Source organism: Rhinoraja longicauda, chromosome 31, assembly GCF_053455715.1.
Source record: "Rhinoraja longicauda isolate Sanriku21f chromosome 31, sRhiLon1.1, whole genome shotgun sequence".
In the NCBI taxonomy this organism is placed as follows: domain Eukaryota; kingdom Metazoa; phylum Chordata; class Chondrichthyes; order Rajiformes; family Arhynchobatidae; genus Rhinoraja; species Rhinoraja longicauda.
The window spans coordinates 19,526,576-19,590,575 of record NC_135983.1 but is presented as its reverse complement, the minus strand read 5'-3'; the positions used below and the strand labels follow the sequence as shown (position 1 = coordinate 19,590,575).

Sequence of the window (64,000 nt, the reverse complement as noted above, 5' to 3'; positions counted from 1 at the left end):
GGCACAGATGCGGCGTAGACGGAGGAATTGGGAGTAGGGGATAGACTTTTTGCAGGGGACCGGGTGGGAAGAAGTGTAGTCCAGATAGCTGTGCGAGTCGGTGGGCTTGTAATAAATGTCCGTCACTAATTTTTCTCCTGTGATGGAGATGGTGAGGTCCAGAAACGGGAGGGAGATGTCAGAGATAGTCCAGGTATATTTAAGGGCAGGATGGAAATTGGAGGTGAAGTGTATAAAGTCAGTGAGTTCTGCATGGGTGCAAGAGGTAGCACCAATGCAGTCGTCGATGTAGCGGAGGTAGAGTTCGGGGATGGGGCCAGTGTACGTCTGGAACAGGGATTGTTCGACGTACCCGACAAAGAGGCAGGCGTAGCTAGGGCCCATGCGAGTGCCCATAGCTACGCCTCTGGTTTGGAGGAAGTGGGAGGAGTCAAAGGAGAAGTTGTTGAGGGTAAGAACCAGCTCTGCTAGGCGGAGGAGAGTGTTGGTCGATGGGGATTGGCTGGTTCTACGGTCGAGGAAGAAACGGAGGGCTTCGAGACCATCCTTGTGGGGGATGGAAGTGTAGAGTGACTGGACTCTACTGGGTCTCCACTGGGTCTCCCCCTTCCCCCTCCAGCCAGGCGACCCCCAGTACTCCCCACATCGGTCCTCATGCCCCCCTCTGCCCAGCTAACCCACCACCCCCCCACCATACATCCCCTCCACCTGCCCCCCTGCCTCCATCTGACCCCAACCCCCACCATTGCCGGGTGTTCACCATCCCCCCTGACCTCCCCCTTTCAGACACCGAACGGTCTGTCCTCAGCAGAGGCCTTACCTTTGTTCCCCTCCGCCCCCACATCAACGAGTTCCGCGTCCGCCATGACGTGGAGCTCTTCTTCCGCCGCCTCCGCCTCCGAGCCTTTTACCATGGTAAGGAGTCCCGACCCCGCACTGATGACCCCTTCTCCCGTCTCCAACGGACCCCCTCCACTTTTACCCCCCAGTATGGCCTACTACCCCCACTAGAACTTTTTATTTCAAACTGCCGGCGTGACATCGGCCGCCTCAAATTTTCCACCCCCCTGACTAACTCTAACCTCTCCCCTCCTGAACGTGCAGCCCTCAACTCACTCCGCAACAACCCGGACTTAATAATTAAACCCGCTGACAAGGGAGGGGCTGTGGTAGTCTGGCGTGCTGACCTCTACCGCACTGAGGCCAGACGACAACTATCAGACACCTCTTCCTACCTATCCCTGGACCATGACCCCACCGATGAACACCAGACCTTCATCAGCAGCACCATCACCGACCTCACCAACTCCGGCGAACTACCCCTCAGTGCCTCCAATCTCATAGTTCCCCAGCCCCGCACGGCCCGATTCTACCTCCTACCCAAAATCCACAAACACAATTGTCCCGGCAGACCCATTGTCTCTGCCTGCTCATGCCCCACCGAACTTATCTCTACCTACCTCGACTCCATCCTATCCCCCCTGGTCAAATCCCTCCCCACCTACGTCCAAGACACCTCACACGCTCTCCATCTCCTGGATAACTTCCGGTTCCCAGGCCCCCACTCCCTCATTTTCACCATGGATGTCCAGTCACTCTACACTTCCATCCCCCACAAGGATGGTCTCGAAGCCCTCCGTTTCTTCCTCGACCGTAGAACCAGCCAATCCCCATCGACCAACACTCTCCTCCGCCTAGCAGAGCTGGTTCTTACCCTCAACAACTTCTCCTTTGACTCCTCCCACTTCCTCCAAACCAGAGGCGTAGCTATGGGCACTCGCATGGGCCCTAGCTACGCCTGCCTCTTTGTCGGGTACGTCGAACAATCCCTGTTCCAGACGTACACTGGCCCCATCCCCGAACTCTACCTCCGCTACATCGACGACTGCATTGGTGCTACCTCTTGCACCCATGCAGAACTCACTGACTTTATACACTTCACCTCCAATTTCCATCCTGCCCTTAAATATACCTGGACTATCTCTGACATCTCCCTCCCGTTTCTGGACCTCACCATCTCCATCACAGGAGAAAAATTAGTGACGGACATTTATTACAAGCCCACCGACTCGCACAGCTATCTGGACTACACTTCTTCCCACCCGGTCCCCTGCAAAAAGTCTATCCCCTACTCCCAATTCCTCCGTCTACGCCGCATCTGTGCCCGGGATGAGGTGTTTCAGACTAGGGCTTCCGAGATGTCCTCGTTTTTCAGAAAACGGGGCTTCCCCTCCTCCATTATAGATGAGGCTCTCACTAGGGTCTCTTCTACATCCCGCAGCTCCGCTCTTGCTCCCCATCCCCCCACTCGCAACAAGGACAGGATCCCCCTCGTTCTCACCTTCCACCCCACCAGCCAGCGGATCCAACATATCATCCACCAACATTTCCGTCACCTACAACAGGACCCCACCACTGGCCATATCTTCCCATCCCCTCCCCTCTCTGCATTCCGCAGAGACCGTTCCCTCCGCAACTCCCTGGTCCACTCGTCCCTTCCTACCCAAACCACCCTAACCCCGGGCACTTTCCCTTGCAACCGCACGAGATGCAACACCTGTCCCTTTACCTCCCCCCTCAACTCCATCAAAGGACCCAAACATTCTTTCCAGGTGAGACAGAGGTTCACCTGCACCTCCTCCAACCTCATCTATTGCATCCGCTGCTCTAGATGTCAACTCATCTATATCGGCGAAACCAAGCGCAGGCTCGGCGATCGCTTCGCTGAACACCTGCGCTCGGTCCGCATTAACGCCACTGATCTCCCGGTGGCCCAGCACTTCAACTCCCCCTCCCATTCCCAGTCTGACCTCTCTGTCATGGGCCTCCTCCAGTGCCATAGTGAGGCCCGCCGGAAATTGGAGGAGCAGCACCTCATATTTCGCCTGGGCAGTTTGCGGCCCGGTGGTATGAACGTCGACTTCTCCAACTTCAGATAGCTCCTCTGTCCCTCCCTTCCCCTCCTCCTTCCCAGATCTCCCTCTATCTTCCTGTCTCCACCTATATCCTTCCTTTGTCCCACCCCCGACATCAGTCTGAAGAAGGGTCTCGACCCGAAACGTCACCCATTCCTTCTCTCCCGAGATGCTGCCTGACCTGCTGAGTTACTCCAGCATTTTGTGAATAAATCGAGTGAAGTTGTTTCCGGGGTTTACATCTTCAGGCATTGTGGGGGATGGAGTTCTCTCCCTCCCCCTGTTTATTCCACCTGAAACACAAAGAGTTGTGAATCCGTGGAATTCTCTGCCTCAGAAGGCAGTGGAGGCCAATTCTCTGAATTCATTCAAGAGAGAGCTGGATAGAGCTCTTAAGGATAGCGGAGCCAGGGGGTATGGGGAGAAGGCAGGAAGGGGGTATGGGGAGAAGGCGGGAACGGGGTACTGATTGAGAATGATCAGCCATGATCACATTGAATGGCGGTGCTGGCTCGAAGGGCCGAATGGCCTCCTCCTGCACCTATTGTCTATTGCTGGAGGAACTCAGGGGCTGGGTCAGGCAGCATCTCAGCCACGGAGGACAGGTGACGGTTGTGGTCGGGACCCTTCTTCAGATGTTTCCCGAAACATCGCCTGTCCAATTCCCTCCACAGATGCTGCCTGACCCGCTGAGTTCCTCCAGCACTTTGTGATTTACTCAATATTCTAGCATCTGCAGATCCTCGTGTCTTCGTTTGTTCCACCTCACTCACTGCCTTTTGCCTCCTTCAGTGTCCACCGTGTGAAACTCTTCAGCACTGCCAACTTTTTAAACCTTCAGTATTTTAAAAAACTTTAAAAATACTCGATATTTCTTTATCTTCCAGTCAGTAGATTTCAAGTTTGTTTAATAAAATTCCCCACTCTAAATGCATGATTCAAATATTTGAAACGACCTTTATGAATATCAACGCAATTCAACAATAAGGGGTAGGCCATTTAGAACTGAGATGAGGAAAAACCTTTTCAGTCAGAGAGTTGTGAATCTGTGGAATTCTCTGTCTCAGAAGGCAGTGGAGGCCAATTCTCTGAATGCATTCAAGAGAGAGCTAGATAGAGCTCTTAAGGATAGCGGAGTCAGGGGGTATGGGGAGAAGGCAGGAACTGGGTACTGATTGAGAATGATCAGCCATGATCACATTGAATGGCGGTGCTGGCTCGAAGGGCCGAATGGCCTCCTCCTGCACCTATTGTCTATTGTCTTTTCTGAGGACTTTCAGTGAATGTAACCTTCAGTCTCCCTTTATGCCTTCCCACCAAAAATAGCGTTAACTCTCCAGGAGTCTGTGAAGTATCAACATGCAGTCTCGGGGACTTTGTCTTGGGACTTGCACATCTAAATGCAATTTCTTGGGAGCTCATCTGTAAAATTCAATCCAACTCGCCCTTCATAATTGTCAACATGTTCTCCTGGGACTCACCCTGTAAATAATGACGTGCTCTTGGGGAGTATCGCTTCCGCAGATTCTGGTAAACAGCGAAAATGGACGTACGTGGTAAATATTGACACTTCACCAGTTGTTACCACCTGTGTTCCTTCTGCTCCCTGCAATGACCCATCCAAATAATGACACGAAGATAGACACAAAGTGCTGGAGTAACTCAGCGGGTCAGGCAGCAGATCCTTTTTCTCCAGAGATGCTGCCTGACCTGCTGAGATACTCCTGCATCTGCAGTTCCTTTCTACCCAAATAATGGCATGTCCCCAGTGAATGTCCATATATTAACAATTACTGCCACCTATAAATACCACACTATTTGCAGGAAACCCTTTTTTTTAAAACAACAGAACAGGACCTCTTTTTGAATACTCGCACACTTTCTTATATAAAGACGTGCCCAGTTTGATAATCTTTGGCTCCTGAAATATTTACACTCCCAGGGACTTTTGGTGTTCCCCAAACGTATCAAACTCATGGACTGCAATAACACGCATGTTCCTGGGGACCCGAAGCCTTCAATCTTCTCAAGGCACTCCTGCAAATATTGTACACGCTCCCTGAGGCTCTCAACATCGTCATCAAATGCATTTTTTTCCGCATCTATAAGAATGATAAGACACCCCAAGGCACTTTACAAAAGTGATTTAGTTTAGTTTCAGTTTTGGAGATACAGCGCAGACCAAACTAAATTTGATACTCAGCTATGAAAGTGCACTTGGCCAAAAGCATGATTATCAGAAATATGTTTAAGGGAAAGAAATTTTAAAGAAGGAAAGTATGTAGAAGTTTGCCACAGCCATCAATTGTGGAGCAGTTAAAATCAGGGATGAAGCAAGAGCCAAAATTAGTGGTGAGTTTCATGGGTGGAGGAGTTTCAGAGGGAGAGAAGAGGCCTTTAAATAATGGTGGATTGGTGAAGAGGACAGTGCAGATTAGGAAATGGGCAGCAGATTTCAAGGTGATCTCATGTTTACAAGGAGACCAATCAGGTGTGTATGTTGGAAGCAACGAATAACAGAGCAATGTGGGCAAGGATAGGAGAGGAGAAATCAGAACATCGTCTTGTTGGTGAGAAACAAGGCATTGTTGAGTAATAAAGGTGTTTAGGTTCAAAGCATAAAACATATTTAAAGCTAAAACATGGGTACCAAAGACAATTGGGAGTTGAAACATAGAAGTGAGGAAGTCACATGTTAGTTTTGTTCAGCTCTAACCGGAATCGATTCACATGGTCCTAATTTTGCTGAATTAAAACACTAGCACAAATGAGTTGCATAATCATTCTCTGTATTATATAGTTTATTTCACCATGTTTCTTCATTGTCCAAACCCCCAGGTGCAGTGAGTTATTGCTGCTTTGACACAGAAACTGAGATGATGGGTAGGCTGTTAGGCAAGAAACAAAATATTTATCTTTTGAAGCTTTCGCAATGTCAAGTTTTCATTCTGCTCAATGGTCAGGCAGCTATAAAGTACTTTTATCGCTGTTGTTGGAAATGTGTCAGCCAATTTGTGTGCAGCCAGTCCTGCAAAATGCAAAGCAATAATGACCTTATTATGAGAACAAAGGTGGTCGGTTGGTTGATGAATGAATTTTGACTATGGCAAAGAAATTCAGGATTGGAAATCAGATGGATTTGCGATATAGCTCAGCAATATACTCACACTTAATGATGGAACAGATTTGTGATGATTAATATTCTGTTGCTGTTTCTGTGGTCTTATAAATGCTCAGAAAAATTAAGTGGAAAAATAAAAAGATAACGATGCCTTCAAATATGTTTCAATAGACAATAGACAATAGGTGCAGGAGGAGGCCATTCGGCCCTTCGAGCCAGCACCGCCATTCAATGTGATCATGGCTGATCATTCTCAATCAGTACCCCGTTCCCGCTTTCTCCCCATACCCCCTGACTCCGCTATCCTTAAGAGCTCTATCTAGCTCTCTCTTGAATGTATTCAGAGAATTGGCCTCCACTGCCCTCTGAGGCAGAGAATTCCACAGATTCACAACTCTCTGACTGAAAAAGTTTTTCCTCATCTCTGTTCTAAATGGCCTACCCCTTATTCTCAAACTGTGGCCCCTGGTTCTGGACCCCCCCCAACATTGGGAACATGTTTCCTGCCTCTAATGTGTCCAACCCCTTAATAATCTTATACGTTTCGATAAGATCCCTTCTCATCCTTCTAAATTCCAGTGTATACAAGCCTAGTCGCTCCAGTCTTTCAACATATGACAGTCCCGCCATTCCGGGAATTAACCTAGTAAACCTACGCTGCACGCCCTCAATAGCAAGAATATCCTTCCTCAAATTTGAAGACCAAAACTGCAAACAGTACTCCAGGTGCGGTCTCACTAGGGCCCTGTACAACTGCAGAAGGACCTCTTTGCTCCTATACTCAACTCCTCTTGTTATGAAGGCCAACATTCCATTGGCTTTCTTCACTGCCTGCTGTACCTGCATGCTTCCTTTCAGTGACTGATGCACTAGGACACCCAGATCACATTGTACGTCCCCTTTTCCTAACTTGACACCATTCAGATAATAATCTGCCTTCCTATTCATAAGAAACCATCTATTTTATGAACAATATTATTGTTTGAAGGACCATTGGGCAATGTTGTTGCTCAGATCATCTGTCCTAATTGTTGCTGGAAATCTACACTGTCCTCCAGGGATCCTATTAATATGCCCCGAGCTGTTACCTTTGATTAATGCCAATATACTGCTGACTTTCTTCACAATACTGGCAGCAGGCGCCTCGTGTCTCTCCTAAGGTTTGCTGCACTTGCATGTTTGCTTGTAATGATTGAATCACAAGAACATCCAGATCCCTTTGTACATCAACATCTCCCAGCTTATCGTCATTTAAACAATTCTCTGCCTTTGTGTTTATTCTAACGTCACTTTCAACCATGTAATACTCAATCTGCCATATATTTGCCCACTCTCTCAACTTTCTCAATTGCCTTGAAGCCACTTTGCACGCTCCATCCCATCTAGTTTTGTGTCGTGGGCAGACTTTAAAATATTACATTTATAGTCATACGTTACTGAAACGGGCTCTAAAGCCCAACTTGCCCATGCCGGCCATCTTTACTTGTCCTACCTGCCTGTGATTTAATACACTTATATAAAATTGGAATTGCTGGGACCCAAACAGCACCTGTCATCTTACAAAATGGCCACTTATTCCTACTTTTTGTTTTGTCTGTCAACCAATTTCAAACCATTCTTTTACATCACCTCCAATCCCATGTGCTTTGAATTCTTGCACGTGTCAAGTCAAGTCAAGTCAATTTTATTTGTATAGCACATTTAAAAACAACCCACGTTGACCAAAGTGCTGCACATCTGATTAGGAAAAAAAAGAAACATACAGTGGCAGTGTAAGGTACATCCTTGGAAAAACAATTCTCTTTTTGTCTGTCTATGTTGATTTTGCCTAAATGATTTTGCCATTGATTGTTTACCCTAAATGTCTTGTTTTAACTTCCTTAATAACAGACCCGTATCAATTTCCCATTTGACTGGATCTATCTCAGGATGCCAAGGAGATTATTAGCATTCCACTAGACATTTTTGCTTCTTTGGTAGCCATGGTTGATGTCATTCCCTTACTTAAAAGGCAGGAAACTGCACTAGTGAGCTTTATATCAATAATAAGGAAATTATTGGAAACAAATCTAAGGAACTGGATTTATGTCCACTCGGAAAAGATAATACTAAACTAGAAGTAGTCTATAGTTTAGTGCTAGGGGAAATCCTGTCTCACAAATCTGGAGGTAACTAAGAAAAAAGATGAAGGCAGTATGGTAGATGTTGTTTACATGGACTTTGGCAAAGTTTTTAGCAAAGAGCCACTTGGAAGGCTGGTCCGGAGAGTCACGGTGCGCGGGATCCAGATGTGTTGCAAATTGAATCCAAAATTGGTTTAGTGATACGAGCCAGAAGATCGTGGTCAAGGAGTGTTGTTCTATCTGGAAGTCTGTTGCCAGTGGTGTGCCCCGAGGATTGGTGCTGAGACCATTGGTGTTTGTTTTTTATATATATATATATATATATATATATAAATTACTTGAATGACAATGTAGGTCAACTGCTTAGTAAATTTGCTGATGGCACAAACAAATGACGGAATAATAGTTGGTAAAGAAGGTTGTGAAAGGCTGCAGAGTCTAAAGAGTGATATAAAGTTCAGGTGGAACGATGGGAGGAGCAGAGGCAGATTATATTTAATGCAGACTGGTATGAGGTATTGGATTTTGAGAGGCAAATCAGTAAATAGCAGGGACCTCAGGACTGTTATGGGACCAACAAGTGCAAATTTAAAGCTCCCTGAAAATAGCTGAGCAAATGGAGAGGATGGTGCTTGCCTTCTTCGTTGGCTGTGACACTGAGTATAAGAGTTGGCATGTCATATACAGTACTAAACATGGGTACTTGGAGTATTGTGTGCAGTTCTGGTTGTCACACTACAGAAGGATGGTGTAGACATAGAGGTGTTGCAGAATACGATGTTGCCTGGAATGGAGGGCTTTACTTATTAGGAGAGATTCATTGTGCGAGGTTTATTCTCACTGGAACTCGGGAGGTTGAGGGATGACCTTTAAGTGGTTCAGATAATTATGATGGGGTAGATAATCCTTTTCCTGGGTGGGGAAGCTTAAAACTAGAGGACAGAGGGTTAGGGTGAGAGGGGGGAAATTTAAAGGAAATCTGAGAGGCAAGTTTTCTTACAGCGTGGTGGATATGTGGAATGAGCTGCAAGAGGAAGTGGTACAGACAGACACAATTACTATATTTAAAAGGTATTAGGATAGGTCCTTGGATGGGAAATGAGTAAAGGAATAAGGGCCTAATGCTGGCAAATGGGATTAGTATAAATAGTCTGGTATCATATATATACAGCCGGAAACAGGCCTTTTCGGCCCACCAAGTCCGTGCCGCCCAGTGATCCCCGTACATTAACACTATCCTACACCCACTAGGGACAATTTTTTTTACATTTACCCAGCCAATTAACCTACATACCTGTACGTCTTTGGAGTGTGGGAGGAAACCGAAGATCTCGGAGAAAACCCACGCAGGTCACGGGGAGAACGTACAAACTCCTTACAGTGCAGCACCCATAGTCAGGATCGAACCTGAGTCTCCGGCGCTGCATTCGCTGTAAAGCAGCAACTCTACCGCTGCGCTACCGTGCCGCCCCTTATGAGTAAGATGGGCTGAAATAGCCCATTTCTGTGTTATAAACTCTATAACTCAATTACCACTAATGTTGTTAGCCTCTTATTCTTAGTTCCTTAGGTTTTCTGATTAGTTATTTGACAACTTTAATGCCCCATTTGAGCAGACAGGTGGCACCTCCAACAGAACATCACCCTGTACTTTGCTATAACATTCCTGGCATGGACTTGCACCCATTATCTTCTGTGTGTGAGATGAAGGGGCGCAGTGAGTCATGGCTTTGAAGAGGGGTGTTTCCCCAAGGAGGAAAAAATTACCACCATTTTCTTTTCACAGATTTGAGGAGCTGTGGGTGACATGACATAGGATTCCTTAAGGCTGCTTGCTTGTTCCCGACTTGCATTGATCCATCTCTGCCGATTGTGACTTCAGGGAGACGCTCGGCCCTCTTCACCCTTTGCATGTCTCCATATCCATCCATGCTTGAAGCCAGTTCTAATATCCGCCCAATTTAACAAGCATTGCATCAACAGCACTAAGGTCATAAGTGATAGGAGCAGAATTAGGCCATTCAGCCCAACAAGTGTACTCCGCCATTCAATCAGGGCTGATCTCTTTCCCTCCTAACCCCATTCCCCTGCTTTCTCCCCATAACCTCTGAGGCCTGTACTAATCAAGAACCTATCTATCTCTGCCTTAAAAATATCCACTGCCTTGGCCTCCACAGCCTTCTGTGACAAAGAATTCCACAGATTCACCACCCTCTGACTAAAGACATTTCTTCTCATCTCCTTCCTAAAAGAACGTTCTTTAATCTGTGGCTATGGCCTCTGGTCCTAGACTCTCCAACTAGTGGAAACATCTTCTCTACATCCACTCTATCCAAGCCTTTCACTATTCTATATGTTTCAATGAGGTCCCCCCTCATTCTTCTGAACTCCAATAGTACAAGCCCAGTACCAACAAATGCTCATCATAGATTAACCTACTCATTCCTGTGATTATTCTTGTAAACCTCATCTGGACGGTTTAATGAGAAGTGCAATTCATTTTCATTTGACTTCGCTTCCCACGATATCTGCAGATTTGCTGCTAGGATCGGGTTGCAGAAGGACCTAAGAAGCCAACTAATTTGACATTGGTTCTCCCAACCACAGAGGCAAGCTTTGGAATAAAACCAGCACACTTACCAAACTCATTCTGCGAAAGAGGGAGGTTTAGTTTAGTTTAGAGATGCAGCGTGGAAACAGGCCCTCTGGCCCACTGAGTCTACACCGACCAGCGATCCCCGCATATTAACACTATCCTACGCACACTAGGGACCATTTTTTACAATTTCACTAAACCAATTAACCTACAATCCTCTACGCCTTGCAGGAGCATCCAGGGACAACCCAAGCAGGTCAAGGGGAGAATGTACAAGCTCCGTACAGACAGCACCCCTAGCCAGGAGCAAACCGGGCTCCCTGGCGCTGTAAGGCAGCAACTCTGCCACCGTGCTCCACCCAATTCACACCAAATCCCGGGGGGAGAAAGTGTCTTCTCGAATTACTTTGACTCCCAGATCCCCTCCTAATTATATTTGAACCAAATGAAAGATTCTTAAATTAATTTGAGTTCCCTTGGATAAGAGATAAATTTAACATACTCCTGGGTTTTGGACCCACTTCTAATCAAATCAGCGCAAAGGATGCACGGCACCTAACACTATATTCACTCTGACTCTCTATTCTTATCTTAAAAGAAAAAAACCCATAATAAATAAAACGTTAATTTTTATTAATAAAATTGATTGCCTGGTGCCATCTCCTACATACGATTGAAGGAAATTCAACAGAGCTGTTCCAAAGTGGGGGTGGGGGGTTGAGAGGAGGGAATGTCAGTCACCAGAGGTTACAGATTCAAGGTGAATGTAGAGGTGTCTATGGGTGGTGGCCGAGTTGAGATGTCAAGTTTTTAATTTATTCAACCACTTATTCTGATTTGGAATTTGCAGGCTTGAAGGCAGGTTGAAGGAGATTCAATTATAACTTTTAAAAGGAAGAGAATTGTATAAATAGTTGAAAAATAGAAAACTGCAGAATCAAGGGAACATACCACAGAATTGAAGGCTGTTCATTCCACTGTTGCTGTGTCAACTCTTTGAAAGTGCTAATCAATGAGTTTCATTTCCTCCCCCGTCCACTATGTTAGTTCCTTCTCCTTTGCCAGGGAATTTCATTCTGAATAAGAAAGGGAAAAGGTGGAATCTGGCACCAGATGTAGTGTAGATACAGCACCAAAAAAGCCCTCCACTTTTACACAAATGCAGTTGTGGGAGTGCAGTGCGAGAGGGTGGTGGTATGGTGGGCAAAGGCAAAATAAGATCAATTTATCTTGTTCTCCACCATCACATCTTGCACTGCCATAGGAGGTGTTGAAGGCACATGCGATAGTGGAATTTAAGAGGCTTTTGGAGAGGCACATGGATGTGCAGGGAAAGGTGGGGTATGTTTATCTTGGCATCATGTTCAACACAACCATTGTGGGCTGAAGGGCCTGTTCCTGTGCTGGACTATGATCTATGTTTATATCCATAATAATGAAAGTGCCTTTGGATTGGAATATGAGCAGAGCTGCTCATACTAATAACTAGAGTTCAATCTGGACCAGTTGCAAAAAATGTTTTTAATCTACAGTCTCACTCTATTTATAGATGAAAACATGATGAAGTGCAGTCTCTGGATTCTGCTCTGTGCAACAGTTGTATGTATATTTTAAATGTATTTTGTTTCATGTTCGACAGCTACGTGCATCAATGCTGCCTAGGAGTTGTAGTTCTATTGTTACCCCCATTTGAAACAAGTAAAAAATGCAGACGAGAATAAAACTAATGATGCTGAGAGAATAAATAATTGCAGGGGTATGGAGAAAGAGTGGGAAGATGTGGCAATAATTGGATAACTTTTTAGTGGATAGGTATGGACGTGAGGATTCAGATGGTCTCCTGCGTCGTTTGGTTGTCTGCCTATAGCATGTGGGGTGGTGGCTTACACACTTTACAAAAGGCAATCACACATCCAACTTCCATCCATCATAGGGCATTCTGGCATTGTGTTTATCATCCCAGGTGGAAAATAATCCAGCACTGATTGGCACTGCAACCTTGGTTTTAATCATATCCACAACCTCCACGACCACCCACTGGGTGCACTCCAAGCTGTTGTGGTTTTGAACTGTTCCTTTTTACTCTTAATTCAATTGAGAGCTAATAGAGTCTGAGCGTAAGCTGGAAAGATCCTATGAGTCTGAATCTTTGACATACTACGTTGGGAAAACAGTCTTGTAATTGCCTGATGTTACACACTGGTCTCGGACTTCAAATGTTAGCAAGTCAGGAATGCAGCAAGCTGTGACACATTCAAACATTTCTCATAATCGTTGTGTGGTAATCTGGGATGAAAGATTTGTCAGTTTTGATCCATTGCACTGGAAGCATAGTGAGCACTTCCTGAGTAAGGATATCTTTCTATTGCATTAGAGTGCACAGACGACAAAAGTTTCTTATCTCGATGTGGTACAACGCATAAGGCACCTAATGGCAGATACCGTACAGTGAAGTGGAACCAGTTGAGGTGACCTCCCCCAGCACTGTGCAGTTTCCAAAACAAAATCTGGGGGAATTTCCACTGAGATGTTCCCGCACTGCCAGCATTACTGTGACAGAGGTTCAGCATAATCCTGTCGCTGAAGTTGGCAGCTTACCGTAAGGAGTGTTATGACTTGGAACCCAGCTTACAGCCACACCCATCATTTCTGCTCCAGGATCATAAATCCCCTGTACCTTCTGTTTAAAAACATAATCGCATCCAAATCCTTCCGTGGCCTGAGCCCTCTTAATCTTTGTAATCTCCTCCACGTCTATAACCCCCTCAGAACATCTGATTCCTCCAAATATGACCAAGCATATCTCTTGCTCTCTCCCTTGGCTACAGTGTTTGGATTGTGCCCTTCGCCCCATGGGTCCGCTGGAATTATTTCTCAAAGCCCCTCCACCCCATTCTTTCATCAAGACTACCCTTGGACCAAAGGGCTAACTTGCTGATGATGTATCCTCTGTTGACAAACTGACAAATCTTTTGTGAGTGTGTGGATTACCCTTCTGTCAGTTCTCCAACTCACCTGGAATCGCTGGGATTCGCTGATGTATTGCTAACAAGAAACACGCACGTCTAGCTGGAGGCTTTAGAGTGGGACGGAAGTGCGGAAAGCAACTTGGCTGGGTGCTGGGCTGAGAGTGAGTGTACGTATGTGAATCGACTTGATTTTCCTGCTCTATGGCAATGTGAAGAGCTGGAATGAGATCAGTCACTGCTCACTTATGACAATTCACATACCATGAAAGGGTAAGCACTGTGGCTAAGGAAATTTGATGGAAACCAGGTCCTCTCAAGATCTCTTGGCTTCTGCTCAGACAACGTTCCATCCCTGCCTTGGATAAAGATGTCGCTTCAGGGAGCCAACCCCTGACTCTGTCCATATGAACAATCTGCACACATGCATGCTGACACAAACCTGCACGCATGTTTCCCTGTCACAACCTTATGATGATCCGATGCAACTCGCACCCAAATATGTACATTATTGTCGTAGAATAGGAAATGTATCAGCCAATATGTGCACAGCGAGCTCTACTAAATATAATTTAATAATGATCAGAAACGATTTAGGAGGATGTTGCCAGGAATAGAAGGTGTGAGCTACAGGGAGAGGTTGAGCAGGCTGGGTCTCTATTCCATGGAGCGCAGGAGGATGAGGGGAGATCTTATAGAGGTGTACAAATTTATGAGAGGAATAGGTCGGATAAATGCACAGAGTCTTTTGCTCCGAGTAGGGGAATCGAGGACCAGAGGACATAGGTTCAAGGTGAAGGGGAAAAGATTTAATAGGAATCCGAGGGGTAACTTTTTGGAAGGATGGTGGGTGTATGGAACAAGCTGCCAGAGGAGATAGTTGAGGCTGGGACTATCCCATCGTTTAAGAAACAGTTAGACAGGTACCTGGATAGGAGGGATATGGACCAAGCGCAGGCGTGGGACTAGTGTAGCTGGGACATTGTTGGCCGGTGTGGGCGAGTTGGGCCGAAGGGCCTGTTTCCACACTGTATCACTCTATGACTCTATAACGTTTTGATTTTGCTTTTTTTTAGAGGGGACTGGAGGTCATTATCCTGCTCCGCACGGATAAATCTTTTATATCCACCTGAAATAGCTTGATGTCTTCTCAGAAGGACAGCATTTCAGACAGTGTGAAGATTGATGCACAAATCTGGAGTAACTCAGCGGTTCAGGCAGCATCTCTGGAGAGAAGGAATGGGTGACCTTTCAAGTCGAGACCCTTCTTCAGACCCAAACACGAAATATCACCCATTCCTTCTCTCCAGAGATGCTGCCTGTCCCGCTGAGTTACTTCAGATTTTTGTGTCCATCTCCAGTTTAAACCAGCATCTGCAGTTCCTTGTGGAGGAAAGAACTGCATAGAAACATAGAAAAATAGGTGCAGGAGTAGGCCATTCGGCCCATCGAGCCAGCGCCGCTATTCAATATGATCATGGCTGATTGTCCAAAATCAGTACCGCGTTCTGGCTTTTTCCCCATATCCCTTGGTTCCCTTAGCCCAAGGAGCTAAATCTAACTCTTTCTTGAAAACATCCAGTGAATTGGCCACCACTGCCTTCTGTGGCAGAGAATTTCCATAGATTCACAACTCTTTGGGTGAAAAGGTTTTTCCTCATCTCAGTCCTAAATGGCCTACCCCTTATTCTTAAACTGTGACCCCTGGTTCTGGACTCCCCCCAACTTCGGGAACATTTTTCCTGTCCGATCCTCAAAGAATTTTATATGTTTCTATGAGATCCCCTCTCATCCTTCTACATTCCAGCTAATACAAGCCCAGTCGACCCATTCTTTCATCATGCGTGTGTCCCGCCATCCCGGGAATTAACCTGGTGAACCTACTCTGCACTCCCTCAATAGCAATAATGTCCTTCCTCAAATTAGGAGACCAAAATTACACACAATACTCCAGCTGTGATCCTGTACAACTGCAATAGGATCTCCTTGCTCCTAAACTCAAATCCTCTTGCAATGAAGGCCAACATACCATTAGCTTTCTTCACTGCCTGCTCTACCTGCATGCTTACTTTCAGTGACTGATGTACAAGCACACCCAGGTCTTGTTGCACCTCCCCTTCTCCAAATTTTCACCATTCAGATAATAATCTGCCTTCCTGTTCTTGCTACCAAAGTGGATAACCTCACATTTATCCACATTATACTGCATCTGGATTGCTTCTGCCCACTCACCCAACCTATCCAAGTCACCCTGCAGCCTCATAGCATCCTCCTCGCAGCTCACACTGCCACCCAGCTTTGTGTCATCTGCAAACTTAGAGATGTTACATTTCATTCCCTCGTCTAAATTGTTAATATATATTGTAAACAACTGGGATCCCAGCACCCCATTAGCCATTGCCTGTCATTCTGAAAAGGACCCGTTAATTCCTACTCTTTGCTTTGTGTCTGCCAACCGGTTTTCTATCCATGTCAATACTCCACCCCCAATACTATGTGCTCTAATTTTGCACACTAATCTCTTGTGTGAGACCTTGTCAAAGGCTTTTTGAAAGTCCAGATACACCACATCCACTGGCTCTCCCTTATCCAATCTGCATGTTACATCCTCAAAAAAATCCAAAAGATTAGTCAAGCATGATTTCCCCTTCATAAATCCATGCTGGCTTTGACCAATCCCGTCACTGCTTTCCAAATGCGCTGCTATAACATCTTTAATAATCGACTCAAGCGTCTTCCCCACTACCGATGTACGACTAACTGGCCTATAATTCCCCATTTTATCTCTCCCTCCTTTCTTAAAAAGTGGAGTTACATTGGCTACCATCCAGTCCACAGGAACTGATCAGAGTCGAAAGAACATTGGAAAATGATCACCAATGCATCCACGATTTCTAAGGCCAGCTCCTTGATTACTCTGGGATGCAGACCATCAGGCCCTGGGGATTTATCTGCCTTCAGTCCCAACAGTTTACCTAACACCATTTTCTGACTAATGTGGATTCCCTTCAGTTCTTCCCTCCCACCAGATTCTCGGTTCCCTAGTATTTCCAGGAGATTATTTGTGTCTTCCTTAGTGAAGACAGAACCAAAGTACTCGTTTAACTGTTCTGCCATTTCCTTGTTTTCCATTATAAATTCACCTGTCTCTGACTGTAAGGGACCTACATTCGTCTTCACTAACTTTTCCTTTTACATACCCATAGAAACTTTTAGTCAGTTTTTATATTTCCCGCAAGCTTTCATTTATGCTCTTTTGCCCCCCTCTTAATTAACCCCTTTGTCCTCCTCTGTTGAGTTCTAAATTTCTCCCAGTCCTCTGGTTTGCCGCTTCTTCTGGACAATGTATATGCCTCTTCCTTGGCTTTAACACTATCCTTGACTTCCCTCGTCAGCCACAGTTGAGCCGCCTTCCCAGTTTTATTCTTTCGCCAGACAGGGATGAACAATTTCTGGAGTTCATCCATGCGGTCTTTAAATCTTCGCCATTGCATCTCCACTGTCAACCCTTCAAGTATAATTTGCCAGTCTATCCTAGCCAATTCCCATCTCATACCTTCAAAATCTCCTTTATTCAAGTTCAGGACCCTAGTCTCAATTAACCGTGTCACTCTCCATCCTAATACAGAATTCCACCATATTACGATCACTGTTGCCCAAGGGGCCTTGCACAACAAGATTGCTAACTAATCCTTCCTCATTACACAATATCCAGTCTAGGATGGCCTGCCCTCTAATCGGTTCCTCTACATATTGGTTTAAAAACCCATCCCATATACATTCCAGGAAATCCTCCTCCTCAGCACTATTACCAATTTGGTTGGCCCAATCTATATGTAGATTAAAGTCACTTATGATAACCACTGTACCTTTGCTACACGCATTCCTAATCTCCTGCTTGATGCGATCCCCATCCTCCCGACTGCTGTTTGGTGGTCTGTGTACAACTCCAACAAGCGTTTTCTGCCCTTGGCTATTTCGCAGTTCTACCCATACTGATTCTAGAGCATCCAAGGTAATCTCTCCTTGCTATTGCATTAATCTCCTCTTTGACCAGCAATGCCACCCCACCTCCTCTTCCTATCTGTCTATCTTTCCTGAATATCGAATACCCCAGCATGTTTAGCTCCCATCCTTGGTTACCCTGGAGCCATGTCTCCATAATTCCAACCATATCATATTCCTTAACTACTAACTGCACATTCAATTCATCCACCTTATTTCGAATGCTCCTCGCATTAAGGCACAAAGCTTTCAGGTTCGTTTTTCTTATCTTCTACCTTTTGCTTCTGTCCTCCTTTTATGTCCCTCTGTCTCCTTGCATTGGGTCCCATCCCCCTGCCGTGTTAGTTTAAACGTGACCTTTCCTACACTCTTTTTCCCGTTAGCTGCACAGATACGCGTCCACGTTGTTGAGTCCACCCCCCACTTTTTAGTTTAAACTCACCCGTGTAGCACTAGTGGTAGTGTAGCACAGATGCTCGTTTAAATCGAAGGTAGACACAAATTGCTGGAGTAACTCAGAGACAGCATCCCTGAGAGAAGGAATGGGTGACGTTTCGGGGCGAGACCCTTCTTCAGACTGATGTCAGGGGAGTGGGCGGACAGATATAGAATGTAGTCGGAGACAGTAAGACTGGTGGGAGAACTGGGGAGGGGATGGAGAACTGTGGAGGGGATTGAGAGAGAGGGAAAGCAAGGGCTATTGGAAGTTGGAGAAGTCAATGTTCATGCAGCTGGGGTGTAAGCTATCCAAGCAAAATATGAGTTGCTGTTTTTCCCATCACCCATTCCTTCTCTCCAGAGATGCTGCCTGACCCGCTGAGTTACTCCAGCATTTTGTGTCTCTCTGCAGTTCCTTCCTACACATTTCAGACAGTGTACTGCACTGGACAAGTTTGTCTGAATTCTGAGCTCAGGATTCTGGGTTGGGGCCTGTGGAGAGATCCCTGAGTTCAAGCCCACTTTGTACTCCACTAAAGGCCAGATGTCTGCCAAAGTGCCTTGATGAGGTGGGGTTACATTTCTGATTTGCCGCCAGCTGGCATTATAGATCACCTACAGAAATATGACTGTTTCCATTACAGTGTAATCCCAAATCCCTGTACTTATCCATGAATAGTAAATCAGTTGTCTACCTTATGATGTCAATGCAGCAGATAGGATGATAAATCAATCATAAACCTGTTTTGTGCAAAAACACAAAGTGCTGGAGGAACTCAGTGGGTGAAAGGAAGGACAGGTGACATTTTAGCTTGGAACCCTTCTTCAGACTGAATACTCAGACACTGCTATTGAATGTGAAGGGTCACCCATGCAGAGATCAGCTGAGGAAAATAATCTTCTCTCAGTCAGTTGTGGACTTTTGGAAGTTCATACCCCAGAAAAGTGTGCATGCTCCCCCTTATAGAATACTGAGACTGATGGATGTTTGGACACTGGGAGCTAGGAGACACAGAGATAAGATTGGAAAGTGAAGGTAAAGGACAAGGGCAGCCTTGAGTTTTTTAAATAGCAAAGCAAGTTTGAGGAATAACATGGCTGATTCATGTTTCTATTGCGCTCATTTGTAACATTCTGCCAAAGTCTGCCAAACACCCCATCGATCAGTTGAGAACATCTCAGGATTTGTTATTGTCTGATTTCCAAAGAAGGCATCAATACTTAAAGTGAAATGCAGGAGCACGTCTACCCTACCATTAGGGATATTAATTTTAAATCAACATGATTCGCGGGACATTCTTAATTAATGAACACCAATGTAAAACTGAGGTGTGACCTTCACACGAGGCATTATATGGTCTTGCATATTGACCTGTTTCAGTGGCAACCACCCAGATTCTGAAATTTACAGGCTTCAAGTCCACTGCATTTATCTGCTGGAAAGATTCAATCCATTCAATTTCATGAAATTAATATGCTGGAGGAGCACATAGTTGAAGTTCCATCTTCTGTGTTGGCATTATGTGTTGGCATTTCCCGTAATTAAATTAGACGGTTAAAAGGATTCTGATGTTCATTTTGAGTGTGCAGAGAAATTGAGATGTCAATTTTACTTGGAATAAGAGACAGGCCAATGAGCCTCTTAAGTTCGTTCCACCATTCAATTCGAACTATTACCACAAATCGATATGGTTTCATACCTCTAAATACCCAAACCCATCAAATGTTTATCTCATATTGGAATGTTTACTCAACCTCCAACACCTGCAGTTTTACATGGGGAAAGTACTCCCAACCTTCTTGCACAAAGATTCCTGATTAAGAGTAGAAAGTTTTATGAGGGAGTTTTATGTTGTAGTTTGTTGCTAAGGGGGATCCCAAAATAAAGCACTTTTGGGGACGCTGTTGTTGAATGTGGCAATTCAATGCACACGCCCCAGTTCCACCAATGACAAATGGGGTAAACGACTGTTGATTGGATTTTTGGTGGTGGTGTTGAGAGAGGAATGTTGATCCAGAACACTGAGAGAATATCTAGCTCTTCCATGAACGATTCCAAAATATATTCAGATTCCAGCTGAACACAAAACAAAGCGAAACCTTGTACTAATGTCGAGAGGCACTGTGACAGATTTAACAAATGCACTGATTTGTGGGTAAGCATTGACAGATAACACTGAAGAGTATTACATATTTGTAAAAACTCAAATGATTCAAAATGCTGCTCAGAGGTGGAAAGCCCCCATGTCTTGCTGGACATATGACTCCAAGTGGTCGATCCAGGGCATTGGAGGACCATATCTTGCTTGCATCCCAGAAATATAAGAGCACGTCAAAAAGGTGGGGAAATGCCAGAGTGGGGTGACCCACTGAGCTAAAATGCTGTTTAGTTCCTGAAGAGTCCAGAAGGCTGGTGACTCGAAACATCTCATGATGATCTTGCATTATTCTTTATTTAATTTTATGTCTCTGTCATTTTACCTCCCAGGTTAATCAAACCATCTAGAAAATTTTACAAGTATAGTGACTCCAAATCTTCAGCAAAGAGTGCTTTAAATTCTACAGATAGACACAAAAAACTGGAGTAACTCAGTGAGTCAGACAGCATCTCTGGAGAAAGGGAATAGGTGACATTTCGGGTCATCATATCATATATATTCAGCCGGAAACAGGCCTTTTCGGCCCTCCAAGTCCGTGCCGCCCAGCGATCCCCGTACATTAACACTATCCTACACCCACTAGGGACAATTTTTACATTTACCCAGCCAATTAACCTACATACCTGTACGTCTTTGGAGACCCTCCTTCACACCATTCTTGTCTGAAGAAGGGTCTCGACCCGAAACATCACCCATTCCTTCTCTCCTGAGATGCTGCCTGACCTGCTGAGTTACTCCAGCATTTTGTGAAATAAATACCTTCGATTTGTACCAGCATCTGCAGTTATTTTCTTACACATTCTTGTCTGAAAGGTCACCTATTCCTTTTCTCCAGAGATGCTGTTTGACCTGCTGAGATACTGCAGCTTTTTGTCTCTATGGTTTTAACCAGCATCTGCAGTTCCATCCAGCACGCTTTAAATTCTATTGTTGGTACTCCTGTGGGACTGAGGAACTACACAACCCATGGTGCATTGCTGGTACTGCAAATGGAAAAGCAATTCTGAGCTGAGGACCCATCCCTTGCTGTTATAGGCTTGGATCGGCCAACGGTGGAATGAATTGTTAATTGGCTTGGACAAATGTCAGTCAGTTGCAGCATATGCAGCTGTCAGGCCAGGATGAGCTGCACAGTAAATAGGTTTTGAATTCTTCCAGTCTAAATTTAACTGGTGCAAGAGGCTGCAAACAGCAGGGCCAGCTAGCAAACCACGATTGCCCGCATCAAAGATTTATTTTCCTATTTTTTTAATTTAAAAGTGGAGGAAATACAAGGGAGCCTGCAATGCCAGCTCAGCACAACAGATCCAGGGCCAAGGAGCGAAACAATGTTTTAAACAGACCTGAGTTCATGTCTCTGAACCAGCCCGTGAGGAGCACTCATGAGGGCAGAAGTCCGGTGAAGAAGTACAGCGGGCAGGCAGGGCCACCACAGCAGGCTCCCAGCGACAGCAAGGATTCCGCCCAGCTACCAGAGGAGGACTGCATGCAGCTCAACCCTTCCTTCAAAGAGATTGCTATTAACTCTTTGCTGGCGATTGATATCTGCTTGTCCAAAAGGATGGGAGTCTGTGCCAGGAGCTCGTCCACCTGGAGCAGTGCCAGGCCCATAATCAAGCTGATTGGAATCACAGGCCATGGCATCCCCTGGATTGGCTGTACACTGCTCTGCCTGACCAAAAGTCACACACCAGCGGGTCAGGAGGTCCTTCTAAATCTTCTCATGGGTGAGTTGTTCTTGTTGGTAACAGAGTGGGTTCCTTGACCATTTACCTTTTCGAGATTTACTTTTGCTTGAATCACAAAAGATAGTACTGAAGATCTGTGCTTTTGCCTTGAGAAGGGTAAAACGCGTAGGGAAATGGGTCAGTGATCGCTCTATAAAGGTATCACAAAATGCTGGAGTAACTCAGTGGGTCAGGCAGCATCTCTGGAGAGAAGGAATGGGTGACGTTTCGGGTCGAGACCCTTCTTCAGACAGATGTGCTTTACAGGTTCTTGGCTTGGAATCTATGTTGAAAGTTTTGCCCATAGTGTTTGCTTCTGCTTCTCTGCAATGAAGGGGAGTGCAAACACTCCCCCCCCCCCCCCCCTCCTAGTCCTTTCTATCATCTGGACAATTTGTTCAGTGGAATTCCCAATCTTGCAGGACTGCCTTGGGTTCAGCTGGAATTGTAAACTAATCCTCTGGATATTGAGAGGTGCAGAATAGAGGGAGAACAATCACAGGGAATTTAGATAATATGGTGTTTTTCCCCATCAAATGCTTTTTTTTGTTTTGTTTGTGAAACAGAATGCTAGAGAGTGGGAAGAGTGTTTGACCAGGTTGGACATTGAAAGGCCATGTGATGATGGCCCCGAAAGCTGCAACTGCAATGGTGATTATTTGATATTATGCTTTGAATATTGTGGGTTTGGAAAGGCCTTTGTCAGCATATTTCCCAATAAGTCGATCAATCCCCAAATCAGGCCATTGAAATCCATCAGGAGCACCATCTGGTGAGATGCATTGGGATACTTTATTCGCTCCCTGATATCTCACCGTACGCACCTAACAGTTCATGAAGCTGGAATATATCTACTATCATCCATTCTATATGTTCATCAAGACCTAACGACACCAGCGTTGCAGATATAAAGCATTGTTAACCACCTGAAGTGCATCAGGCACTGAGCTACGAAACAGAATGTTAGTGCTAATGACCCAAACCGTGGTCAAAGAATCAAGTATTGCAGTGTGCTTAAAGAAGGAGAAGGAGGCAGCAACATGGAGTGACAAAGGGAGAGAATCCCAGAGCTGCCAGTGTGGAAAAGGTGTACGGGCGATGTGAGGACATTGGTTTGCTGGTCGATCCACAGATCCAAGGGAAGGCAACAGCTGGAGGCCCACTACAGCCTGGGGCTTGCCTGGAACGGGCAATGCTCAGAACACTAGAACAGGGCTAGACTTTGAAAATGGCACAAAACCTAGCGCCTCTTGCGCGTGGGATCAGTAGACTATTTCTGTACAATTTGCTAATCGAGGATGTGCTTTGGTATGGCAATACTCTACTGGACTCTTTGCAAGAAAATAAATTCACCGTGCGTTTGCACTTCACACATGTGACAATAAAAGCACCATTGAACCATGCTTAACTGCATCCAAGACTGCAGCTAAGAGACCAGCTTAACTGCACAGAAGGAGAAGAGCCCTCTGACTGGGCTGCCTGCCTACCCTCAGGCCCTAGCATTGACTTGAAGGATCAAATTGTCTCCTAAGTTGCAAGAAATATGGGAAGTAACATTCATGTCGGACAGCTCTGGAGCATTGGAGTGGGTTTAGCCCTTGTGGGGGGGGGGTTAAACCAACTCTGATCCACCGATGAATGCAGCCCATGTGACTTTATGGTAGCTTTTTCTGTGTTGCTACAAATGATGACCAGGGTGGAATGATTTGCAATGAAGAGAGTGATGCTGAAGCACATTGATTGCACCGTGCTGGAGCAGTTGGCTGTGCTTGACTGGAGAACCTAACACAGAGAAGTAGTGGACATCAGTGACAGTAACTCATCCTGGGAGCAGTAACTCCCAAATGAGTGGCACAGTTGTACAATGGGTAGTGTTGCTGCTTCACAGCTCAAATGACTGGGATTCAGTCCTGATCTCTAGTGATGTCTGTGTGGAGTTTGCTGTGAGCTCAAAGAACTCCAGTTGCCAAAGACGTGCAGTTAGACGATTAATTAACTGCCATTCATTGCAACAAATATGTAGACAATGGTAGTCTGAAGAAGGGTCTCGACCCGAAATGTCACCCATTCCTTCTCTCCTGAGATGCTGCCTGACCTGCTGAGTTACTCCATCATTTTGTGATACCTTGACATTTATATGGGACAGTTACTGACATCAGGAGAAGTAATTCATAGCAGGAGCTGTGACTGACACTGAGAGCAGTACTTTAGATTAGTTTAGAGATACAGTGCGGAAACAGACCCTTCGGCCAACCGGGTCCGCGCCGACCAGCGATCCCCGTACATTAACACCAACCTACACCCACTAGGGACAATTTTTACATTTACCAAGCCAATTGACCTACAAACCTGTACGTCTTTGGAGTGTGGGAGGAAACCGAAGATCTCGTAGAAAACCCACGCAGGTCACGGGGAGAACGTACAAACTCCGTACAGACAGCACCTGTAGCTGGGATGGAACCCGGGTCTCCAGCGCTGCATTCGCTGTCAGGCAGCAACTGTGCCACCGTGACTGCCCAGTAATGGACGCCAGACAGTTTTGGTCACCGCTCTCTGAGAACAATAACCGACACTGAAAACAGTGGGGGCGGTACCACAGATAGTAACTGACAGTGAGGGTGGTAACTGACACCAGGAGCAGTAACTGACAGGAGTGGATGAATTAGAATGAGTGCAAAGAATATTTACAAGTTTGTTGCTGGACTCAAGGGCCTACTTATAGGCTAGGACTTAATTTTTTGAACTGTAACGGGGGGGTGGGGGGGAGTGTGACCGGATAGATATAAAATCATGAGGGGTATAGATAAGGGAAGTTTTCACATCTTTTTCTCAAGAAAGGGGAATCAAAAACGTAAGGGCATAGGTTTACAGTGAGAAGGGATATATTTAAAAGGGACCTGAAGGGCAACTTCTTCACTTAAAGGGTGAAGCATATATGGAACTAGCTGCATGAATGCGTGGTTGAAGCAAGTACATAAACAATATGTACAAGACACTGGGACAGGTGCATGGATATGAAAGCTTTGGAAGGATATGGGCCAAAGGTGGGTAAATGGGACCAGCTTTGATGGGCATCTTGTTTGGCATGGAAGAGTTGGGTGAAAAGGTCTATTCTGTGCTCTATGACAGTAATTGATTTAGGAATTAAAACTAACAGTGGGAGCGGTGCCTATGACTGGAGCAGGTACCTGTAGAGTGGTCCAGCATGGAAACGGCCCCTTCAGCCCACCAAGTCCACATCAACCAACAAGCACCCATGTACACTCCTCCCACACTAACACACTCCCACACAAGATCTGTAACTAGTACCAGCAATAATAACTGACATTGGCAGCAGTAACTGATACTGGGAGCTGATAGCAGTAACCGATACCACCAGTACAAGTAACTGATGCCCAGGTCAGTAACTGACACAATCAGGAGGAGAAGTGAGGGAGCCTAGCAGTAGTAGTAGCTGCTAACAATAACCAATACTAGTAGCAGTAACCAACGATGGAAGCAGGAAGTAATGGAAGAGCACAGGTGATACTGAGAGCAGGAGCAGTAACCAGCATCAGGTGCAGTAACAGGCACCAACACCAGGTATTGTAACTCTCACCTGGAGCATTAACTGACTCTGGGAGCAGCAACTGATTGAGTTCCAAGTTACGCGATGCAAGAGCAGTAATAGATGGAAGCAGTAACAGTACTGGGAGCAGGAACTGTCATTGAAACCGGGTATTTATTCACAAAATGCTGGAGTAACTCAGACTGATGTCAGGGGGGTGGGACAAAGGAAGAACATAGGTGGAGACAGGAAGATAGAGGGAGATCTGGGAAGGGGGAGGGGAAGAGAGGGACAGAAGAACTATCTAAAGTTGGAGAAGTCAATGTTCATACCGCTGGGCTGCAAGCTGCCCAAGCGAAATATGAGATGCTGTTCCTCCAATTTCCGGTGGGCCTCACTATGGCACTGGAGGAGGCCCATGACAGAAAGGTTAAACTGGGAGTGGGAGGGGGAGTTGAAGTGCTCAGCCACCGGGAGATCAGGTTGGTTAAGGCGGACTAAGCGAAGGTGTTGAGCGAAACGATCGCCGAGCCTGCGTTTGGTTTCGCCGATGTAAAGAAGTTGACATCTAGAGCAGCGGATACAATAGATGAGGTTGGAGGAGGTGCAGGTGAACCTCTGTCTCACCTGGAAAGACTATTTGGGTCCTTGGATGGAGTTGAGGGGGGAGGTAAAGGGACAGGTGTTGCATCTCCTGCAGTTGCTGGGGAAAGTGCCCGGGGATGGGGTGGTTTGGGTAGGAAGGGACGAGTGGACCAGGGAGTTACGGAGGGAACGGTCTCTGCGGAACGCAGACAGGAGAGGGGATGGGAAGATGTGGCCAGTAGTGGGGTCCCATTGGGGGTGAGGGAAATGTTGGAGGATGATTTGTTGGATACGCTGGCTGATGGGGTGGAAGGTGAGAACGAGGGGGATTCTGTCCTTGTTACGAATGGGGGTAAGGGGGAGCAAGAGCGGAGCTGCGGGATATAGAAGAGGCCCTAGTGAGAGCCTCTTCTATAATGGAAGAGGGGAAGCCACGTTTCCTGAAGAACGAGGACATCTCTGACGCCCTAGTGTGAAACACCTCATCCCGGGTGCAGATGCGGTGTTGACGGAGGCTACTCCCAGAGTCATTGAAACCAGGGAGTTGCTGCTCCCAGAGTCATTGAAACCAGGATCAGTAACAATGGCAGTGGCCATACCGAACTTTAGAGTTTAGTTTAGAGTTTGGAGATACAGCACGGAAACAGACCCTTCGGCACACCGGGTCCGCGCCGACCAGCGATCCCCGCATATTAACACTATCCGACACCCACTCGGGACAATTTTTACATCTACCAAGCCAATTAGCCTACACACCTGTACGTCTTTGGGGTGCGGGAGGAAACCGAAGATCTCGGAGAAATCCCACGCAGGTCACGGGGAGAAAGTACAAACTCCGTACAGACAGCACCCGTAGTTGGGATCGAACCCGGGTGTCCGGCGCTGCATTCGCCGCCCAACTGTAGGATTTGTAACTGGCTCCGGGAGCAGGAACTGATACCCAGAGCAGTGACGGACTCCAACAGAGGGATCAATTCATGACACTGGTGGCAACAACTATCCCCAGCGGTAGTAAGTGTCACTGACACCGGGACCACTAACTGACTGCAGGACCAGTAATTGATGCTCAGGGTAGAAACTGATATTGGAAGCAGTAACTGAGACTAACACCAAGAGTAATAACTGACCGCACTTGGAGTATTGTGTACATTTCTGGTCGCTCAACCATCGGAAGGATGTCATTAAGCTGGAAAGGATGCAGTGAAGATGCACAAGGATGTTACTGGGACTGGAGGGCTTGAGGTATAAGGAAATAAGGAGAGAGTGGAATGGTTGGAGCACAGGAGATTGAGGAGTGATGTTATAGAGGTATATAAAGTCACTAGACCAAGTGGACCCGTTAGGCCCAAACCTCTCCTGCATTGGTGCATCACCCTGTCCTCCCCCCTCCCCTGTCTCCTCAACCCCCCCCCCTCCCCTCTCCCTTCTCCCCCCACTCCCCCCTTCACTCCCTCCTGCCCTCCCCCTCCCCTCCTTTTAAACTTTAAAATGTGAATAACTTAAAAATATAACACCGATTTCAATAAAACTACTTGCATTATCACTAAAGTGACAATGGCGAGTAAGGTGGGCCTAATCGTGTACCGTTTTGGCTGAAGTTCAGTCACAAACAAGATAACAAACGAGAGTTTTTAGTATATAGATGATGCGCACAGATAAATGGTGGGTATATGGAACAATCTGCCAGAGGAAGCTGTGGAGGGGGGTACAATTGTAATGTTCAAATGACACATAGACGACGGGTGCATGGAGAGCAAAGGTTTACAGGGAAATGAGCCAAAAACAGCAAATGGGACTAGCCCAGGGTGGATAACTTGGTTGGCATAGACAAGTTGGGCCAAAGACCCTGTTTCCCTGCTGTATAAAGTCTATGCCTCCGTGCCATTGACACCAGGACAGGAGACCAACACCAGGAGTTGAGAAGGGATAACTTGAGGCAACAAATTGTTGTGGTCCAAATAGCTCCATCCAAAGTCTGATGCAAGTAGATTCAGTAATTACACACAAAAAGGAAATTGAGTAATTGCTTGCTTGTGATACATTTAATAACACTCTGGTGAAAGACGAAGAACTCTTTCACAGCACTAACGTTGGTCTGATGTGTTGAATCATCTATTTTCCACTCTACGAATGGATTTTTTTTGCTCATCTCTGCTTTTCTGAAGCATTTACTAATTAGAAACATAGAAAATAGGTGCAGGAGTAGGCCATTCGGCCCTTCGAGCCTGCACTGCCATTCAATATGATCATGGCTGATCATCCAACTCAGTATCCCGTACATGCCTTCTCTCCATACCCCCTGATCCCTTTAGCCACAAGGGCCACATCTAACTCCCTCTTAAATATAGCCAATGAACTGGCCTCAACTACCTTCTGTGGCAGAGAATTCCACAGATTCACCACTCTCTGTGTGAAAAAAAACGTTCTCATCTCGGTCCTAAAAGACTTCCCCCTTATCCTTAAACTGTGACCCCTAGTTCTGGACTTCCCCAACATCGGGAACAATCTTCCTGCATCTAGCCTGTCCAACCCCTTAAGAATTTTGTAAGTTTCTATAAGATCCCCCCTCAATCTTCTAAATTCCAGCGAGTAAGTTAGAAAGGTAAAGACCTATGTTGTCCATTAATTGCCCTATTTACAACCTGTTGCCATCTCTCACTACTCTAGAGCTGAGAGATCATAGGTTAAAGGCTGTCCCTCCCACTGAGAGCACCTGGTCCAAGCCTTGATTGACTGAACTTAACAGGTCGCATTTCTTTTCCATTGAGCCACCATAACATTACATGGCAAATGGGAATAATATTGAAAGGCAAAGACTGTTACCATCTGGACCGCCTTGTAAACAAGTTGATGCAACCTGATATGAAACAGAGCGCAAGTGTCTTTTAATAGACCTGCTGCCACTGCATTAGGTGGAGAAATGAAAGATCTTTGTAAGTGAGCAGTAGATTCTTGACCTATTATGCAGCTCAAAGCTGAAGCTAACCTGAGGAATATACCATGTTAATTAAGCGTTCCCATCTGACGGGAGAAAGCGTTCAGTTGCAGCGTTCATGTTTGCACATCTCCTTTAAACTTTGCTCCTCTCTCTTTAAAGTTTTTGAACATGTCCACCCTGAGAAAAAAGGTTCTCTCTGCCTCTCATAATTTTATGTACTTCTGTCAGGTCCCCCCTCAACCTTCACTGTTCTAGAGAAAGCAATCCAAGTTTGTCTAACCTTTCCTTGTAGCTAATATCCTCTAATCCAGGCAGCATTCTGACAAACCTTTTCTGCAATCTCTTCAAAACCACATTTTCCTGTAAAGGACCTCAAGACATTGCAATGCTTTGACACACGGAGCAGTTGATGGTAAAGATGTACTTTGTAATTGTAGTCTCTTAGTTACATCTGCGGATTAATTGGAACAATGGTCATCCATACATTTTATCATTTCAGAATTGAATGGTTTTTGAGTATTTCATATTTCCAGAAAACTTCTAATCCTTGACTTAGCTTCAATGTCTTCATATAGAGAAGATTAAGGAGTGAGCTGATTGTGGTATTTAAAATGAATGAAACTATATATTTTTTTGGTGGAAGAGTCCAGAATATTGGAGATGGAATTGTCATCGATGGCTCAGCTGAAAGCTCTCATGATGCTGACTCAGAAAGTCAGGCATCGCCGCAGGTGTGAGAAGCAGGTGCATGTCTCAGGTGCTGCAGCCTCCCCAGGTGTGAGGTGCGCACTGCTTTAGAGTTGCGTTCAATGATTTTCAGCACTTCCACTATTACAAACTGGTCCCTGCAGCCTCGGATCCAAGCACAAGTGTCCAAGCTGATCCTTCAAGGCAGCAACAGAGGAACATTCCCCTCCTGGAATTGGCTTATTTTAATTCTTTGATGGATGCAAATAACATTGTGCTAATTTGAAGAAGGGAAGTGAGGTTTTCCCTCGAGTCTTGACCAATATTTATAATTCGATTGATGGAAAGATACAGCACAGAAACAGGGCCTTTGGCCCACTGAGGCCAAAGTGAACATTGATCACCGTTCACACTACTTCTATGTTAAGCTACTTTTACATCCACTCCCTACACACTAGGGGCAATGTACAGAAGTCACTTAACCTACAAACTCGCACGTCTTTGGGATGTGGGAGGAAACCGGAGCATCTGGAGGAAACTCAAGCAGTCCACAGGGAAAACCTTCTTTGGCTCATTGGTTGTTTAGGACTCTGCATTTGGGCTTTGTTGAGAACGCATTGCGTGTTACGTTACCTATATGCAGTCCAACAGAAACGTTTCATTGGCTGTGGAATGCTCTGCATGAGAAAGCAACTCAAGATGTTCTCTTGCAACTAGGACAAGCTGTGTAAAGAGGATGTCAGAAAGTACTACGTTACACAGTGAGTCAAAGAAATGTAGAAAAGGCACCAACAAAAGGTTGTTCAGGCTCAGTGTCAAGTGAGGTGACAGATTTCTGTTGTTGTTGGGTATGGGATGTATTTAAGAATGTCGGGATCATATAACCAAGAGAGGGAATGAGGTGTAGATCAGACTTGATCTTTTAACATGAAACAGATTCCCAGGGTAAACAGTCAATGTCTGTTCTTATTAACACAGGCTTGGGAGGAAATATGCAAATATATTCCCACAAGCATCTTCAACCTTCCTTAGCTGAAGGATTGCACTTTTTCTGCTGAGCTCTCAACTGCAGTTTAAGGAATGTCAATCATCTTAATCTGGCAAGCCTGTCGGACAATGATTAAATGATCTCTGCATACTGAAGCCTGACTGATCGCGTAACCTAATTTAAGCGTGTGCTTTTGATGTCATGAGTCCAGAAGTAACCCAATCAATGGAGCATGAGGAAGCACATGCTGCAATGGGTGGGAGAACAATCAGTCCTTTCACTTCTGGGTTTGAATGCAAACCACATCGTGTTGTGATGGATATCTCTGTACCAGCCTTGTATGTGAAATGGTCTTGGTCAGACCCACCCTGGACTACGGAAACCTTGCAACAGGACTGAGCCATTTAGCCACTCAAGTTTGTTCCATTTGTCCACCCTTGTGCATATATTGGCGATCAAAACATATAAAATCAACATATTACTGAACTCAGAAGTTGCTCTCAGAAACGAATTCTAAACTTCCATCAACTTTGTGTAGATTTTGCTCACTCAATCTAAAATCCAGCCAAGAATAGTTCATCTACCTAATGTATCTGGTGGCCTTAATATCTTGAAGATTTTGATCATCTTATAAATTCAAATCCTAGTTTGTGTAAATTAACCTTTGCCCTCCATGAATCATCCAGTAATTGTACCCTGCTCCCTCCCAAGTCAAACATATTTTTCATAGGGCGTGGTGCAATGAAGAAAGCTAATGGCATGTTGGCCTTCATAACGAGAGGATTTGAGTATAGGAGTAAAGAGGTCCTTCTGCAGTTGTGCGACTTTGTGAAACCACATCTGGAGTATTGTGTGCAGTTTTGGTCTCCTAATTTGAGGACGGACATCCTTGCTATTGAGGCAGTGCAGCGTAGGTTCACGAGGTTAATCGCTGGGATGGCGGGACTGTCAAATGAGGAAAGATTGGAAAGACTGGGCTTATATTCACTGGAATTTAGAAGGATGAGAGGGGATCTTATAGAAACATATAAAATTATAAAAGGACTGGACATGCTGGATGCAGGAAAAATGTTCCCAATGTCCAGAACCAGGGACCACAGTCTAAGAATAAAGGGGAGGCAATTTAAAACTGAGATGAGAAAAAACCTTTTCACCCAGAGAGTTATGAATTTGTGGAATTGTCTGCCACAGAAGGCAGTGGAGGCCAATTCACTGGATGAAGTTAAAAGAGAGTTAGAGCTCAAGGGGCTAGCGGAATTTAGGGATATGGGCACGGGTTACTGATTGTGGATGATCAGCCATGATCACAATGAATGGCGGTGTTGGCTTAAAGGGCCAAATGACCTCCTCCTGCACCTATTTTCTATGTTTATGTGCCCACAGCTCTGAAGGGTTGATCCAACTAGAACTTTGTTTAGCTGTAACTATAACTTTACACCATACCCCACCCTTACCACAACCCCACACCAACTTTGCATTCAAATCTTTAAAGTGCATCGATCTTGAAAGGCAAGGGTCCTCAGCACTAAATCAGCTGTTATTCTCAAAAAAAGTTGCACTGCTAAAAATGCAACATAAAGTTAATTTAGTTTTAGTTCAGAGATACAACATGGAAACATGCCCTTTGGCCCATTGAGTCCTCACCAACCATTGATCACCCCATTCACACTAGTTCTGTTATCCCACTTCCTTATCCACTCCTCCCACAATCGAGACAATTTTACGGAGGTCCCTTAACCCACAAACCTGCATCTTTTGGACATAGGAAGAAACCAGAGTGCTCAAAGGAATCCTGTGCGGTTGCAAGAAGAACATGCAAACTCCACACAGACAGCGCCCAAAGTCAGAATTAAACCTGGGTCTCTGGTGCAGTGTGGCAGCAGCTCTACCACCCATATAAATAGTTGACAGGTTGCTTCCTCCAATACAGATGTTCCACGGGTTTAGCAGGGAAATTTATGTACTATCTGTGACCCGAAGCAGGCCATTTGCCTCGATAGACAATAGGTGCAGGAGTAGGCCGTTCGGCCCTTCGAGCCAGCACAGTCATTCAATGTGATCATGGCTGATCATTCACAATCAGTACCCCGTTCCTGCCCTCTCCCCATACCCCCTGGCTCTGCTATCATTAAGAGCTCTATCTAGCTCTCTCTTGAAAGCACCCAGAGAATTGGCCTCCACTGCCTTCTGAGGCAGAGAATTCCACAGATTTACAACTCTCTGAGTGAAAAAGGTTTTTCTCATCTCCATTCTAAATGGCCTACCCCTTATTCTTAAACTGTGGCCCCTGGTTCTGGACTCCCCCAACATTGGAAACATGCTCTAGCATGTCCAATCCCTTAATAATCTTATATGTTTCAAGAAGATCCCCTCTCATCCTTCTAAATCCCCTCTCATCCTTCTAAAATACAAGCCCAGTCGCTCCAGTCTTTCAACATATGACAGTCCCGCCATTCCGGGAATTAACTTAGTGAACTTACGCTGCACGCCCTCAATAGCAAGAATGTCTTTTCTCAAATTTGGAGACCAAAACTGCACACAGTACTCCAGGTGCGGTCTCACTCGGGCCCTGTACAACTGTAGAAGGACCTCTTTGCTCCTATACTCAACTCCTTTTGTCATAAAGGCCAACATTCCATTGGCTTTCTTCACTGCCTGCTGTACCTGCATGCTTCCTTTCAGTGACTGATGAACAAGGACACCCAGATCTCTTTGTACTTCCACATTTCCTAACTTGACACCCTATGCAGATAATAATCTGCCTTCCTGTTCTTACCACGGGATAACCTCACATTTATCCACATTAAACTGCATCTGCCATGCATCTGCCCACTCGCACAACCTGTCCAAGTTACGCTGCATCCTCATAGCATCCTCCTCACAGTTCACACTGCCACCCAGCTTTGTGTCATCTGCACATTTGCTCATGCTTTGTGTCATCTGCAAATTTGCTAATGGCTCAGTGTACATCATAATTTCATACACCGCAAAAATCAAAGTTCCTTAGGCGAGACATCCAGAACTGATCGAGGGATGGCAAGTGTTCCTCTGCTGATTGACCAGTCAGCCTGCTGCATCCATGGGACCTGGAGATGAAGACCTATGTGTGAGTCTGGGGTTCTAGCCAACTAGTGGAATGTAAATCTTACACTTACCTATCTGGTTCATCGCACTCCACTCGCACAGTTCCTTTCAAATTGCAATAATCATCTTCCTTTTGTGTGCTCTGGATCTTTGGCCTTTGTATAAAGCTTTAGTAAAGTTTGCTTGTTCTATGACCTCTTGTGAAGAATGTCAAGGATTATATTTGCCTCTTTAATAAAGAGTCATTGGATTTATTAAATTCTGATGTCATGCCACCTTCAAAGATTTCTACCTATGGCCTGGTTCATAGAGTCCTTTGGCCCAACTTGCCCACACCGACCAACATGTCCCATCTACACTCGTCCCACCTGCAGCGTTTGGCCCTGATCGCTCTAAACCTATCCGGTTCATTACACCTGTTGGTTATTAGTACTTCTTGGTTATTATTATTTCTTAAATGTTGCATTAGTACCTGCCTTAACTACTTCCTCCGGCAGCTCAGTCCATACATTCACTGCCCTTTGTGTAACAAAAGTTATCCCTCAGGTTCCTATTAAATCTTTCCCCCCTCACTTTGAACCTATATCCGCTGGTTCTCGATTCCTCTACTCTGGGCAACAAATTCTAGTAGGTGCGTTTACCCGATCTATTCCTCTCACTATTTTGTACCTCCATTAAAACGACATCATTTAGTTTCAAACACTTTTCCTCATATTTCTTTCCAAATTGCCAATTTCTATGCTAAATGTGTAAGAAAATAACTGCAGATGCTGGTACAAATCGAAGGTAGTTATTCACAAAATGCTGGAGTAACTCAGCAGGTCAGGCAACATCTCAGGAGAGAAGGAATGAAGAAGGGTCTCGACCCGAAACATCGCCCATTCCTTCTCTCCTGAGATGCTGCCTGACCTGCTGAGTTACTCCAGCATTGTGTGAATAAATTTCTATGCTGAATGTAATCTGTTATGGATGCATCCATTTCAACATTTTGTCCTTGTCTTCTCAATGACATATTCAGGTTTGTATCATCTGAAAACTTTAAAACTATCCCTTTATACATGGGTCATTATTATTTATCAAGAAGAGCACTTGTCCAATGCTGACCTTCGGACAACAGCACTGCAGACTTTCCTCCTTTAAAGTGATCTGTATACTCTGATTTCAGCCCTTTGACCAATCTCCTTACCTGCGCAGTCACAATTCCTTCAATGTCGCTATTATCTTACTTTTCCGTTGTCTGTATATAAAAGTCTGTATCCATGCATCATCTGCACCACCCTCATGAATCCTACTAATTACTACATAAAATAACTTAATTAGATCTATCTAACACCATTTTGTTTAACAAATCCATGACCTTATTAATTCATATTTTTAGAATTTGTTTGATCTTGCATTGGTGCCTTGAGAAATTATCTCTCCCCCCCCCCACCACTGTAAGATTCACAGGCCCAAGTTTCTGGTTGCTCTCTCTTGCTCTGCCTCCTGAGCCAGAATGTAACATTTGCAGTTCCTCGGTTCTCTCACACCTCAAATGTATGAGGAGGACGAGAAGATGGTGTCCAGAATCCCACCATTTTCCATCTTCCTTTCCAGCAGCAACCTTTGATGCATTGCATCTGGACTGGGTCATTTTTAGGCAATATTTTTTTTAAACACCTTTTATTTGTATCCTGCCTAATTTCTCTCCTAGTGCGATGTTACTGTGGCGTTAGCAGGAAATCCTGCTCTCTTTTTGCTGAAGGATTATTCCCATCTATCTATCTGTGCGGACAGATAGATCTTTTACTGTTGCTGGACAACTTTATATTCACACTTCACTAAAGTTGTTAAACTGTTATCAAACTGTATAGGCGATCAAACTGTTCAACTGTACAGGCTATCAAACTGTACAGCTCCTCCCCCTTCTGTCTTGGGGTAGACCAACCCCTCTCCCCAATCTTTGCACATCCCCAATCCTTTCCACTCGTCACTTTAACTTCATGTTTCATGTATCTTGTGTTTTATGACTGTTGGCAGATCAATTTCTCTCCTGGGATAAATAAAGTTCTATCGTGTCGTATCGTAAACTGTGCTGTAAGAATGCAGTCAATGTTTCTCAGCCTTACATTTCAAAGAGTACATAGCTAAAGTTATGGGCTACATTTTGCTGGAACAGGGCAGTGTGTTGTGTGTCTCATTCATTAATCTGGTTTGTGCGCCTTTAGGTTTAAAAAAAATAATCCATAAGGTTAATGGAAATACAGTTAACGAATCATTGAACCAACAAATGACTTTCTAAATAGAGAGCAAATAATTGAGTGAGAAAGAAATGAAGAACTGAGAAGTAGGGTGAATTTGAGAGTGTAAATTCACTGCCAAATCAGACACCAAAACAGAGAAAGTAAGGTGGGATTAAGAGAGAGGAAAAAATCAGAAAAGGGAAGTAATGAAAACATTCAAAATGTACCCCTCAGCTTTTGAAAATTCTACAAAAATCCATTATGTGAAGGAATAACATTTATTGCTTGAAATTATTTTCTTCTTGGGTGGGTTGATGGGAAGTATTCAACAATTCAACAATCATATTTTTGACGGAAGAAGGCAGAACATATCATATCATATCATATATATACAGCCGGAAACAGGCCTTTTCGGCCCACCAAGTCCGTGCCGCCCAACGATCCCTGTACATTAACACTATCCTACACCCACTAGGGACAATTTTTACATTTACCCAGCCAATTAACCTACATACCTGTATCCGAATGTGGTGACTCACATCGCGGGTGTTTCTTCCTTCCCAAAGTTTGCTGTGCATTTTGGATACCACTGTGTATTGTTTCGTCACTGGGTTTAGATTTAGTATTTTACTGTATGGAGGTACAGTAAAAAGCTTTATTTTGTATGCTATCCAATCAGTTCAGATAATACTGTACATAAATACAATTAAGTCATCGAGTCATAGAGCGATACAGTGTGGAAACAGGCCCTTCAGCCCAACTTGCCCGCACCGGCCTACATTTTCAAGCTACACTAGTCCCACCTGCCAGCATTTGGTCCATATCCCTCTAAACCTGTCCTATCCATGTACCTGTCTAACTGCTTCTTAAATGTTGGGATAGTCCCATCTTCAAGTACCTCCTCTGGCAGTTTGTTCCATACACCCACCACCCTTTGTGTGAAAAAGTTACCCCTCAGATTCCTATTCAATCTTTTCCCCTTCACCTTAAACCTATGTCCTCTGGTGCTCGATTCACCTTCTCTGGGCAAGAGACTCTGTGCATCTACCCAATCTATTCCTCTCATGATCTTGTACACCTCTGTGAGAACACCCCTCATCACCCATCATCCTCCAAGGAATTGAGTCCCAGCCTACTCAACCTCTGCCTATAGCTCAGACCCTCTAGTCCTGGCAACATCCTCGTAACATTCTCTCCTGGCAACATCCTGGCAACATTCTCTCTACAATTCCCAGCTTGACAACTTCTTTGCTATAACAAGGTGCCCAGAACTGAACACAATCAAAAGTCAAACTTGAGTACAAAAGGTAGAGCAAAGAGAAAGACACAGAGTGCAGAATATAGTTCTCAGCATTGTAGTGTTCCGGGGACAAAGTCCAATGTCCGGAATGGAATTGAAGTGCTTCGGACAGTACCCTAGTACATGGAAGGACCGTTCAGAAGCTTGATAACAGAGGAGAACACGCTGTTCCTAAGTCTGGTAGCGCGTGCGCTTTCAAGCTTCACGATTCCTTTCAACAAAATCAGGTCCTTGTTTTGTAATATTAATAATTGGAATGAGTTAAAAGATTGTCTGGATTAGGCCTGCCAGACACTGAACAATTGATGATGAAGGAACAGATGTAAAGGCTGTAATATAAATAGCCCTCCCGAGGCCTCTCTACAACTCCTTTGGCAGTGCACTTTCCAAGCCTCAGAAAACTCACAGTGTCCAAATGCAAACACAGCACAGGAAATGATTAATAACTGAAGGGATACGACTGCATGCAAACTGTATTCCGAATAACAACGGAAAACAATAGATTTATCTTTTTCTGTGGTTTGTGGCACGTCAAGCATCTGCTAACGCCCTCTCCTAGTCTTCCTCTCGACCCACAATCTAAAACATGTTTCAGAATTAGCCATGAGAGAGAGGTGACATCATCAGCATGAATTGCCCTATTTTTCCAATTTCCAGCTGGATGTCCTTTTAATGCAATGAAATTCATTCAGTACAGGAACTTGCACAAGTGCCCTTGCAGCCTGCAGAGTTAAGGCCCACTGGTATTGCAGCTATCAATTTATTGAATTAAAAAAAATATTATACATTTATCTGCGTGTAATGTGTTTACAGGCCTATTGAGATGCACCAAGTACATTTTCATTGTGCTGTTGTCAGTATAAAGGACAATTAAACACCTTTGACTCACTTGACTCTTGACATTTGCTCACAGAGCACTCGTCAGTGTTGTAAAGCTGCTGTAGGTGAGTTATGATTTCCATCCGCTTCACACTCAAGTCTTAAAATCAAAATCCTTGTGAATAACAATTTGTTCATGATTGGCACACAAACATGTGACGGGAATAAGAATGAGAAAAAGGGGAAGCAGGAGTGAAACCATTGCTTTGTTCGCACAGTTCTAGAACTATCCATTCCCCTCCCTCTCCATATTGTTACCCCCTTCTCACAGCTTCCCCTCTCAATTCCCTTTCCCATTCTCACCGTCTCCATCACAGGAGACAAACTATCCACCAACATCTATGATAAACCCGCTGACTCTCATCGCTATCTAGACTCCACATCTTGCCATCCTGCTTCCTGTAAAGACTCTATCCCCTTCTCCCAATTCCTCCGCCTACGTTGCATCTGCGCCCAAGATGAGGCGTTCCATACCAGGTCATCGGAGATGTCCTCATTCCCCTCTTCCATTGTCGATGAGGCCCTCACTGGGGTCTCCCTGATATCCTGCAGCTCTGCTCTTGCTTACTCTCCCCCCATTCATGATAGGGACTGAGTACCCCTTGTCCTCACCTTCCACCCCAACAGCTGTTGTACACAGCACATAATCCTCCGACATTTCCCTCCGTGACTCCCTGGTCAACTCGTGCCTTCCCACCCAAACCACCCCCTCCCCAGGTAATTTCCCCAGCAACCACAGGAGATGCAACACCTGTCCCTTTTCCTCCTCCCTCGACTCTGTCCAAGGACCCCGACAGTCTTTCCAGGTGAGGCATTGATTCACTTGCACCTCCTCCAACCTCATCTAATGTATCGGCTGTTCCAGGTGTGGATTCCTGTATATCGGGGAGACCAAGCGCAGGCTCGGCAATCGTTTCACTGAACACCTCCGCTCAGTCTGTCTTAAACTACCTGCTCTCCCGGTGGCTCAACACTTTAACTGCCCCTCCCATTCTCACACTGACCTTTCTGGCCTGGGCCTCCTCCATTGTCAGAGTGAGGCCCAGCGCAAATTGGAGGAACAGCATCTCATATTTCGCTTTGGCAGCTTACACCCCAGCTAAATATTGACTTCTCTAACTTGAAGTAGCCCTTGCCTTCCCTCTAGTTCCATCCCCTCCCTCTTCCCAGTTCTCCAACCAGTCTAACCGTCTCCGACTATATTTTATCTCTGTTTGCTTTGTTGTTACCTTCTCCCAACTAACAATGATCTATTCTACATTTTCCTTGATCTGCATTCCCTTTGTCCTGTTTACACACCTAACACTTCCTCATCTATACACTTCCTTATCTATGTACGCCCACTCCCCTGACATCAGTCTGAAGAAGGGTCTCGACCCGAAACATCACCCATTCACTAGACAATAGACAATAGGTGCAGGAGGAGGCCATTCGGCCCTTTGAGCCAGCACCGCCATTCAATGTGATCATGGCTGATCATTCTCAATCAGTATCCCGTTCCTGCCTTCTCCCCATACCTCCTGACTCCGCTATCATTAAGAGCTCTATCCAGCTCTCTCTTGAATGCATTCAGAGAATTGGCCTCCACTGCCTTCTGAGGCAGAGAATTCCACAGATTCACAACTCTCTGACTGAAAAAGTTTTTCCTCATCTCAGTTCTAAATGGCCTACCCCTTATTCTTAAACTGTGGCCCCTTGTTCTGGACTCCCCCAACATTGGGAACATGTTTCCTGCCTCTAACGTGTCCAACCCCTTAATAATCTTAAACGTTTCGATAAGATCTCCTCTCATCCTTCTAAATTCCAGTGTATACAAGCCTAGTCGCTCCAGTCTTTCAACTTATGATAGTCCCGCCATTCTGGGAATTAACCTAGTAAACCTACGCTGCACGCCCTCAATAGCAAGAATATCCTTCCTCAAATTTGGAGACCAAAACTGCACACAGTACTCCAGGTGTGGTCTCACTAGGGCCCTGTACAACTGCAGAAGGACCTCTTTGCTCCTATACTCAACTCCTCTTGTTATGAAGGCCAACATTCCATTGGCTTTCTTCACTGCCTGCTGTACCTGCATGCTTCCTTTCAGTGACTGATGCACTAGGACACCCAGATCTCATTGTACGTCCCCTGTTCCTAACTTTACACCATTCAGATAATACTCTGCCTTCCTATTCTTACCACCAAAGTGGATAACCTCACACTTATCCATCTCCATGCATCACACTGCATCTGCCATGCATCCACCCTCTCACACAACGTCCAAGTTCTCTCCAGAGATGCTGCCTGTCCCGCTGAGTTACTCCAGCATTTTGTGTCTGTCTTCCCTTTCCCATTTGTTCTTTCCTCTTCACCCCCCCCCCCAATCAACCCCCCCCCCCCCCCCCCCCCCACAAGTGCCCGGACTGTAGTGGGAGTGCTACTCATCCTCCTGGCTATTAAATGCTTCAAACACAGCATGGCTCAGGAAGGCTGCAGTTCATGTGTTGGATCAGCCGCTCAGAACGTGTGGCCTCTCCCTTGCATTGGATGCAGTGCCCGAACATGACTTTGGTGCTGTCTCGCTCCCGCCTTTTGCAGGAGCTTCGCTCATGGTCTGTTTCCTGCACTTTAGAATTTAAAGCAGCCTGGAATGTTCCATCGTGATTTTTAGACACCCTCGACCCTCTTGACCCTGAGCCCAAAATAGACCTCCTTTAACTGTTGCTTCAGTGTCAAGCTGTAGATTGCCTACCTGAACAAAGGATTGGATGCTCCTCGTCCTAATCAACCATTAGTTCCCCCCCAACCCCAATCACATTGTTATCAAGTGTTCCTTGAAAGATACTTAAATATTTAAGTATTTGATCCGTGACATTGAGAACACAGGGGATATCATCAATACGAACACAACACTCAATTGTACTGTGGAGCCTTGTTGAAGCAAATTATATACCAACAAACTGTACATCAAATATGTAGGAAGGAACTGCAGATGCTGGTTTACACTGAAGATAGACACAAAATGCTGGAGTAACTCAGTGGGTCAGGCAACATCCCTGGAGAGAAGGAATAGGTGGCGTTTCACATAGAAACCCTTCAGATTGAGAGTCAAGGGGGAGGGAAACTAGAGGTATGAAAAGGTTCAGAACAAATCAGAGCCAGCAATGATGGCCAAGGAAAGTCAAGTCAAGTCAAGTCAATTCTTTTTGTATAGCACATTTAAACACAACCCACGTTGACCAAAGTGCTGTCCATCAGTGCAGGTACTAAAAAAGGACATACAATGGCACACAAACCTAACAACACAGGAAAGAGAAATCAAAATTCATACCGCTGAGTTGGAAGCTGCCCAAGCGAAATATGAGGTGCTGTTCCTCCAATTGTGGCCTCACGCTGACAGTGGAGGAGGTCCAGGACAGAAAGGTCAGTGTGGGAGTGGGAAGGGGGAGGGGGGAGGGCAAATGTGAAGCCTATCCTCAACCCTTAATAAAGAAATTCCCACTGCTTAGATAAACTCTCTATTTAATCTCGATTATATCATGAAAAGGATCCAATCAATCTGACCGATCTCATGGAAACTGGATCAAGGTCTTCAGTCGGCTAATTTTTAATTTCCCTCACAGTCGCACAAGGGCCCCAATCATAGAGCTTTGTTGCCAATCAGAGATAACGACTGGGCTGCACAGCCACTGCTGATGACCAAAGATAGACACAAAATAGCTGGAGTAACTCAGCGGGTCCAGCAGCATCTCTAGAGTAAAGGAATGGGTGACGCTTCCTCAGACCCTCAACACAAAACGCCACCTATTCCTTTGCTCCAGAGATGCTGTCTGACCCGCTGAGTTACTCCAGCATTTTGTGTCTATCTTCGGTGTAAACCAGCATCTGCAGTTCCTTCATACACAATGGTTGATAACCACCAGACTTCTGAACCAACCAAGTAACTCAGCTAGACTTCATAACCTATCAGGGTAAGACATTAAGAGCAATCATTGAGCCAAATATCAGCACTTACTCCAGAAAGCAACTAAAGGGTTGGGAATCTTAAAGAAAGTATTTCATTTTGAAACCATCTTTCACCAAGTCCAATGCATTTTACCGAGTGATCACCCCAATCATGTGGGGAAACAAGACAGCCAATTTATGCATCACAAGATCGCACACACGGCAATGTGCTAGTGACCTGCTCACCTGTTTAGTGACTGTGGAGAAAATCTACAGGACGTTTGATGATGACATCTGTTGTTAAGTGGGGAAAATGCTGAGACAACCCCAGTGGCTGAGATGAACTAATCTCTGATAGAGACAAGGCTGCACACTTAGCCATTGTCTGGAATGCAATAAGGAGGAGATGGGTTTTGTGAAAGTTAAGGCATCAGTGGCACAGAAAGAGGGCTACACTATGACAGAACTGACCAATGCCACCCGTAAGGGTTTATGTTATAAGTGTGCAGCCATGTCTTTTACCCTGAGTAGAGGAATCAAGAACCAGAGGACATAGGTTTAAGGTGAGAGGGGAAAGATTTAATAGGAACCTAAGGGGCAACTTTTTTCCACACAGAGGGTGGTGGGTATATGGAACAAGCCAGAGCTCTAGGGGCTGGTAGAATCAAGGGGTATGGGGAGAAGGCAGGCACAGGTTACTGATTGGAGATGATCAGCCATGATCGCAATGAATGGCGGTGCTGGCTCGAAGGGCCAAATGGCCTCCTCCTGCACCTATTTTTCTATTGTTCTATGTTTCTATATCAGTACAATGAAAAGAAAAGAAAGGCTTGCACTCCTATAGTACTCTGCACAATCTCGGGGCATCCCATTGTGCTGTACGACAAATGAAATGTTATGTTGATATTAGAGACTCGCACAGAAGCACCATGATAATGGCCATTTATTCTATTGATGTTCGATGAAATATAAACATGGGCCAGAACACCTCATTGTTCTTCATAATACATCCACCTGACAACAGGTCTGTCTGTCTCACACCTGCTTTAATCTCTGGCCTTTGTCCCAACCACCTGCCAGGTTTTGTGCTGCCTTTCCTCTCTCTCAGCTACCCCCCCCCCCCCCCCCACAATCAGTCTGAAGAAGGATCCGGACTCGAAACATCACCTATCCATGTCTTCCAGAGATGCTGCCTGATCTGCTGAGTTACTTCAGTACTTTGGGTCCTTTTAGCTAAACCTAGTTTCATATGGAACAGTGTCAGCATGACTTTTTAATCCTCAAAGCTCTGGAATGGGACTTGTGCCCACAACCCTCTGACTCAAAGGCAAGAATGCTGCCAACCAATGCCAGATGATGGTGAGAAACCAGGAAGCACTTAACAGGGGCTGGGACACGGAGATCTGAGTAAGCAGCAGACTTCCTCTGTGGTGAAGAGTCAAATCCCACCCTTCACTGAATAACAAAGCTGGACAAGCTGTGCTTGACACAAAAATGCAAGTTCATATTGACTTTTTGTGGAAGTTCATTGCCAGGATATGTGGATTGCTGACAACACTGACATTCATTGGCCATGTGCAGTTTCACCTCGTTGGTAAGCCTGGAAGGGGTGAAGGATGAGGAAGGGTCCCGACCCAAAACATCACTTGTCCATGATCTCCAGGGATGCTGCCTGACCGCTGAGTAATGCCAGCACTTTGTACTTTGTTTTTTTGTGAACCAGCATCTGCAGTTCCTATAAGTATAAGAAAATAACTGCAGATGCTGGTTCAAATTGATTTATTCACAAAATGCTGGAGTAACTCAGCAGGTCAGGCAGCATCTCGGGAGAGAAGGAATGGGTGATGTTTCGGGTCAAGACCCTTCTTCAGACTGATGTCGGGGGTGGGACAAAGGAAGGATATAGGTGGAGACAGGAAGATAGAGGGAGATCTGGGAAGGAGGAGGGGAAGGGAGGGACAGAGGAGCTATCTGAAGTTGGAGAAGTCGACGTTCATACCACCGGGCTGCAAACTGCCCAGGCGAAATATGAGGTGCTGCTCCTCCAATTTCCGGCGGGCCTCACTATGGCACTGGAGGAGGCCCATGACAGAGAGGTCAGACTGGGAATGGGAGGGGGAGTTAAAGTGCTGGGCCACCGGGAGATCAGTTGCGTTAATGCGGACCGAGCGCAGGTGTTCAGCGAAGCGATCGCCGAGCCTGCGCTTGGTTTTGCCGATATAAATAAGTTGACATCTAGAGCAGCGGATGCAATAGATGAGGTTGGAGGAGGTGCAGGTGAACCTCTGTCTCACCTGGAAAGACTGTTTGGGTCCTTTGATGGAGTTGAGGGGGGAGGTAAAGGGACAGGTGTTGCATCTCGTGCGGTTGCAAGGGAAAGTGCCCGGGGTTGGGGTGGTTTGGGTAGGAAGGGACGAGTGGACCAGGGAGTTACGGAGGGAACGGTCTCTGCGGAACGCAGAGAGGGGAGGGGATGGGAAGATATGGCCAGTGGTGGGGTCCCGTTGTAGGTGACGGAAATGTTGGTGGATGATATGTTGTTCCTTGTTTCTACCAGCAGTGAAGTGGTGCTGTGTTGGGAGTTTGAGAATTCTGAACCAATGCTGGTGACACATGACTGAGACAGGGTAGGCCTGAATTGGGGGAAACCTGAAGGTAAGTCTGTTTCCAGGTGGCTGGTGGCCTTGTGTGTTCAGATAGGAGAGGTGATGGGCTTGAGAGGGGCAGCATCAATATTACAGGCAGGCAAAAACAAAATGTGAGCAGGGGCTTTGGATTAAAGAGTGTGAGAATTGTAGCTAATGTTCATTCTTTGAGGCAACGGTCGTATGTATGTGCCTGAATGCATGGATCATCTTTCACAAGTGCAGTTGTAATTGGTCTCAGCTGTCCTTTCCTGGGCTTGTTTTTCAGTTCGTCAAACACTTTGATTAAATTAGTTTCCACTTGCTGATACCATCTGTATCTTATCCATCTTCTCAGCTTTACCCTAGTGGTTGTGCAGCTTGGCTGTTGCAATAGGAGGTCAGTTATAATGGAGTAAGAATGTGAGATGACTGCAGTACCAGCTATGGACAAACCTGGGAAGTGCAGCTTCTGATGGGCCAGACTTGTACACAGTACTCCTGATGGTGCCTCACCAGGGCCCTATGTAATTGGAGCAACATGCCCCTACTCTTGCACTCAATCTTCTCGCAGTAAAAATCCTCTTGCACACAGTATTTGCCTTTATAATTGCTTGATGAACTTTCCGCCCGGGTCATAACTCTCAGAAGCAGTTTTCAGGAATAATTTTGCAAACTAGTGAAACCAGTTCTTTCAGTAAACATTAAGTGACCTTATATTATTTTAAATAGTGGCATATTTTTGAAGAAAGTTTCCTTTGATATTAGACCACAGCTTTGAACCCTGCCCCTTGTTGACGCAATCGACAGCGAGGAGTGGTCTGAAGTGGAACATTTCTCAACACATCCTTTGAGATGAGTTGTGGGTTTCCTTTGTGGGTGCCTGCACTTTTATCTCATGATCATCTCATGCACAAGTAAGATCACCCGAAATGGAGCCGGAGCTCGGCAACTGTTTGTGTGCTAGTCCCAGAAGAAGATCTACTACCATCCATTATAATCACTCCACTCTTTTCAATCTTTATTTCAGAAGCAGCATTTACCTTTGAATTATCGTTAGTCTGACTTTAGCAGACTTGATCTTGCTACTAACTGTTCTACCCTTTATCCGCGCACTGTGGACGGCTTGATGTATAGTCTTTTCTTTGACTGGATACCATACAATTAAAACCTTTCCACTGTACCTCGGCACACATGACAATGATAAACTAAACTAAACTAAATTAAGTGTTGGATTGAATTGCAGATTTGTAGGTAACTCCTATCTATTAAAGAGCTTCTTAACATCATGAATGTAGGGCCAATTGTTATTTTTAGACTAGTGGCACAAAAAGTTTCCATCTCACAGGCGCAAATCAAACCTCGCTGCTCCTCACCCCCCTTACTTGTGGGGGCACAGTCTGTGTGAAGTCATTGTATTTGGCATTTGTTACGTTCAAAAGCAGCTTTTGGTCTGAAGTTAGACACAAAAAGCTAGAGTAACTCAGCGGGACAGGGGGCATCTCTGGAGAAAAGGAATAGGTGACGTTTCGGGTTGAGACCCTTCTTTACACTGAGAGTCAGGGGAAAGGGAAACGAGTGATATAGGGAGATATAGAACAATATATGCAAAAAAGTGACGATGATAAAGGAAGCAGGCCATTGTTAGCTGTGTGCTAGTTGAAAACGAGTTACAGACAATGAGACTCAACAAGATGACTTGTGAAGTGATCCATTCTTTGCATGATTCACCCACATTGGTGTCAGGTCAGGTCAGGTCAGGTCACGCTTGTTGCCATATGCATGATGACGGTGAGGTAAAGGTACACAGAAGAACTTGCTTGTGGCAGCACCACAGGCAGATAGATGACACAACACACAAATACATTCACTATTCACTATCCCGCGGTCTAGGCTTAAACTCAGGGGTGACCGCGCTTTTGCGGTTGCAGCTCTTAGCCAATAATATAAAGGAGGATAGCAAAAGTTTTTTTAGGTACGTGAAGAGGAAAAAAATAGTCAAGGCAAATGTGGGTCCCTTGAAGACAGAAGCAGGGGAATTTATTATGGGGAACAAAGAAATGGCAGACGAGTTAAACCGTTACTTTGGATCTGTCTTCACTGAGGAAGATACACACAATCTCCCAAATGTTCTAGGGGCTGGAGAACCTAGGGTGATGGAGGAACTGAAGGAAATCCACATTAGGCAGGAAATGGTTTTGGGTAGACTGATGGGACTGAAGGCTGATAAATCCCCAGGGCCTGATGGTCTGCATCCCAGAGTACTTAAGGAGGTGGCTCTAGAAATAGTGGAAGCATTGGAGATCATTTTTCAATGTTCTATAGATTCAGGATCAGTTCCTGTGGATTGGAGAATAGCAAATGTTATCCCACTTTTTAAGAAAGGAGGGAGAGAGAAAACGGGTAATTATAGACCAGTTAGTCTGACATCAGTGGTGGGGAAAATGCTGGAGTCAATTATAAAAGACGAAATTGCTGAGCATTTGGATAGCAGTAACGGGATCGTTCCGAGTCAGCATGGATTTACGAAGGGGAAATCATGCTTGACAAATCTACTGGAATTTTTTGAGGATGTAACTAGGAAAATTGACAAGGGAGAGTCAGTGGATGTGGTGTACCTCGACTTTCAGAAAGCCTTCGACAAGGTCCCACATAGGAGATTAGTGGGCAAAATTAGGGCACATGGTATTGGGGGTAGGGTACTGACATGGATAGAAAATTGGTTAACAGACAGAAAGCAAAGAGTGGGGATAAATGGGTCCCTTTCGGAATGGCAGGCAGTGACCAGTGGGGTACCGCAAGGTTCGGTGCTGGGACCCCAGCTATTTACGATATACATTAATGACTTAGACGAAGGGATTAAAAGTACCATTAGCAAATTTGCAGATGATACTAAGTTGGGGGGTAGTGTGAATTGTGAGGAAGATGCAATAAGGCTGCAGGGTGACCTGGACAGGTTGTGTGAGTGGGCGGATACATGGCAGATGCAGTTTAATGTAGATAAGTGTGAGGTTATTCACTTTGGAAGTAAGAATAGAAAGGCAGATTATTATCTGAATGGTGTCAAGTTAGGAGGAGGGGGAGTTCAACGAGATCTGGGTGTCCTAGTGCATCAGTCAATGAAAGGAAGCATGCAGGTTCAGCAGGCAGTGAAGAAAGCCAATGGAATGTTGGCCTTCGTAACAAGAGGAGTTGAGTATAGGAGCAAAGAGGTCCTTCTACAGTTGTACCGGGCCCTGGTGAGACCGCACCTGGAGTACTGTGTGCAGTTTTGGTCTCCAAATTTGAGGAAGGATATTCTTGCTATGGAGGGCGTGCAGCGTAGGTTCACTAGATTAATTCCCGGAATGGCGGGACTGTCGTATGTTGAAAGGCTGGAGCGATTGGGCTTGTATACACTGGAATTTAGAAGGATGAGGGGGGATCTTATTGAAACATATAAGATAATTAGGGGATTGGACACATTAGAGGCAGATAACATGTTCCCAATGTTGGGGGAGTCCAGAACAAGGGGCCACAGTTTGAGAATAAGGGGTAGGCCATTTAGAACGGAGATGAGGAAGAACTTTTTCAGTCAGAGGGTGGTGAAGGTGTGGAATTCTCTGCCTCAGAAGGCAGTGGAGGCCAGTTCGTTGGATGCTTTCAAGAGAGAGCTGGATAGAGCTCTTAAGGATAGCGGAGTGAGGGGGTATGGGGAGAAGGCAGGAACGGGGTACTGATTGATAGTGATCAGCCATGATCGCATTGAATGGCGGTGCTGGCTCGAAGGGCTGAATGGCCTACTCCTGCACCTATTGTCTATTGTCTATTGTCTAGACTGTGGAACAGCATCCCTCTCCCGATCAGAACTGCCCCCTCCATCGACTCCTTTAAGTCCAGGCTCAAAACATATTTCTACTCCCTAGCGTTTGAGGCTCATTGAGGAGGCGCTGTGAACTGTTTGCGTGCTACTGTATGTTTTCATTTTTTTTTCTATTGGAACCTAATCAAATGTACAGCACTTTGGTCAACGTGGGTTGTTTTTAAATGTGCTATACAAATAAAATTGACTTGACTTGACTTGACAAATACATAAATTATACACAAATTGCGCATAAATTATCCAAAACAGTGAAAACAAAAAGGACTGCAAAAACAAGACGTCAGTGAAGAACACAAGTAGAGAACATGTCCAAGGTAGTGCAAGATGTGCTTCCTAGTGTTCTGTTGCCGAGGTAGGATTAGGGTTCAAGAACCTGATGGTTGTAGGAAAGTAGTTGTCACTGAAACTCGTGGTGTGGGACTTCAAGCATCTGTACCTCCTGTCCGATGATCGTTGTGAGAAGAAGGCATGGCCTAACTGCTGGGCTCCTCAATAATAAATGCTACCTTTTTGAGACAACACCTCAAGTGGATGGTTTCGATGGTGGGAGAGCTGTGCCGGTGATGGCTGAGTCCACTACACTTTGCAACCTCGTGTTCCAATTGCATACTTTTCTAGTCAGGATACTTTTCTAACTTCGGATAGCTCCAATGTCCCTCTCTTTCCCCTCCCCTTCCCAGTTCTCCCACTCTCTTCCTGTCTCCTACTACATCCTATCTTTGTCCCGCCCCCTCCCCTGACATCAGTCCGAAGAAGGGTCTCGACCCGAAATGTCACCCATTCCTTCTCTCCTGAGATGCTGCCTGACCCGCTGAGTTACTCCAGCATTTGTGTCTACCTTCGATTTAAACCAGCATCTGCAGTTATTTTCCTGCACAGGATACTTTCCATAATGCACCTGTAAAAGTTTGTTCATGTATTCGGTGACATGCTGAATCTCCAAGAAAGTAGAGGCACCTTTTCCGTGATTACATGTATGTGCTGGGCCCATGACAGGTCATCTGAGATCCCTTCAAAAACCTGCATTTTAAATTACTTATCCCCATATTTGAACTCCTCTGTGGCCTTGGTCCCTCCTAACTGCTGGATTCCTTTCCATCCCTACAGTCCTCATCTTTGTCCCTCTGACAACCCATCCTCTTTGTTCCACCAGCTTTCACTGTCTATTTTCCCCTACTCACAATTCTGGCATGCTGCCATTTCCTTCCCTTCTTTCTAGATACTCCTTCAAACCTCCCTGGCTGTCCACCAAAGACTTGCTTTGGCTCTGGAAATATTTCTATCTTATCAGATTCAGAATCAGAATAACCTTTATTGTCATCCAAAAAAACAAGTCTTTTGGACGAAATTCCGTTACCCACAGTCCAACAATAAGAGCAATAAAAATAAGCAATAACACACAATCACAACCAACACAAAATAAAAAAAAGAAACATCCATCACAGTGAGTCTCCTCCAGTCACCTCCTCACTGCGATGGAAGGCCAGAATGTTATTTCTCTTCCCCTGCCGTCTTCTCTCGCGGTCAGGCTGTTGAAGTTGCCACGTCGGGGCGGTCGGGGCTCCCGACATTGAAGCCCCCGCCGGGCGGAGAAAATCCCGCGACCGGTTCCAAGCCGCACCGGATGGTGAAAGGTCCGTGGCGGGCCGACCCAAGCCCTGCGATTTGGGGCGGGCGAAGACGCTGCCGCTGCCGGAGCTCCCGATGTCGACCCCCCACCCAGGGCAGGGCCTGCGGGCTTCCGATTGTACCTCATGTCATTTTTCCATCTTAAAAGTTCTGCATTAGTCTTTTTTTAAATTGTTTCATCAGCGTTGAAGATTGTGAAATTGATTGCGGTATTTGGAAATCATTTCTTTCATCTGCACTGCCCATAAAATAGTGGAAGTAGATTGATACATTGGTTAAAATTATGAAATTAGAAGGATCATATATCTTCTCCCCTCAGTGCAGAAAGCTAAATTCCGATCATTCTGAGCATGTTGAGATGATTGAGAGTTGAGGGATGCAGATAGGGAGAAATTATCCTCAAAATGAATGCCAGATCATTGATATTAGAAGCACTTTTTCCACACAAAGAAATTAAAATTTGCAACACACTTATCTCAGAATTCTGTTTAAGGCTTGGGCTGATGAAAATGTCATGTGAAAATAAAATTACAGATGCTGGAAACTTGAACCAAAGACAGAGACGAGCTGCTGTCTCAAAGCCCCAGCAACCTGGCTTTAGTCCTGACAACAGCGCTGTCTGTGTGGAGTTTGCATGTTCTCTCTATGGCACATGGGTTTCCTCTCATGCCAATGCCCATTGTTACTTGTTCATTATGTGTAGGGGGTGATAGAATCTTGGAGGAGGTGATTGGAACATGGAGCGAGTAAAATAGGATTGGTGTAGATAGGCGCTTGATAGTCAAGGTGGAACCATTGGGCTGATAGGCATATTTCCAGCGTGTGACTCTATGACTGAAACATTAACTCTGTTTCTCTTTTCACAGACACTACCCGCCCAGTTGAGTGCTTCCCCATTTCTGTTTCTGTTGAAAATGACGAGACAGAGATTTTGAGTGCTAAACATTGGGCCCTTGTCCAAAAGTTAGAAAAGGAAAGGGGAACACTAAGAGGAAATGGATTTGAGAGATTGATAGCCATGCGCATCTTCAATGGGGGAATAGGTACGGGTTCAATTAAATGATCTCCCCATAGAAAACCAGCTAACACAAAATGTGTGGTAATACCAGATCACCTGGATCAGAGCTACATTGTAGTCATGCATTAGCTTTGCACTATTCATGGTTTGGATGGGCCATATGTGGTCAGGAGTGGAGAAGATCTCCTGTACAACTGTTACACACAAACATACACACAATTCTGACCCAAACTGACCGACATATACTGTAACTCTGAAGAAGGGTCTCGACCCGAAATGTCACCCATTCCTTCTCTCCAGAGATGCTGCCTGTCCCGCTGAGTTACTCCAGCTTTTTGGGTCTATTTTCAGTTTAAACCAGCATCTGCTGTTCCTTCCTACACATATCTCTCCCACACAGACATGCATACAAATGATTGTCTGTTGTGCCCTGTCACCGCCTTCCACCACTGTCAGACTTGTTTTCATCTATTTATCAGTATTGTTGTCTCACTCTCTCTCATTTACACAAAAATACACACACACACACACAGTTGGTGATTTTAAACAAATTAGTTCACTGCTATACATTAGCATAGAATTAGCATGGAATGGAATTCTCGTTTGAATATGAAGTTCGTTGTGTCAAGAATATGAAGAATTGATCTCTACAAATTTGATTTAGATCATAGAATGTGGCCGATGTAGGCGGTGGTGTGGTCGAGGTCTATTAAGAGAATAAATGAATTGCATTTGATAAAACTGAATTATTAATTGAATAGATAATAAAAATGTAGAGCAGGCTTTAAATTCATCAGGAATGTTGAAATATTTCCCTGTTCCAACAGCAACAGCTTGTATTTATACAACTCTTTTAGCAGAGTTAAAAGTTACAAGAGACTTCACAGAAATGTGCTTTGAAAATACTTGACACTGAGCCACATGGAGTCACGGAAACTTTACGACACAGAAGGGATATGCTTTGCCTATTGTGTCTACACCAGTTAAAAAAATGACTGCTTAGTCTAATCTATTCCCAACCCTGCTACTCTCTCCATCCCTCCCCCACCATAGTTCTCCAACCAGTCTGACTGTCTTCTGATTAAATTTTACATCGTTTGCCTCGTTGTCACCTTCCCCTAGTGAACAATGATCTATTCTACATTTTCCTTGAACTTCGTCCCCTTTGATCTCTCGCTTTCACACCTTTCCATATCTCTCGTTTCCCTCTCCCCTGACTCTCAGTCTGAAGAAGGGTCTCGACCAGAAACGTTACACATTCCTTCTATCCAGAGATGCTGCATCCCGCATCAGAAGACAGTCAGACTGGTTGGAGAACTATGATGGGGGAGGGATGGAGAGAGTAGCAGGGTTGGGAATAGATTAGACTAAGCAGTCATTTTTTTTAACTGGTATAGATACAATAGGCAAAGCATATCCCTTCTGTGTCGTAACTCCTTTCCGTGACTCCATGTTACTCCAGCAATCTGTGTCTATCTTCAGTGCAAACCAGCATCTGCAGTTCCTTCCTACACATTTTGCCTGCTACTTTAATTATCCACCTCACACCCACTGTGATCTATACCCTCCCTCCTGCACTGTAGGCACTGCCCTCCTGCACTGTAGGCACTGCCCTCCTGCACTGTAGGCACTGCCCTCCTGCACTGTAGGCACTGCCCTCCTGCACTGTAGGCACTGCCCTCCTGCACTGTAGGCACTACCCTCCTGCACTGTAGGCACTGCCCTCCTGCACTGTTACTGTTGCCTTATCCTCCATCTGAACACTTGTAGCCTTCCAGAATCATTATTGAACTTTTCACTTTCAGGTAACGTGTTTGTTTTCTCTACATTGGAACTGGCCATTTCTGCTTGTGGTCATTCATCTTTGATATTGGCTCAGTTTTCTCTCTCCGTTAGAATAGTCTGACAACTGGATTTACCTCATAGCCCATGCTGTTCGCACGTAACACAGACAGAGAACATAATCACCCTTGAACTGCCCTCATTAACCCCTGTTGACCAGACAACTCATCCCCATGACAACCAAGCCTCAACCTATTGCAAAAAAATACCTTTGTCCTATCCACCCTTCTCTGCAACTTTAAGCTTTCCTAGTCTGACAAAGGATCATCAATCTAAAATGTCACCTGTTGCTCTTTCTACAGATGCTGCCTGACCTGCTGAGTGTTTCCGGGCTTTTCTGTTTTTATTTCAGATGTCCAGCACCTACAGGTTTTCTTTTTGGAGCTTTTTCACTTCGCAAGAGAAACTGAGAATGGGCAGTAGATACTTACATAACTATTTCTTGAAACAAAATAGAATTTAAGGATTTGTGAGTGGAAAATGACCAAGCTCCACTTCACACTGTCCCGGGTGGTTACATGAGCCAGTGATGATAACAAATTAGAATGGAGTTTTTGATTTATCTTTCAATCGATCTCTACGTGTTAATCGACAACGGACCCAGGCATGATCGGTATGTCCCAGTGGGAATCCCTTTGGGAAGTATGTGTTCAATGTTATGTATTCTTCATGATCATAACTGGTGGAAGTGCTTTTTTTAGTACACAAAAAGGTGCCAGGATGTACAATTAATAAGCATTCACATCTCGAGGCCAGTAAATGAAGTAATAACATTCAACCTTTCAGAAGTGCCAGTACATCGCAAAAAAAGCACTAATTGGTAGTGTTATTGTGGGGCCTTTCTTCACTTATAATTGAAGTAAATGTTGGAAACCAAATGTATTGAGGACTAATGAATCAGCAATAATTTTGTCTGAAGAAGGGTCTCGACCCGAAACGTCACCCATTCCTTCTCTCCAGAGATGCTGCCTGACCTGCTGAGTTACTCCAGCTTTTTGTGTCTACGGTTTAAACCAGCATCTGCAGTTCCTTCCTACAGCAATAATTTCAGACCTGATTAAAAATATAATGCAGCTGAAAAGCCAGCAAATCTCACCTTAATATTGGTTAGATATTTGGTGATCGGCCAATATTTTTTTCCATTTCACGCAACACTGAAATGGATTAACTGGTCACTTATCTCCTTGTTATTTGGGAGATAGCGTTGTCTGCAAATTGGCCACAATGTTTCCTTGCGTTGCAATACTTCAGAAATACTTAATTGCCAGCAAAAGCACTTATGTTGTGAAAAATAATTGTGTGTATCACTATAAGAAATTCGATTTTTTAAATTATCCTGAGGAAAATAACTTTTTTTTAAATGGCTTTCGTAGGAGGGAGATGCATTGGCATTGATCATATTGTCAAATAGTTTCAATTCAATCAATGAAATTATTCCAGCCTGTTTCCATTCAAAATGGCTTCAATAAATACTGGAAATTTGCTATGCCTGAAAGGGAAAGATTGGTAATATCTTTGCCAAGATCTGAGCTAAGGAATGTATGTTCTGTGAAAATTACCAGTCATTTTATTTGGAAAGTATTTCTGCCAGCCAGAAGCAAAATTCCACACGCCCTGTAAGTCATGCTAAACCTTTATAAATCATCAGTTTTGCCTCTCTGGAGCACTGTCCCAACTTGGCCAATCCACCTCAGGATGAATGGCAATGGTATGGGCTTGGTGCAAAGGAGATTTATTAGAGTGTGACCAGGAATGACGCACTTAAGTTATTCAGAAAGACTTTTATCGTTCTCCTTCGAGCAAAGAAGGTTAAGGAGGTTTTAGTAGAGGTGTTCAAAGTTCTCCATTTGGTAGTCAGAAGGCGCAAACTTAGAAAATGTGATAAAAGAACAAAAGGAAAAATGTTGCATATTTTAACGTTAGATGTTCAGATCTGAGATGCATTGAAAGGGTGGTGGAAGCAGATCAAATAACTTTCAAAAGGAAATTGGATATCACTTGGAAGACTTTGGGGAAAAGATTGGAGTGGGAGATTGTATAGATCTCTCAAACAGCCTGTACTGAAACTATGGCACATGGCTGACATCCAGCCATGCTGCACAATTCCAAGTAAATGCAGTAGTCTACCAAATAGTTGAACTTAAAAAATGTTTAAATTGTAAATGAGGGATTTATACGACACGTTTTGTAAATTAATTATGAAATCTGGCAATGTTCATTTGCATGTCTCAGGTACGGTGACTCTGTTTGTGTTGATGCTGTTCTTGTCCAGTGAAGATGCTGGAACCAGGGTACAGTGGATACGATAAGTCGATTTAATCTGGACCTGTCTTTATTTCTTATTAATTTAGTAAGCTCAAGAACTGACCAGCTTGCTGACAATTGTTTTCAAGCAAAGTTCAGCGCATCATCAATGAGAAAAGACGAGAGACTGGAATGATGGTCAAATGGTAACAGAGATTGAATTTGGTACCAATTTAAACAAGAGCACAATGTCATAAAAAATAGAATCAGGAGCAGCTTGTTCAACCCTTCAAACAGGTCTTATCTGATCTTTTAGCTGAACCCTACCTTGCTGCACTTATATTCCTTAGCTCTCTTGGTACACAGCATGGAATCAGGTTTTTCGGCCGAACGTAACCATGTCGACAAGCTGTTCCATTTGCAAATCCAAGAATCCAAATGAAACAAAAGTCAGGGGTGAGGGAGGAGAAGGGAAGGTGCTGCAAAGAGGCGACCACAATCCTCAAGTAGCAAAATAAACAGAAAGGAAGCTTGGCTTTCTGTAACATCTTTCAAAGCTCAGCACTTTGGGCAATGCCTTATCGCCAATGATATATTTATGAAGTGTCATCACTGTGGAATGTAATACGGCTGATAATGCGTACAGATGCACAGGTACCAACCACTGACATAGAACCTAAACAGAGTGCCAGGAAGTTACAGAGGAGAAGTCTCCAACTGTTTATAGGAGTTTGGTATTGGTTTATATCCCTCTGCCATCACTGGGAGGCTGTGGTGAAACAGTTAGTACAAAAAGCATCTTGAAATATGCCCAGCTGTCAATATACAGTATTTACTCAGAGAATGGTGAGACTATGGAATTGCACATTACACCAAAATACACAAAATCATTTGACACTCCAAAGATGTACAGGTTTGTAGGTTAATTGGCTTAGTGTAATTGTAAATTGTCTCCAGTGTGTAGTGTGGCAGGGATCGCTGGTCGGTGTGGACTCGGTGGGCCGAAAGGCCTGTTTCCGCTCTAAATAAACTAAATTAAATTAAACCATCCAAATGGGTTGGATCGCAGATCCCAAAACATAATGTGTGTAGCCAGAATTGAACCACATTGCAGTCATGTGCTGTTGTCAGGAGGTAAATGTGTTCCCGTTCCCAATCCCAACATTTGGAATTCAGACCTGTCCCATTGAGGTTGTTCTTTTCACTGGGACGTTGGGAGATTGATTGCACAATACAGGAAACATAAGGAGGCCCTTGTCCAAGGACGGGTGTCCATTGGGTGCAACTTAATTGAGTATCACTGCATATGGATTTGTCACCTGACACCAAATTCCTCCTCCTCACTCCCCCCCGCCTCACCTGTATCTACCTATCACTTGCCAGGTTTGTCCCGCCCACACCTCTCTTCCAGCTTCCCCCTCCACCCCCCCCCCATCTACTCCAATCAATCTGACGAAAGATCCTGACCCGAAACGCCGCCTGGCAATTCCCTCCACAGATGCTGCCTGCCTCTTTGTTTTTTAACACAGTATTTCAGTGCGCTCACTTTAATATATCTGGTGATATTCGCTATTGTGGAGGAGACCATTCCAGCCACCCCTGTCAAGCTCTTCTTTGTCCAGTTGAGGCTCTTGCCCACTGTCCCCCACTCCCAACACTGGCACATAGGACTTTACTCCTGCTATTACTCTCGCTTATTAGGACTTCAAGGTCCTTCCAAAGTCCTTGAGCTCAGGGCCGTTTTTACAGCATTATGGGCCCCCGGGCAAAGCAGTGTACTGGGGCCCCTATCGTTACTCTCCCCCACCCCCCTTTCCCTACCAGCCCCCCCCTGTCATGCCGGCGAAAAGCACTTACTGAAAAGCACTTAGCGATGGACTTAGGGTGCTACATTGTTGCGAAAAGCACTTACAGATCGCTGTGAGAAGCACTTAGTGACCGAAAATGTTGCGAAAAAAGCACTTATTGAACCTACATTTTTAAAGTAGTATTTATTTATTGCAAGTCACTTAACATACACAGATCAGCATGGGGCCCCTATGCTCGTGGGCCCCCGGGCAAGTGCCCATCAGGCCCATGCGTTAAGACGGCCCTGCTTGAGCTGTCTCCTTGTCCTCTACTCCCTCTCACTTCTCCACGACGGTCATATTGCATGCACTGTCCTGTGGAGTGTGCCTTTAAGGATTGGCTTTAAGGATTCACTGACTGCTGACCAGCAAATCGGCAGCTGCATTGAATGTGGCCCTGACAGATGTTATGCAGCCCATGTTTTTGTACTTCCTTCTGGGTGTGAATCACTCTTAAGTTGGTCCAAATGTTTTTTTGGGACTAATTCTAGAGTTATATTTGCTTATCTGATTTGGCACAATGCTCTTTTAGCAAACCAAAAATAGGTGAAATGTAATTTACTAGAAGGTTGACGCGCCACTTAGCAAGTCCCAAACCATCCATCTACAGGTACAGAGCGGTAGTTATCTGAAAATAGCTTGTGGGCTTTCTGCAAGAGTCACTTCACCAGAATCTGACCCAGTGAAGCTGGTGATGTCAGGGCTAAGGTCACATGGATATTTCTCAACTTTCTGCCCAGCGTGCGGCCAATGGACCCTGTCGACATTTAGCTTTCAGAAGCTGCATCCATCTCCAACACAACCCTGTCTGCCACGAATTAAATTCTGGGCCACGTCATATCAGGTGGTGAAAGGCAGAGCTCCCCATTCTCAGCCTGTTGGCCAGACAGTGGTCGAGTGTGGATTCTCCCTATTCTATCTTTATCTAAACTGAATTTACAGGACAGGAATCATTAGACACATAAGTTAAATACACCACACAAACCTTCTTACGTCCATTTATCTCATTGCACTTTAATGTCAAGACCAAAAGACGTGGTTCAAAGTTTAAAGGGGATGTGCGAGTCATGTTTTTTACTTGGAGAGTGGTGCGTGCCTGGAGGCAGATTTGATAATGGCATTTAGGAGGCTTTTAGATAGGCAAGTGGACAGGAGGGTATGGAGGGCAAATTAGGTCACTTTAGCTTGGTATCATATCATATATATACAGCCGGAAACAGGCCTTTTTGGCCCACCAAGTCCGTGCCGCCCAGCGATCCCCGTATACTAACACTATCCTACACCCACTAGGGACAATTTTTACATTTACCCAGCCAATTAACCTACCTACCTGTACGTCTTTGGAGTGTGGGAGGAAACCGAAGATCTCGGAGAAAACCCACGCAGGTCACGGGGAGAACGTACAAACTCCTTACAGTGCAGCACCCGTAGTCAGGATCGAACCTGAGTCTCCGGCACTGCATTCGCTGTAAAGCAGCAACTCTACCGCTGCGCTACCGTGCTATCATGTCTGGCACAGACATTAAGGGCCAAGTGGCCTGTTCCTGTGCTGTACTTTTCTACGTTATATGTTAATGACATGTTGTTTTATTCCTTTCCTCATGCAGTTTCCTCTTTAAAATCATGAGTCACTTTCACTGGAAGCTTCCAGTAAATGACACCAAGATGGTTCCATGAACAGGGCTTCTCAACGCTCCAGGATTAAACAATTAAACATTAGTTTTCAGAGCTCCACCAAAACAAATACACAAGCTGAAGCAAAAACAAAGTGCTGGAGGAAGTCAGCGGGTCAGGGAGCATGTGTGTGTTCCCTTCCGTGGAGGAGAGATAGGGGACATGTTGGGCTGGGACCCTTTTTCAGACTGATTGTAGTTGGGGGGGGGAGCAAACTGGGGAAGAGTGGTGTGGGCTGGAAAGTGATAGGCAGATATATATATTTTTTATTTTAGAGATACAGTGCGGAAACTGGCCCTTTCGGCCCACCGGGTCCGCTCAGACCAGCGATCCCCGCACATTAACACTATCCCATACGCACTAGGGACAATTTTTTACATTTACCAAGCCAATTAACCTACAAACCTCATATAGATGAGGGGGGAGGTTAATTGGCAGATGGGTAGTGTAAGTGACACAGACTAGAGGTGATAAAAGGTTGTCAGATCAGGAGAGAAGAGGAGGAGTGAAAAGTGAAGCCAGAGGGAGAGATAAGGGCGGAAGGAAACATGGGGAGGGGAAAGAGGGAGGATAAGGAAATGCGGGACTAGGGTGGGAGATGAGTGCACAAAGGAGGGGAAAGCAGTAGGGTGATTGTGGTGGGGGTGGGAGATGGTGGGACAAATGGGGAGAAATTCCCTTCACAGATGCTGCCTGACTTGCTGAGTTCCTCCAATACTTTGTGTTTTGCACAAGATTCCAGATCTCACTTTCTTATGTCTCCAAATACTCAAGCTTTATATAAAGAGAGCTTCCTTAATAAAGATGGACATTGTAACTGCATATTTATTATGTGGTGTACATTGACAGGAAGATATAAAATCTTATAGTCTACACATCAAACTCCCTCAGGCAAATCTCTTGCCTTTAGTCCATTATTATGCTAATATGCTCACACCCCTGCAACAGTCTGTTCGAACTTCTACCATCGGGCAGACGATACAAGGCCTTCTACGCCCACACCTCCAGACTCAGGAACAGCTTCATCCCCAGGGCCACAGCTGCTATGAACCGGTCCTGCTGAGCCGGATGGTCACATCGCACAGTGAACCGGCACAGACCTACTTGCACTTTATTCACAAAATGCTGGAGTAACTCAGCAGGTCAGGCAGCATCTCGGGAGAGAAGGAATGGGTGACGTTTCGGGTCGAGACCCTTCTTCAGACTGATGTCAGGGGGGCGGGACAAAGGAAGGATATAGGTGGAGACAGGAAGATAGAGGGAGATCTGGGAAGGGGGAGGGGAAGGGAGGGACAGAGGAGCTATCTAAAGTTGGAGAAGTCGATGTTCATACCACCGGGCCGCAAACTGCCCAGGCGAAATATGAGGTGCTGCTCCTCCAATTTCCGGTGGGCCTCACTATGGCACTGGAGGAGGCCCATGACAGAAAGGTCAGACTGGGAATGGGAGGGGGAGTTGAAGTGCTCGGCCACCGGGAGATCAGTTTTGTTAATGCGGACCGAGCGCAGGTGTTCAGCGAAGCGATCGCCGAGCCTGCGCTTGGTTTCGCCGATGTAAATAAGTTTTGTACCATGCAGTTATTTTCTTATACTACTTGTCGTTCCACTGCCCGAGATGCTGCCTGACCTGCTGAGTTACTCCAGCATTTTTTGTACCAGCATCTGCAGTTATTTTCTTATCCTACTTGCACTTTATTCTGTTTTAAAACTGTTCTAATTTGTTTCATTGGGTTGTTTAAATTAATACTGATTGCTAATTTATTTATTGCATCGTATGGGAGGCGCATTCCCAATCTCGTTGTACCCCTGTACAATGACAATAAAGATATATTGTATTGTATTTCTACATTATGATACACTTAATAGATAAAGCATTTCCATTCATGTGTTTGGTCAAAATGTTTGATGAAGTTGTTGACCCTGTGAACTTTCACCTTTCCAGCCTTGATCTTGGACATCCTGGTGGGGGCAGGAATGCAGAAGCTGGTGAAGAGGAAAGGGCCGTCTGAGGGGACTCGAGGGATATTGGATTACGTGGTGATGGACGTGTTTGCTTTCCCAGCGGCTCAGGCCAGCAGAGCGGTGATGGTGACCAGGTTCTTCCTCAACCACCTGGTGCTGGCGGTGCCCCTGAGGATCCTGTTGGTCATCTGGGCCGGCGTCATCGGCCTTTCCCGCATCATGATCGGGCGCCACCACCTGACTGACGTCCTCTGCGGATTTATCAGCGGCTACTTACTGTTCAACTTTGTGGAGTTGCTGTGGCTACCGTCTGGTACCTGCCAACTGCTGGCATCAGCGATTGTACTGTAACTACCACAGGAGCTGCAGGGATGAAGCAGATGAGAAGCGGCTATGGGCGTGGGGTGATGAGCACACACACACACACACACACACACACACCCCACTGGCAAAACCATGGAACAAGAATTTGTAATGTCTCATACAGCTAGCCTGTCGTTGGTTAACGCAGTTTTGGGAAAAATTTAAAGACAATTTTGCCTTTTAGATTCTTTAGACGATAGAAATTTTGATAATTGCATTTGAAAATGGAAAAGATTTGCTTGTTATGAAGGTTAGGTGGGTGGGAGGAGGGGGTTGGCTGCCAATATCACATAACCTTCAACTTATAAACAATGAATGAAACTCTTAACAATTCTGAAAGGTGACACAGTCTATTCAATCGGAACTGATGGAACATTCAACTGGTAGAAATGTACGAAGGATTCTGTCGTTTTACTACTGACGTCCAAAATCTAGCTGTGCTTGCCATCACTCCGCTGGGTTTAGTGAGGATATCTTAGGGTCAACGTGGTGTGTTATTGCCCAGTGACTTGCAAGTGAATGGATAAATAAATTATCATCGTGGATTTGTATGAACACACAGTGCTTGGTCATGAATTCAAGAGCTGGGTGTTGGCTTCCCATCAGAGCAACTGCTCCCAAGCCAGTGGACGCAGCAGGACAGCTGGAACCAGCCCATTGACCAGCACACACCAGCCGTGAAAGACCCAAATGACGTGGACGCGCTGTATTCATGTAGTTCACCGCCATTCAACCTCACTGGACAGGGAGGGCGAGTGCACTTCAGTGGCACAAGTATTAGTGAAAGGACTGTGATTGTGCGATCTCCTGGAATAAGCATGATGTTTTTGTTTATGATATGAATGTATTAAATGCATTTGTATTCTGTACCGGTATTGGGTGGATCATTTCCAACATAAAGCTTTGTTTGCCCTCTGCTCGTAGTTGTATCACAACTTACTAATGTGCCTCAGAAAGGTCTCGAGTGCGCAGCAAGGAGTTGCCTGTGAGAACAGTGAGAATACTGGCCCAGGACACAAGGAAATCTTTGCATTATCAAACAAAGAACATGCAGGTCCAGAGCACTTCTCACCACGTCAGCATGTCTGGGGAAATTCACAGCAGTGGTCATGTCTGGGGCAACGTCGGGACTCCCACAGTCGGTTCTCCACAACAAACTCCCCCAAACTGCAACACAACATTTGTCGTCTGGGAATTACTCCCTGCAAACATTCAAAATAGTGACCCCCCTCAGGGCAAATGGAGCCTGTGTTCGATCCTTTGTCCAGTTAAATAAAACCAGTGCCCCAACATGAAGCAGATTATTGCCTCCCTTGCTCCAACAGTAAATTACAGTTTACGATTATAGCCGTGCAGTATCATCGCTGGAGAAAAGAAAACATCCAAACCAGCCATTGCTGCACAAAGCAGCTCCACGGTCAGTTAACTGTTTCTAAAATTATCTTCAATTACGCTCCACTTGCCACAAACATCAGCTGGTCTGAAACCCTGCAGCCTAAATCAGACGAAGCCTTGTTTACTGCCGCTCCCACAGTCAGAGCTACATTCCCATTTGTCTTGGGTTCTCACCCACCTGCTCAAACCCCTCCTGTATTTTGGCCTTTGCAATATCTGTAAACTTCCCGATCCTTTAATGTTACTGCACTCCTCCAATTCTGGACTCCTACATTACCCTGAATTGCCTGTAAGAACAGTTCCCGCCTCTGTCTGATCAAAGTCCACTCGCCTGCACCCATGCCCTTCCCTGAACGTGCAGGAGCCATGGCTCAGTTGAGCTCCGAAATTCCCTTCCTAAATCTCTCCAGTGGGAAGAAGACTGGGACTAATTTTCCAGATTTTCTCCTTCAAATGTAACATCAGGGATGCTCAGTGTGGTCGTGTTGTGCAGGATGAGATGCTGCTTGTCGTTAGAGGGCCTTCTCCTGGGGTGGGAGGGCAATGGGTCAAGTAAAGCTGCTGCATCGTAGAGCCACAGGTTTCAGTCCTGACGATGAAGGCTATGGTGTGGAGTTTGCACGTTCTTGCTGTGACCACACAATGATTCCCTCCGGTTTCTCTGGTTTCTCCCCACAGCCCAGAGGTGTGTGGGCTGGTGGGCTGATTGTGGCTGCAAATTGCCTCCAGTGTGAGCAGGTGAGTGGTCAGATCTGAGCGGTGGGGAAGGTGCTGCTGAGAATGGGAGGAGAATAAAAGAATGGGATTAATGTAAGATTACTGTAAATGGGCGATTGTTGGCTGGCCATGGATTCAGTCGCTCATGTTTCCGTTCAGGATGCTATGACTCCTGGAGTTGAGTGTACAACCGTAAAATAAACCAGTCAGTGAAAGCAGAAGGTGGGAAGATTGCTGACTTTGGGAGGCCAGCAAGTCTGGGCTGGATTGTCTGGGCTGGATTGAGTTCTGGGCTGGATTGTCAACTATTGCCACAGTTTCAGGCTACTAGGGACTACATCACTTCCCATTGTATTTCACAGCAACACTTTGCTGCATTTATAGCTGGCATTGGGAAATGAAGGGAGTGCCAGCGGATTACAAATGCCTGCAGTTTTCTCAGCAGCTCCCCACATTAAAACCACATCCATCTCCTTCAGTGAGCCATAGGCAATGATTTATAGAGCATAACCATCCCCATTTTCAGGTTAAACTCTTGCAGTTTAAACAGCAGTCCAGTTCAGTGTTAGGGTCTTGGACTCAGTGCTGGGTGCTTGGAACATGCTGTCAGGGATTGTGGT

At 45.3% G+C, this 64,000-nt stretch overlaps 1 protein-coding gene across 1 annotated transcript; it reads left to right on the top strand.

Annotated features, from left to right (window-relative positions):
- Positions 1-21,344: 21,344 nt before the first annotated feature.
- On the top strand, positions 21,345-62,142 carry LOC144608489 (inactive phospholipid phosphatase 7). Its single transcript, XM_078426313.1, has 2 exons — positions 21,345-22,050; positions 60,886-62,142. The coding sequence occupies exons 1-2, from the start codon at positions 21,609-21,611 to the stop codon at positions 61,254-61,256; spliced, it is 813 nt and encodes a 270-aa protein (XP_078282439.1). The 5' UTR covers positions 21,345-21,608; the 3' UTR covers positions 61,257-62,142.
- The last annotated feature ends 1,858 nt before the right edge of the window (positions 62,143-64,000 follow it).

Excerpts from the sequence above, each read along its gene's own strand:
- LOC144608489 (XM_078426313.1), top strand. The coding sequence starts at position 21,609 with ATGCCAGCTCAGCACAACAGATCCAGGGCCAAGGAGCGAAACAATGTT. Across the intron at positions 22,051-60,885 it reads CCTTCTAAATCTTCTCATGG|CCTTGATCTTGGACATCCTG; the intron begins GTGAGTTGTTCT and ends TCACCTTTCCAG.